The following is a 72,089-nucleotide window of genomic DNA, read 5'->3' as shown; positions in this document are numbered from 1 at the left end:
TAAAGACAATTCGGGAAAAAAGAGGAGAATCCCAACTAAAACTACTGTCGTCTTATCACCTGAAAACATGCATGCTTCATTTAGCCAATCGTTCTGAATTATCGTGGGAGCCAGACAAATTGGCAGATAGGTTCAAGGATTTAGTTCAGACATTGATAGATTTTCTTAGGGACTCCAACATACCACACTTTCACTGCAGGTCAATGAATCTAATTATTAATAATATTAAGTACAACAAAGAATCCCTGGATCATATTGTGAAGTGGCTGGAAAATGCTAGACGCGATGACGAGCAGATAATCAGTGTGTTACTTCACAAAAAGTAAGAATCTACGGCAACAGTCTAACGTTTATAATCAACAGAATTTTTAGATATTTTAACTGAAATAAAACATTTTGTCTTTTTTTTTTGACAGAAAACCACAAAGTATTCAGGACCAAGTTGAATAATATACAACATGCAATACTGACAGCAAGGGCAGAGATTAACAACTGAAACACAGGGGAAAGATGGTTTTAATTAGATTAACTTTTCAAAAGTAAGCAACTAGACAAGTCTTATTTAGAGAGGGAAGCCCAGATCAGAAATATCACTGCTTTCCATTGGGGAAACAGACATATTATTACCCCAGTCATTTTTGGATCAACACATATGGAAACATACTTCCATAAGTTACTAGCGCAAATTTATGCCTTGAACTTAGCAGGTACCCATTTGTATATGTACAGCTGGGTGGAGAGAGGCAAACATAGTGTCCTGCCGAAGGATACAAGCAATGCAACTAGGTTGGATTAGAATCCTCTACGATCTCACTGCACCACCACGCCCTTCATACAATGAAGTTACACCATACCCTTTATAGGTCCATGGTTATACCTACTGAAAATGCAAGGAAAGGATGATCAAATTCAGCAGAGGATACAACTAGACAATAGAAAAACGATGTTTTGCAAATAGGCCTACAGATAGGGGATGTGTAAATAAATGTATGCTAACATTTTAAATGTTTTAAATTTGGGGTTTATTGTTTTCGAATGATACTGTAATTTGATTCATTTTGTAAGCATAAACATATTTTTTGATGTGTTGTTTCTTTTAAGGATCTATCTGATATCTTGGTTCAAATTGAACATTTCTGGTCGTACTCACTCTAGGAATCAAAATCATGTACCTTTTGAACCAGTAGATGAGAGTATATTGATATATTTTTTGACAGATAGTTTTATCCGTTTTTAGATCTGAAATTGTAAAAGTTGTTAGATGTTTATATTTTTGTATCTAGCTCCTCTTGTTTTCCACTCTAAACACTTTATATCTCTGTGCAATAGACCTCAGATTCAATACTTAAATGTCTGTTTTTCTAAAAACTTGTACTGGACCAATGTTATAAACTAATTTAAATTATAGTACTTAAATGAAAGCAGACTATTGTGTATATATTGTGTCAAAAATGGTTACCAAACTTATTTGCTAAATTATTGACATGAGAATGATGTAATTTTGTGACACTTTTGCAAAAGAAATGTTACAAAATATGTCAAATGTGTATTTTATCTTGATCTTTGTTGTGTTCATTTTTATTTGTTGTATTTATTAATATTAAGAAACCAATCTATGTAACCTTTTGAAAAACTAATCGGTGATGGCACCCGACAATCATTCCTACAATTACTGATAAAATTAATTAATCAAACTAGGTGATGGCAGCTTGCAATAGTATTTTTATTAGTATTTTAAGTCAATCTTTTATTTCTTTAAGTTGTTTAATTCATTTGTTGCATTTTAATAAACATTTAATGGTACTTTGCATTCAGAATTACGGTTCAGTCTTTGGCTGTTATGTACGCTAGGCCAAGAAAAGTAACAAAAACTAATTCAATTTTTGAAATACACAAATTGACAGCAGACAAACCAACCAGCTGGTTTACATTTACCCTACCCTACGAAGAGCACCCTCTAAATAGAGTATTTTAAACACTAAGTGGTGACGGTGATTTAAGAGATTTTAATTAGAGACCACCAAAGCTATTAAAGACCACTAAAATCTGGGTCGCAAAAGTGGTATTTAATTGGAGGAACACCTTATTACATTCTCAGCACCCAAAAAGTGGAAAACTTTGCCTGTTTGTTTTCAATAGTATAGCCAATCATAAAAATATGGCTCACGCCTTAATATGACGTCATTACTTTCATGCATAGAATGTTCTAGAACTACGAGTGGGAATTTCCAATATCACTATAGTGTATAAAATGTTAGCATATGCTATAATGTTCAACTGATGGCGATGAAGTAACGGGACTTCCTATTTGTTAATAATAATTTAAAACATAGTTTGTCACAAATTTTCGTGATCAAAACCAGCCGGAAACGGAAGGTCTCGTCAAAATACTGCTTTACAAACAAACTAAGGTTAGTCAATTGTCATCATTTATGTTATTCAACTTTCATTAAGTTGGTTATATGGCTTCGAAGAGTAGATATCATACGATTGAATTAACAATCGGTGCATTTTCCCTTACTGCAGACAGTAGGCATAATAATATCATACAGCCTAACAATACTATTTTAAGTCAAGGCCATATACATGGCTGTAGTCGCGTGCTCAAATTTAAATTAGTGTTTACCGACCGACAACAGTATGATCGCATCATATTACAAACTTTATTATTCCAAATTAACAGTCACAAATTATTATTCATAATACCGTCATTTAGTATTTTTTCAATTTGATTTTGAAAGATGATGTGCATCCTCTATACGCACGTCCGATTTCCTTCAGAAAGGTTCCAATTAAGACATTCATTCATAACAATTTACCACGCACGTGACCAAAGCTTTGATTCAATAAATAGGCCAAATCCTTCTTGCAACGAATGGCGGGGAAGGTAAAAAAAAAACAAAAATAAAAAAAAATCATCATCATGTACAAGGTTTGCTGTTGCATTTATGTAAATGCTTATGTGTACGTCACAGTTGGTGAATTCCCACTCTCGTAAATTCCCACTATCTGATTTTAGATGCTGTGTAAATATGTACCATTTTTAATCAGTTGATAGATAATGAGTAAGCTTTTATACCACGAAGACAGTTAGAAATAGGATATTTCAAAATATAATATAAGATTCAATTACGGTACGGTATGTATTATTGAAATTTATTTTTCTTGTATATGGTTAAGGAGGCCTATACTTGCCCGTACACGCAGAACAGTTAAATACATAATATAGGTTTAATTTGTATAGTATCATTAATTAATGATAAACATTAAAATAAAATGCATTTCTTAGAAATTAAATCATTAAAATGCTATCGTTGTATCTATTCACATAACCATCTTTTACAATTTTTAGAGTGCAGTATGTGTGCAGCAAATTTGATAGGAGCTCTAAGGAGTTACCTTCTAAATGAAGTTAACATCCCTCAACATGAACAGACACAAGCAAAAGATGCCATTCAAAAAATAAAAAACGTGTTTGTGAGATCCCACCACTCTTCACCATTTAACTTCAGGCAGATCTTTCATCAAGGAAGTTCATATGAAGGTTTGAAGGTAATAGCGGCAGATGAGTTTGATTTACTGGTTCCTTTGAACCTATCTACTAATTGGAGAATCACAGGAGGAGGATTAGATGGCTACTATTTGATTGAGAAAACGTCACATTACACTGACTCGACATTGGGTAACCTTATAGAAGACGGACGATTGAACCCTGATAGAGTTCGAAGGAGCATGCAGTCAACTGTGCAGACAGTTGTTAATGGAATTGGTGACCTAGGTATGAGGATAAACCTTAGTTATTCTGGTCCAGCCATAACGTTGGATGTTGGATACAACGGAAGAAGTATGTCTATTGATATAGTTCCAAGCCTAAACATTGGTGGTAGGCACTTTGTGGCTAAAAGTCCTCGTCATTTACATACTCCTGAATACGATCAATTATGGAGGGAGAGTTTCTCGGATAGAGAAAAAAGTATATTCAACAACATCGACCGAATAAATGAATGCCGTAGAGATACCCTGAAAATTCTGAAGACAGTTCAGAAGAAGGCAGGGTTGTCACAACTCGGAATGTTGTCGTCGTATCACCTTAAAACGTGTATGCTACATTTAAATAGCGACCGTCCTGACCTATCGTGGCACCAAGAAAGTTTAGCAGATAGATTCAAAGACTTGGTTCAGACTCTGATGCACTTTCTTGAAACTCGCAACATGCCAAACTTCTTCCGTGGATCAGTGAATCTGCTTGATCGCTATGATGCAGACTCACTGAACAACATTCTGGGATGGCTTAGAAGAGCTACACGTGATGATGAGCATATTATCAGAGTACTACTGAATAAAAGGTAAACCAGTAATAAGTGGAATTTATTTTTCTCCGAATACTATGGAAACATTATTGGATGCTTATTGCAAAATATTGGATTGCTTGCATATAGTGTCATTTTATTGTTTTGCCTATTCGAAATATAGTTTAAGGGTCAGTATCGCGAAGTTTGGCGCAATGATGTTCACAGTTTACTGTTTTTGACTATCAAAAGTTCCATTTTTAGCTTGAGGTCTTTAATGCACTGCAGATAGCGCTTTGTAATTCATCGGAGAGATTTCCGATGTCACACATCTCTTATTTTGCTAAGTAAAACTCTGACAAATGACATGAAACTTGAGATTATCATTTTGTTATTCTTTGCGAATTGTATTATTATATTTACATAATTAATATTTCTACATTATATATATTTTTCCTTTAGTTATGCAACACGTACCTCTGATACCTTTGACATTTTTGTCAAAAACCTTGATGGAAAATCTATCGTTTATCAAAACATGCGCAGATCAACCACAGTAAAACAACTGAAACATGAAATCGCAGGAAGGGAGCGTGTTCCAGTGGATCAACAGAGACTAACATTTGAGAGTAGACAACTAGAAGATGGCAACACATTGGGCTATTACAGCATTAAAGACCAGAGTACAATTTATCTCCTACCAAGATTAAGAGGAGGTCGATAATACAGATCGAAATCAATCCTAAAAGGTTACAGGCCTACATACAGCCTATAAAATAAAAGTTATTTCCAACACGGAAATAACATCACGAAAAGGACAAACGATAGCGATAATGTTCGGTGAAATATTTTATATATCAAGCTCTGTCTACACTATCAAACTTTATGTGACAAAAAATGTGATGTGCCCATAAATGAACATGATGACGTCATTATTACTACCATATTTGGGCAAACCACACTTTTTTATTAGTAACACACACACTAATTATTAGTAATTGAGAGTGGAGTTTTTCGATTACAGTTATTCCGGTAATGATTAGGATGAGATATTGATTAAGAAAAATAATTTAATTTATAAAGGTTGTTTTAAACTTTTATAATAATTATGTTGTACTTCATCATTATGTATTGTAGCCTGTTGTTAACTGTTTACTGCCATTGGCTTCCGTTATTTTAAGTGATGGACGTACAATTGTTTTACATTCATAATTCGTACATTAATACATTTAATTTAAAATTAACCTCAAATATGACTTTAGACAAAACATAGGGTGTGTGCAAATAAATGTATGTAAATAAAATGTTTTAAACTTTTTATTGTTTTTAACTAAGATGTTTCCGAATGATACTGTAATTTTGATTCATTATGTAAGCATAAACTTGTTTTCAGTGGCTCTCGTTTTCTTGTTTTCCACTATAAACATATTCAATTTGTTATATTATATATATTATTTATTATAGTTATATATCTCTGCAACAGACCTCAGATTCAATATTTAAAATATTTGTTTTTCTCAGAATTAAAAACTTGTACTGGACAAAGGTTATAAACTAATTATAACTAATTATTAAATAATAAGGTTATGAAACTTATTTGCTAAATTAATGACATACATGATAATGGTAATTTTGTGACACGTTTGCAAAAGAAGTGTTAAAAAAATATGTAAAAATGTGTCTTTTATTGTTAAATCTTGATTTGTGTTGTGTTAATTTTTATTTGTATTTATTAATATTAAGAAACAATCTACGTAGACCTAACCTTTTGTAAAACTTCGGTAATGAGACTCTAAAATCATTCCTACAATTACTGATAACATTAATTAATACAAGGTGATGGCAGCTTGCAATAGTATTTTTATTAGTAGTTTAAGTACATATTTGATTTCTTTAAATTGTTTAATTCGTTTGTTTGCATTTTAATAAACATTTAATGGTACTTTGAATTCAGAATTACGGTTCAGTCTTTGGCTCTTATGTACGCTAGGCCAAAAAAATAACATAAAAACTAATTCAGTTTTTGAAATACACAAATGTACAGCAGACAAACCAACAAGCTGGTTTACATTTATACCAAACTCTTCGAAAAACATCCTCTAGGTAATTTTAAAACTAAGTGACTGTCTTTAGTTGAAGGGATTCTAATTAGAGACCAAAGCTATTAAAGACCACTAAAACATGGGTCGCAAAAGTGGTCTTTAATTGGAGGAAGACCTATTAAATTTGACAAGTGGACAACCTGCCTAACAATATAATTCTCGGCTCAGACTCTCTTAACTTGTTTTCTTAATTTTGTTATATCAAAAAAAAAAGAAGAAAATGCATTACATAGATGACAAATATAAAACTAAGCGTATGTAATTGGTACTAATTATTAAATAGTTATATTTTCGTATTCATTGTTTTATCTCAGCATGTCAACGTTTTGAAAAGTAGCCAATCATGTAAAAATATGACTCGCATCTTATTATGACGTCATTACTCTCATGCCCGCATAATACATTTTAGAACGACCTGTGGGAATTTCCAATATCACTAGTGTATAAAAATAGCATTTTATGAAGTTTAACCCTGGATGGCGAGGAAGTAACGGGACTTCCTCTTGTCTAATGTTTAAAACATAGTTTGTCACAAATTTGCGTAGTCAAAACCAGCCGGAATGTCTAGTGAAAATACTGTTTCACAAACAAACTAAGGTTAGTCAATTTTCGTCATTTATTTTAATTAATTTTCATTAAGACGGTTATATGGCTGCGTAGAGTAGATATGATATTTAATTAACAATCGGTGCATTTTCTCTCACAGCAGACTGTAGGCCATATAATATCATACATACAACAATAGTTTAAGTCTAAAAATAACTTAAGGACAACAGTATGATCGTATCATATTACAAAATTTATTATTCCAAATTACCAGTCATTATGTTAAACACGACAAATTATATTAATAATACCATTTTTGTTTTGTCTTTTTTTTTAAATTAATCGATGTGCATCGTACTATACGCACGTTCTCGATTTCCTTCAGAATGGTTCCAATTCCAAATAGACATTCATTCATAAAATAAATCTACCACGCACGGACGCATGCACACAGACAAAATGGTAGGAGAGGCAAAAAAAAAAAACCACATTTTTTTGTTGAGTTTGGATGCTGTGTAAATATATGTACCTTTTAATCATTTGATGAATAATCCGATACCACGAAGAAAGTTAAAAATAGGATATTTCCAAATATAATATATGATTTAATTACGGTAGGCCTATAGGGTATGTATCTATATATAAATTATGGTTAATTCTGACATAGGCGAGCACAATGAAAAAACTTTGGTACAAATCTCTGCCTTAGATACCTACCTGATCTATCTCAGATGTACCGTGAAATGTAAATTTGATAACATTAGTTTTCACTATTACGATATAGTTCCATATTTCTATCTTAGGAAGATATTATAAAGAGTTTTTAAACAAAATGTATGATTTCATTATTGAAATTGATGTTTCTAGTATATAATTAAGGAGGCATTTTGCCCGTATACGCAGAACCTTCTGGATCGAACAGTTAAATAAATAATATAGGTTAAATTTGTATAGTATAACTAATTATATACATTGCATTTCTTAGAAATAAAATCATTAAATGCTATCGTTGTATCTATTCATATAACCATCTTTTACAATTTTTAGAGTGCAGTATGTGTGCAGCAAATTTGATAGGAGCTCTAAGGAGTTACCTTCTAGATGAGGTCAACATCCCTCAACATGAACAGAGACAAGCAAAATTTATTTATTTTATTTTATTTTATTTTATGTCTTTAGGCAATGTGGCCAAGGATTACCAATAGTGAATTAATCACTGTCCTATCAGATAGGTGGTAATCCCCCTGATACAGGGGCTATTGTGTGAACCAGTTCACCGGGGTAACCCCCTACTCTTTTTCGAATAATGAACTGGGTTCTTTAAAGTACACACAGGTTATAACCAGTGGCGTATCCAGTAGGGGGGCCGGGGGGGCCCGGGCCCCCCTGATTTCGTTTCCGTCGGCACATCATCGCGGCCGTCGGCAAACAAAGGTGCCGGGGAAAAAAATAAACTATTTATTCTGACAATAATTGAACTGTAAACATAATTCTTTTGAGTGTTTGTTTATTTACATATCATCATTGATCCCTTCAGATCAACTATTTTTTATTTTCATTACATCTAACGAAACACGTAAAAAATGTGTAGCACGTACGTACGGCCGTACGCGGTAGATTGTTTACTCAAAAGTCTTTGACCTTACCCTAAAACCTTGTTTTTGCATGCAGTTGAGCCTCTCATGACCTGGGATTTAATTTGTATGTCTTCCTACGCTAAGAGATTAGGCTATATAGTTCCACATGCCATGTGCTTTTTTGTCTAAGATATATTTATTATAAGTGCCAAAAACCCGGTTTTTTTTCTCGATATGAGGCCTTTATTATTCAAAATTTTTAAAGAAAAAGCACATATACCATAAAAAATATCCATGTATTTCATTTTTGGAACAGAATATTCCGTGAGGCTCAACTACAAAACCACCATTTTGTGATGTGATGTCATCGTAAGCCAATCAAAGCTGAGCTTTCTCGCGATTGGCATTGCTCACGGTTGAATGATTTAGGATTCTAGCTGATTTGATTGGTGGATGCGAATCGCCCGCAGCGGAATGTTTTCTCTCGCGCGTGTACCATGAATCTCTCTGATCGTTACTACACAAAGTTAGAGCAATGAATTTGTCCGAATTCCGTTAAGTAAACAACTTTATATATTTTATAAGCATTTAATAACATGTTTTATTGATATTTCCAATGGTGATATATAAAATAAATTACTAAAAAACGTAATTATATGTAATTATTTTAACCAAAAATGGCGTAGTTAATAGAATTGTCGACTGAGGCCGCAAATTGTTTTACTTCTTTCGTGGCTAAAAACGATCATTTTCGGCGATGTTTTAGACCCTATATTTCGAAAACTACCAATCAGATTTTCCTAATTCTTTCTTTATTGTAAATACAACATACTAACAGATAATGTTGGTTTGGTTTTAATTTTGCATCGTCATCCCATATAAGGCAATATGACTATGTAATCCTAGAACATATATTGATCAGAGACGTCGTGTATGTACAGATAATGACACCAATTTTGTCGGCAAATTGGCAATTCCCGGCCCCCCCCCCCCCCCAACTTCAAAATCCTGGTCCGGATACGCCACTGGTAACTTATAACTGTGTACACTGGACCTACGGTTTATAGTCCTTATCCGAGAAGACTTGTTCCACCACCAGAACTAGGAGCGAGTCGGCCTCGAACCCTTGCCGATGTTGTTGTTGGCTCTTTAGGTACGGTAAACGGCGCCCCTGCCTTAACCGCTTGGCCATATGACTCGCCTCGCAAAAGAAGCCGTTGAAAAAATATAAAAAAGTTCGAGATCTCCCATCACTCTTCATCATTTAACTTTAAGCAGATCTTTCATCAAGGAAGTACATACGAAGGTTTGAAGGTGATTAAGGCAGACGAATTTGATTTACTGGTTCCTTTGAAACTGTCTACTAATAATTGGAGAATCACAGAAGGAAGATTAGATGGCTACTATTTGATTGAGAAAACGTCACATTCGATTGAATCTACATTGGCTGATTTTATAAAAGCCGGGCGATTGAACCCTGATACAGTTCGTCAGAACATGCAGTCAACCGTAGACAAAATAGTTCATGGCGATGAGAATGACCTAGGCATGACGATAACCCCTAAGGAATCTGGTGGTCCAGCCATGTATTTAATATCCAACGGTGGAAGTAATGTCTATTGATATAGTTCCAAGCTTAACTATTGATGGTAGGCACTTTGTGGCTAAAGGTCCTCGTCATTTAAATACTTCTGAATACGATCAATTATGGAGGGAGAGTTTCTCGGATAGAGAAAAAAGTATATTCAACAGCATTGACAAAATAAATGAATGCCGTAGTGATACCCTGAAAATTCTGAAGACAGTTCAGAAGAAGGCAGGATCTTCACAACTAGGAATGCTGTCGTCATATCACCTTAAGACTGTATGCTGCATTTAAACAAGGACGGTCCTGACCTATCGTGGCACCAAGACAGTTTAGCAGATAGATTCAAAGATTTGGTTCAGACTCTGATGCTTTTCCTTGAAAAACGCAACGTGCCCAACTTCTTCTGCGAATCAGTGAATCTTCTTGATCGGTATAAGCCTGCCTCACTGGACAACATTCTGGGATGGCTTAAAAGAGCTATGCGTGATGATGAATTATCAGTTTCCTACTGAATAAAATGTAAGCCAGTAATAAGTGGAATTTATTTTCCCCCAAATACCATGGAAACATCATTGGATGCTTATTGCACAATGTTGGATTGCTTGCATATATAGTACCTGTATTATATGCTAATTTGATTGTTTTTCCTATTCGAAATATAGTTTAATAATCCAGTATCGCGAAGTTTGGTGCGATGATAATCATTTTGTTTATCTGTTCACAGTTTACTGGTTTAGACTATCAAACATTCCATTTTTAGCTTGAGGTCTTTAATGCACTGCAGATAGCGCTTTATAAATTATCGGGTTGGTTTCCGGAGAGATTTGCGGTGTCAAACTTATTATTTTGCTAAGTAAACGCTGACAAATTACATAAAAACTTGAGATTATCATTTTGTTATTCTTTGCGAATTATATTATTATATTTACATAATTAATATTTCTACATTATATATATTTTTTCCTTTAGTTATGCAACACGTACCTCCGATACATTTGACATTTTTGTTAAAAACCATGATGGAAAATCTATCGTTTATCAAAACATGCGCAAATCAACCACAGTAAAACAACTGAAACATGAAATCGCAGGAAGGGAGCGTATTCCAGTGGATCAACAGAGACTAACATTTGAGAGTAGACAACTAGAAGATGGCAACACGTTGGGCTATTACAACATTAAAGACCAGAGTACAATTTATCTCCTACCAAGATTAAGAGGAGGTCGATAATACAGATCGAAATCAATCCTAAAAGGTTACAGGCCTACATTAGGCTACAGCCTATAAAATATAAGCCTTTTCCTACACGGAATAACGTCACGAAAAGGACAAACGGTAGCAATAATGTTCGGTGAAATATTGTATATATCAAGCTCTGTCTACACTATCAATCTTTATGTGACAAAAAAATGTGATTTGCCCATATATGACCTAGGAATGAACATTTTTGGGTACATAACCAAATTGTTTTTTTGTATGTAACATTAGGGTTGAGGAATGGGGAAGAGGATGGGTGCAAAGGGGAACAATTTATATTTTTTATCCACTCAGTAACGAAATATTTGTTTTCATGTTTTATAAATAATATACCAGCAAACAGAGTCAAACATTTGCGATTTAATACTTTGTTGAAACTGTCATTGTCATAGTCGATTGAAATAGTAAAGTACATTTATACACCACTACGACGTTTATTGTGTAATTATTAATTAATACAAACATTGAGAAGCAACTGTCAATAATAAGTTTATTACCTCCGCCAAGGAGGTTATATTTTCACCCATGTATGTTTGTGTGTGCGTGTGTCTGTGAACAGCCTGGAGGCCACAGTCGGACGAGTTCGAATTTGAGGGGAAAGGGTCATAGGTCAAGGTCACAACTAACCTAGAGACCACAGTTTTTATCCGATTCTCACCAAACTTAGCCACAATGATCAATGCCTCATCATATAATTGTGATTAAATTTTGAAGGGTCAGGATCAAAGATCAAGGTCCACCAAAACAAAAAAATAATAATAATAATAAAAAAAAAAGCGGGACTTGAACCAGTGATCTCAACTGTGAGAGGCTGGATATATAACCATTACACCAAACTCTCATCCACAACTTTTTAGTGTGCAGTTAGCCTATTTACACTTAGAACAAATAAAAAATATATATATTTTCCGTGGACATTTTATGTAGGGGAATTTTACAGTAGGCGGAGGTTTGTACGCTCGGAGTACCCTCTATTTTGTATGTGTGTTTATATATCTAACAATACCCACATTATTACCTATAATAAGGTTTTGGGTTTTTCCCCAAGGGCCCATGAATTTACCTATTTGTATTATGCCAAATATTTATACTGGGAGACTGGGAGATTGGAATGTTCAATTCATTGCCAATCAATACGTTTGTACGTATAAACGTACTGTATATTAACTCAATTAAAATAGTATTTTTTAAAGAAATTTGGTTTGTCTTCAACATTATGATGCTGTACTCGAGGTGTTTTTCCGGTTTTCATCTATTAAAAACAATTATTATAGTAATAATAAATAAATAATATATTTATACAGGATAAAACAATCAGATAACAGTGTATCTGTTTTACATTGTGGTCCTGTCTTAATCAAAATATACAAAAGAGAAACTTAATTAAATATAATACAGTTTTTATGAAAGAAATGAGATTTGTATCTAGCCTAGGACGTAATTGTTGGTGCCGATTTAATATTAATTGGTAAACTGTTCCATGTTTTTGCGCCTGCAACTTTAAAGGACGAATTCATTTTACTAAGGGTGTATTTAGGTATTGTTACATTCAAATTTTCCTCCTCGTGTTAAGTGGGTGTGAATATTTCATTTACTAATCTAATTGGTGCAAGGCCGTAAACACATTTATACATTAGACATGCTAGGGAGAAATCTCGTTTCTCTTCAAGAGTTTGCCACGGTAGGTTCTGGATGATGTTGTCACCCCTTACGTTAATATAATCGAAGTTGTTAGTTACAATTCGAGCAGCTCTTTTTTGATGTCGCTTTAAAATATTTTTGTTTAACTCTGTCGTATTTCCCCAGACTGTTATAGCATAATCACTACAAGGCTGAATTTTACTTATATATAGAGTTTCTAGTAACGGTTTACTTAAACTACTTATTTTACCTAGCATTGTTATTTTATATCCAATATTTTTACTAATACATTGAGTATTTTGTTTCCAAGTTAACATTTCATCGATTACGACTCCCAGATACCTTATACTATCAACTTGTTCTAATTTACTGGTTCCAATTTGTATATTTAAATCATTACTGTCAGCTGTATGATTGTGTCTTAGTAACATAACCTTTGTTTTTTCAGTATTTATAGAGAGGTGGTTGTCATCATACCATTTGTTATCAATAATTATTTGTAATGAATCACTATATTACTATCTTATTATTATAGAATATTATTATTATTGTAGAAGGAGATAGGTAAATGTGAATCATCCTCGTATTATTGTGTGCGGGTATTTTTAAAGATGGACACCCATTAGACAGTGTATACCACGATCGGAAAACACCCCTATTTGGGGCAAATCGTTGAACCTAAATTCGTTTTAATTGTCAATTACTAATTATATAATTCAATGTAGTTAGTAAACAGGGTTACATCGGGTGGTTAAAATCAGTACCGAAAGTATGAATCAACTATATACACCATCGAGTAAAAATTCTAGAAGTAACGCGCGATTTACCGAATTTTGTCCTTATACGTAAATTTATAATAATAGATTGGTATGAACAATGACAATTAAATATCTATATTAGTAAATCGGTATGACTTTATTTTACTTATAAATTGTTCCAAGGACATCAAACGAATTGATACCTGAGAAGGACTTGTTGGCAACGAATATGTAAGCTACCATAGTCTTCCAATACTGAGTCTATAGATCGGCAGCCCAGAGACATTTGGTTAGATGAACTAGGTGCCAATATCTAACTATATGATGATGTAGAGGGTTACCTAAAGTCAATTAAAATCGGTGTCTGCCGGGTAACCCCACCCCCCTCCCCTCGTATGGACGTGGGAGACTCCGAAAGGGGAAAATATCGGTACCAGTTAGATGAGAGAGATACCACCTAATTTCATCACACGAAATGCCCATTGACCACCCGATTCTCGTACGGTTCATGTCTAACAACAAGAAACTGCTGCGCTGTTCCATGTCAAGCGACCATAACAGGCCCATCCATATCACGCATGTGTCACTGTTGCATGTCCCAGTACTGTACTACTGTAAACTTCATTCATCTAATGTGAAATTGTCCGCCGGTGTAAGATTTAAATCTGTCCGGTGTTTGAAAGTGTCCACTGGACAATTTTCAGCATTGAATATTGTAATACTAGCTGTTGAAAATGGCCGCAACCACCCGGGCAGCTTTCATCGATAAAAAAGTAGGACCATCGAGACATCGACATCATATTAACCCCGTAAAAACTAGGGCACTGGACGTTCACCAACTCCCGTTAGGGTAATTATAATTCCTTAGAATACCAACTTGAATCGCAAAATATCAAGTGGATTGAAATAAATATTACTATTATTATATCTGGAGACATATAGTCTAATCAAATTAAATTGTTTGTTTTTGATTGAGTATATACAACCTGTTGTCAATTTGAAGTAAATCGACAACTTGAAAAATATATAGCCTACTGTATTATTATTTCGAGGGAATGAATATCACTAAATCATATAGGCATAGGGCCTACCTATTTCGTTATCTCGAAATATTATTTCATTCGAAATTCGAATTACTACTTCGCGAGAGAACGAAATAATTTCCCTCGAAATTATTTCGTTCTCTCGATCATCATCATCATCATCATCATCATTCCTTGTCTCGAAGTAGTAATTCGTTTTTTATATTATTCAGTTCTTGAAATCTTATTTTGTTCTCCCTAAATATATTCGTTCCCTCAAAATATTTTTCAGTTCTCAAAATATTATTTTGTAATATTCATAATACTGCTACTAATTTAATAATATCAACTGATAACAAAAGTTCTTTAAACAAGTAAGTTCGTCATTGTTAAAGTCAGTTCTTTTTCATTATATTTTTTTCACAGATGCCTGATTTTTGTTTTTATTTAATAAAACATTGAATTGGTTAGTCACAATATTTGCTTTGTTTCTATAGACTTTACATTATTTATTTATTTATCTAAAATACATTTGAAAAATATTGTTGATGCATATTACCAAAAAATATTTGTTTTTTATATTTTATATGGCAAAATAAACACCTTAATTGCGCATCATAATTATTCGTTCACTCAAGGGTATTTCGGTTTTTTGTTTTTTTCGAATATTAGGGTATTTCGTTCCCAATACAAACAGTCCAATACCGTTATACATCAAATTCATAGAATAATGGCTTATATTGAAATGAAGCGTTTAAAACGTCTTTGCCACAATGTCTGTACATGCAGCTGAGTTTAAAAAATCGCGGTTGTATTTTTGTTTTATATGGACATATAAACATAGAAACCACCAGCTAATACCAGAAATACCAACAGCTTATGTATCAATTTTTAAAATCAACACCAGCTAATTTAGAACGGTCAGCAGATAATGTAGTAACGAAAATTGCCTCACAGCTAATGTTGAAAATATTGTATAATTTAAAAACCTGTCTACATCATGTGAAAATGCATTTCTTTACTTACCGGTAGCTATCCATCTATCCACGTCTCGTAAGTGACCAACCAACAACCACTTCTAGTAAGTAACCACCTCTATTGAACGACCACCGTCTCTGATAATCGCCCACCATCTCTTAACGACCACACCACTCGTCAAGGACGAGCTATTTTAAAGGACCACCACCTCGGCTTCTCATAATCAACCTCATGACGGACTACCTCTCTTAACGACCACGCCTAAAGTGTCGACCTCTCTATAAAAAAAAACGTCCACCTCTCCACTGGGACCACTTCTCATAATCGACTACCATCCGTAACGACCACCTTTCGCAAATTACCACCTCTATTGAGGTGGTCACTTACGGGAGGTGTAGTCGGTAAAAGAAGTGGTCGTCTACGAGCGGTGGTAGTTTATGAAAAGCAGTCCCTTATGAGAGGAGGTTACCCCTTCAGGAAGTTGTCCATTGTGAGAAGCGGTCCTTTAACAGAGGTAGTTCCTTTTAAATATTAAAGGTGGTCGCTAACAAGGGTAGTTGCTTACGATCAGAGTGTTACGTTTTGAAAGCCGATCACTTACGAGAGGTGGATAGACTGACAGCTAAACTAAGTAGAGAAATACATTTGCACATGATTTAGACATTTAGGTTTGTAAAATATATAATTATTATTTTATTAGCTGGCGATATTAACTACATCAGCTGTGAGGCAATTTTCGTTACTTCATTACCTGTTAAGTTGTATATTAGCTAATGTTGATTTTTATTTAATAAATAACTGTTGGTGTTTCTACATTAGCTAGTTCTAGGTTTTACTACATGGGTGGATTTGACAGTTTCGACGACATTTGCTGCCGTTTTCTACACTAGCGGTTTTGAACAGGGACTAGTGTAAAGGAAATGCCACAAGTTGTGTTTTTTTATTTTTTTTTATTTATTGTTTTGTGTACTAAAGTGGCAGCATAATCAGTATTTATTTTTACCAGATGTCCAGCAAGGGTAATGTCCCATAACTCAGGCCACAATTGTCAGGTCAACCTCAAAACAGCGGCTCTCGGGAGATATTAATTACCGGTAGTCGTGTTAACTGTCATCTGTTATTTGTCAGGAGAAGGGGTGCGAACTTGCCATATCTCAAATTAAGATTACGCTTACCATGAATATGATTTCATTACAAGAATTATATACCACAGTATGTTACGTAATTTAATTCTCTTATTTTAAAAAATAACTAAATAAATTAGTATATGATTCTAGTATAAGTATTATAAAAAATGTTTCTATTTAATATACAGGGAGCGGGGGTTGCCTCATAGCCTGAACGGTTTTAATACGAACTTATGTACTATAATATTATTTTACGTAGATTACTATTTAATATTATTTTATTTATTTAACAACATATTTATACAGGATTATACACAATCAAGTAGAAATATACTTGTTTTGCATTGTGGTCCTGTCGACAAAAACGGATACAAATTTAAATACAATTTCAATTAATATTATAATATAATTTGAGATGAACGTATAATATGTAATAAAGAATAACTATATGATTATATTTTATACTCCTATCTGAATGTGCTATTTATTGTGTAATAGAACGACTGAAGCGTTTACCAATAAGAGTATCTTCGAAATTTAATTTAATAAATGGCATTTCCCTCCAATAGTTTTTTTCTCTCATTTTTTTGTGTACTTGCCACTGTAATAAATTACCATTCCCTAACCATGAACATTCTAGAATAAGATGTTTACATTTAAGACATCATGTATAATTAATATAATAACAATCAGGAACATTCCAGTATGCTATTAATAGAAACTGTAATCAAATAGAATAAGAAGTATAAAGAATGATATAGAAGGATAGGAACATCTTGTATATAAAGGGATGTAAAACTATTGTCATGTTGTTGGATATTAGAGGTTGGATATTAGATTGTAAAAGTTATTGTGAAGCTGTTGTTTAAAATGCTTACTGGGTTGTTGAAAGTTGAAGTTGATTGAAATTAAAGATTTGTTTTTGAGTTATTTTACAACTTTGTGAATTTGGTGTGTATACTTTTATGTCACAAGGGAGTTTCTAAAGTATTTTCAACCGCTCGGAAACATACGTAAAAGGAGTTCGTGACATCCACTTAAGGCACAAAGTTTAAATTATAGGCCTACACCTGACAAAACTGTTTGCTCTTTCTTCTAATCGGCAATTGGTTAAAACAAATGTAGCAAGAAGCTGATTGGCTCAATGTTTGTTCAAAACCTCCTACATTTAAAAAATCATTCACTTTGCTTGCAAAGTTCCAATCACGGTGTTGTTCGTTACAATCTGCCTTCTTTCTATTTTTACTTATTATCATTATGGCCGATCATGAGTTTGATGCCTTGAGAAACTATCTACAAAACAACGTTTATCCTGTAAATTATTCTGAAATATTAAAACGAAGTTTGCGACGGAAAGCCAAGAACTTTACAATTCTTCGTGATATCTTGTATTACAAACAACATTCTGGTAGATTGTTGCGTGTATTGTTACCGAAAGAAAAAAACGAAGTGTTAAACAGTATCCATAAGCAGGCACATGGTGGTCACTTGGGTGTCAACAAAACGTAAGTTTAAAGTTTGTCAATTAAATAATATTTAAGCTTCGATAAGTTTCTGGGTGACTTTAAAACTGTTTATATGTTTGGCCAGGTGGAATGCCATCCTGAGATGAGTATTAGTAATTAGTACAGCATTGTTTTTAAATGATTTTATACGTAATTTTACTTTCTGTGGACCACAGAATTCGAAACAAATGATTAAATGAATGAATTAAATGAATAATAACTAATACTTATCAATTGAAAAATGTATAATGACCGTGTACATTATGAAGTTAGTATTTTATATATAGATTCAAACATATTTTTATACCTCCATGAATGAAAAATATGTTAAGTCGATAATAATTTCTACTCAATATATTATCGCAATTAATTGTATAAATATATTGAAGTTGAACATAAAATATCACATGTAAAAAATACAAAACATATATTGGCATTCAATAATTAATCAAAAATGTTCCGAATATGAGCACTGTTTCAATAATTTGACAGATTATTATTATATAATTTACACAGTGCTACACAACGCATATATCTTTAGTTCAAAATTAAGATATCTCTTTTAATAAAGATAGATTATTTCAATTGAAAACTAAGATGTCTTACTTTTTAAAAGAAATATCTATGTTAATAGATATTTTTTTGTAGGCTTATTACACCTCGAAAAACCAAGAAGAATACAGTACAACTAGCTCTATCTATAATAGTAATGTTTTAGTTTTATAACAGTTCATATACGGTACTCTACACGTGCCCACTGCATAACTAACACAGAAAAAAATCCACTTGTGATATTCCGAATGGGACAAGAATCTTCCATTCTAAATATCTTGGTAAGTAAGTAATATAGAGATATCCCTCATGAGAGATATCTTAGTTTTAAATAGTGATACAAATACTTCCCGAATGAAAACTTATTCAGGTCTTGGTATAATAAATATGTTCAATATTAGTTGCTCATTCATAATGCAAAAAGCCATATCAGTATTAACTTTCGTTCGTTTAAAATGTATACTTATGAAAGAAAACACAATTTGACAAAAAAAATGTAAGGAAGAAGACTTTTATTATGTAACTTTAAAGTGGATTATTACATTTTTTTTTAGGGAATACTTCTTTAAAAAAAACGCATTTTCAATAACAAAACTAGTTTCCAATCCCCCGGTAATGGAGTAAAACCACCTGCAGCTTATGTAATGAAAAAAATTAACACCATGTAGAACGATCAACAACGAATGTAGGAACGAAAATTGCATCCCAGCTAATGTAGGACTATCGCCAGCTAATGTAGAAAATATATATTTTACAAACCTAAATGTCTAAATCATGTGCAAATGCATCTGTTTACTTAGCTATCCATCTATCCACGTCTCGTAACCGACCAACTTTCTAAAACGACCACACATCGTAAGCAACCAACTCTTTTAAGGGACCGTTTCTCATAATCGACTTCCTCTCTCGTAACGACAACTTTTTTGGGTGACCACCTCTATTAAACGGCCATCGTCTCTGTTAAGGGATCGCTTCCCATAATCGACCAACTATTGTAAGTGATCACATCCTCTCATTATGGACCGCTTCTCATAATCGACCACCTCTCGTAGTAAGCGACCACCTCTCTTAACAACCACAACTCTCGTAAGCGACCGCTTTATATTTTCGACCGCCTCTCGTAAGTGATGATCTCTTTTAGAAGACCACCATATCTCTAAATGGACCGCTTCTCATAATATACCAACTCTTGTATAAATCACCTCTCTTAAGTGACCACTTCTAATAAACGACCTCTCTGTTAGGAGACCGCTTCTCATAATCGATCACATATCGTAAGCGACCACCTCCCTTATCGACCACATCTTTCGTAAGTGACCACCTATTTTAAAGGACCACTACCTCTCGCAATCTACCATTGTGGCTCACTAAAAAGTACCCGGTTTCCTTAATAGGGTGTCCTCTACATTTTAAAAATAAATAAATTTAACCAGTATGTAGTGTTAAAACGTATATATTTCCCCTTGTTTATTTTAAAAAAAAAGTGGCGATTTTTATATCTACTCTGTCGCACATTCACCAAGCGTACACAATAATTCTAGTAGGACAATTAATTATTTATACTTTTCAAGTTAGTTTTTTATTGCCTGAGTGAATTATTACCAGATTGAGGGCGTAGTTATTTTGTATGGGAGGCTGCACTCAATTTGAAGTTTATATGGGGGTATTTAGAATGTAAACACGGTACAATCAGGGAGATGTAAATCTCCCTGGTACAATGTGACACGGAATCATCACGGACTGATGGACATTTTTCATAGAAGGTATCTTTTCTCTTTTCAATATTCATTTATCATTGTCAAATAAAAAAACTAGAAACATAGATAAATATTAAAAGTTAATTAATCAGTTGTGCCCAGTGCTTGCCTTAAACGAAAAGTTAAAATATATGGAACGCCAAACTGTAATGTTATTATAATGCATTGATGAGAATGGTGATGTGAACTGCGGTAATAAATAATAAATAATATTAAAAAACAAAATAAAATTAAAATATTTAAAGAATCCATAATACAGTTTTAAGGTCAATAGTAAACCTACAAAGAGATTGAATATCATCAATACAATAAACACATTTTTTTTTTTTTTTAACAGTTGGAAAAAGATACGCGAAAGGTATTATTGGAAGGGGTCATTTGATGGTGTTCGTAATTTTATAGCCGCCTGTGATCAGTGCCAACGGAAAGAAGTTTTAAAAAAAGCAAAAGTGCCACTTCAACCTATACCCGTAACAGATACTGCTTTCAGACAGATCGGTATGGATATTGTTGGGCCTTTGGTAAAGACAGAAAATGGTAAGGTATCTCATGACAAATTACTGAAAAACAAAAATGCTGTGACTGGATAAAAAAGCTAAATCAAAACGTAAAAGTAAAAAGCAAGAAGACATGAATGAAATACGTTCAGAAAACTTTGTAATTCATTCTTCAGGGCCTAAAATTACAGTTAATAATTAGTTCTGTTCGGCCTTTATTGTAATAGGGCTGAACTTAAATTTATTATTGTAAAGGCACAAGCGCAATTTCTGTGAGGTTTCTTGAAATTGTTAACTAAACTAAAATTATGACAGTTCTCTTTTTTACACTGTCAACAAAAACTAGATTTACCAAGAATCAGATGCTCTTATTATTGTCACCGGATTTACATCGATTATGGCTATACTGTAATAATCTTTATTTCTGCCTGTTTTAATTTGATCCAAACCATGACTGGGGTAATACTGTTCAGCGCATAGAGGTTTTACAACATTAGGCGCTATGTAAATCCACGATATTATTATTGTTCTTGTTCTTATTATATTTATTGATATTAATATTGTTATTATTATTGTTATTTCATTCGTACAGTTCGGGTGTTGTACATCTCATCATGACATTTTGACACTACTATTATTACGGCTTATTATATTATTATTTGCTGTGTTTCAGGTAATCGGTACTTACTTGTATTTACGGAGTACCTTACCAAATGGGTGGAAGCTGATGCAATTCCAGATAAATCTGCTAAAACAGTGCTGAGATCTTTTATTGATTTTGTCTGCAGACATGGAACACCTTCTATATTGATTACAGACCAGGGTAGAGAGTTTTGTAATGAGCTGAATGACAGCTTCTGTAAGCTGATTGGGGTAGACCACAGAGTTGCCTCACCATACCATCCTCAAACAGGCGGGCAAACGGAGCGCTTTAACAGAACACTTTGCACAATGCTTATGACGTTGACCAACGCAGACCAAAATGACTGGGATATACAACTCCCATACGTGTTGTTTGCCTACAGAACATCCGAGCACAAGTCTACGAAATGTGACCCATTCTCATTAGTTTACGGTAGAAAGGCTGTGTTGCCTGTAGAATTACGTATTCCCATCGTTTCGTCTAATAAAGATGACATATCCGGAACTGTTCCTTTAAAAATAAGAGTGGACGCTTTTTTGAAACTCAAAGATTCAAGGAGAAAGGCATCAGAAAATATCAAAAAAGCACAGAAAAAGCAAAAACATTATCATGATGCTGGTGTTAAAAGCAACACGTACTATGCAGGAGATCAAGTGCTCTTGCAGAATTCCAGAAATTTGTCAAGAAAGGGAGGCAAACTTAATGCTCGATGGACTGGTCCATATATTATAGAAAAAGTCCTCACTCACAATACATATCGACTAAAAGGAAGAAGGGCTATTGTTAACGGAAACAAGATCAGACATTACAAGTCCGATAAAACAACCTCTTTGAACTGTCCATCATCAAGCACTAAACAGAAATGTAATACCAATGATAAGCATCTCCCTCCAAAGAAACGAAAGCGAACGCCAGACATCCCACCTGAAGTAACGCACCATGATAACATACCTACATCCAAGAATGGTGATATCACACCGGATGATCACATTATTAACATACCTACATCCAAGAATGTTGATGATAACGATAACAGACCTACATCCAAGAATTATGATATCACACCGGATGATCACATTAACATACCTACATCCAAGAACGATGATATCACACTGGATAATCACGATAACATACCTACATTAGACAATGATAATGTCGCACCGGATGATGACCATGACAACAGTAGGCCTGTATCTGATAGTGATGTGGTATACCTCAACACGAAAACTTCAAGAAAGTTATTCTTTCCTGTCGATGCCAATTGGCAGCTTGAAAAGGCAGCACCATTTGGTATCAATGTCAAAAATTTTCACAAAACTCACTTAAAATGTGAAATGGACAAGGCAGCCAGGCCTACTAAAGTTGTTAATATGAGAGGGGACGGCAACTGTCTTTTTAGGGCTTTGAGTTATATTCTCTTTGGTGTCCAGAACTACCATGTAGTTGTACGGGATTACATACTAAACTATATGTCCATGAACAAAAACCTATTTGAAAAAATTGAATCTTTGTGACATGGAACATTTCCCGGAAAGGATTCATCAGAGCAACAATGAAGTACCTGGACAATTATATGTTGATTCATACAACGTCACTCTTTAACTGTAGGCCTACCTATGACCGGTAATCTCAACATACACAGAAGCATTAAATGGTGAAAAGGGTATTTGTTTACCTTATAGAGGTAAGTTTCGTTAATGCTTTGATTTTTTACAGGTGCTTCCGTCAAGAGGAGATTGTCGGCTTTGTCTGAAACTCATCGACGAAGAAATACCAATTGCATTTGTCGGACCAGAAAGAAGAACATAGATTCACCACAGCGGCTAATTAAAGCGTCACCATCTTTCATTGAATCAACGGAAGACGAATATCTGAGCATAAGTACGTCAAAGGCTCAAGGGGTCTAATGGCAGGTAACAACAGATCAAATACAGTGTGTCCAGTGTAAACATGCAATGATGTGTCATGCGCCCTGCTTTGATCGCTACAAGGATTAAAAAATTAATTAAAAAGCAGATTGTATAAAAGAATAACGCGACTAAAGGTCCGGTAAGGTAAAAGTACGTGAATTAGATTGTAACTAGTGTTTATTTTTATTGTATTTTTATGTTTAAAAAACTTTTTCATATTTACAACTCATATGATTCTGTTTCATAATGTTATGCAATTTTCTTCTATAATATGTTTTCTTTGGTCAAAGGGGCACATACAAACGTGCAACCTACCCTCGCTATGATCATCAACCTTGACGTGGTAGCGAGGCTTGCGTGCTTCCAATGTATTGGTAGCCAGACCAATGATGATCAATAACAAAGTAAAATAAATACAAACACACTTACTGAAACAAGTTTTAATAGCAATAAATAAATAAATAAATAAATATTTTTCTGTAACTATTGTTCATTATTATTACACTATTATTATTTTATCCTGTTAATATAAGTAATGATCAATGATATATAATTTATGTTTACAAAACTCGTTCATATTTACAACTCATTCTGACAAGACAACAACATTTAATATTTTTGTAATTCACAATTCATACATTTATTTGTAATGTATTCATGAATTTGCTTTTCCTTCATCCAATCTACATAGTAGATATATGAAACTATTGTTCTAACCACGTGACTATGTAGCATAGAACATTAATTCTAAACCGCCCGGTAATATACTGAAATTTAATTAATTAATTTGAAACGATAAAGATGAGGAAATCTGTGAGAATGAGTTAAAGTCGCCCCAACCGAGACTCGAACTCGGACCGCCTGCTTGATATGCAGATGTCCTAACCGTTAGACCACTGGGGCTTTCACGGTTCGAACTCGATTGGATAGCGACTCTTTAACATTCTCGGCGTGGTACGGCGGAACAGCACTAGTCCTCAGTTGTAAACACAACAGGCATAGAAATAAATTCCAAACCGCCCGGTGATACACTGAAAATGATTTAATTAATTTTTGAAACGATAAAGATGAGGAAATCTGAGAGAATGAGAAAAAGTCGCCCCAACCGAGGCTCGAACTCGGACCGTCGGCTTGATATGCAGTTGCCCTAACCATTAGACCACTGGGGCTTTCATGGTATTGTTCTTTAACTCGACCGGATAACGACCCTTTAACATTCTCGGCGTGGTACGGTTGGAACACAATACATATATATATATATATATATATATATACAGACAGTAACAAGTGTACATTATTGTAAATATAACAAATACATATATATTATATATATATATATATATGTATATGTATTTGTTATATTTACAATAATGTACACTTGTTACTGAACTATGGAGAATTTTTTTTTTCCGAAATAAAAGAAGAATGAATGAATGAATTTATTTTCAATCTTTCTACATAACAACAAATATATAGTATAACAGGGGAGTAGCGGAAAAGCAAAAGTAAAGTAAATTTGAACCAGCCAAACATGTATGAAACATTATCCAGTAAGCACATTTTATAAGAAGCTTTTGTTTATTAAAATGGGTTTCTCTGAAATTCCAGAAGTTTATTAAACATTGAAAATAACACAATCGCCTTTAAACAAAATGCTGTTCAAAAAAAGAATCGGTTGAAGCAAGCGTTCTTATAACATCCGATAAAATGAAGGTTCAATAAAGTAGCCCTATTAACAAATGTATGAGGTCTCAGGCCTATCCCATATTAATTATTTTTATAGATACATTAATTTTAAGATTCCAGATACCGAATTGTTGTTTTTTTACATAACAAGTCATTTTTTCTTTGAATATAAATTCTGATTTAAGGACAAAATACTAAAATAAATACTTACACCAAAGGTGCATAAAAACGTGTTGATGTGGCGCTATATCGATGTCATTATCTTTGCATTCACCCTAGACGCACATAGTGTGACACCCCTACCATATTCTCGATGTGACGATCAATGTACCAATTAACATAATACTTCAGTAAAACTGATTATGTTTTTTCAAGAGATCAGCTATATCGTGTTGATTATAAAAAGGTGCAACTTTTAATTGATTGGGGATTAAACAAGTAAACTATTTATTCTTCTTGTCTTTACTCGTACAAAATAATATAACGGTCGCTAATTGGAAGTGTTTAAACTAAAGTGATCTATAATTGGAAGAGGACCCGTACAATTACTTGTTTTTTATCACATGATTATAAACTATTTATTCTTCTTGTCTTAACTAGTATTTATTCTTCTTGTCTTTATTCATACAAAATAATATAACGGTCGCTAAATGGAAGTGTCTTAAAGTAAAGTGACCTTTAATTGGAAAAGGACCAGTACAATTACTTATTTTTTATCACATGATTAAAATCTATTTATTCTTCTTGTCTGTACTCATACAAAATAATATAACGGTCGCTAATTGGAAGTGTCTTAAAGTAAAGTGATCTTTAATTGGAAGAGGACCAGTACAATTACTTGTTTTTTATCACATGATTAAAATCTATTTATTCTTCTTGTCTGTACTCATACAAAATAATATAACGGTCGCTAAATGGAAGTGTCTTAAAGTAAAGTGATCTTTCATTGGAAGAGGACCAGTACAATTACTTGTTTTTTATCACATGATTAAAATCTATTTATTCTTCTAATTGTCTGTACTCATACAAAATAATATAACGGTCGCTAATTGGAGGTGTCTTACAGTAAAGTGACCTTTAATTGGAAGAGGACCAGTACAATTACTTATTTTATATCACATGATTATAAACTATTTATGCTTCTTGTTTTTATTCATAAAAAATAATATAACGGTCGCTAATTGGAAGTGTTTTAAAGTAAAGTGATCTTTCATTGGAAGAGGACCAGTACAATTACTTGTTTTTTATCACATGAATAAAATCTATTCATTCTTCTTGTCTGTACTCATACAAAATAATATAACGGTCGCTAAATGGAAGTGTCTTACAGTAAAGTGACCTTTAATTGGAAGAGGACCAGTACAATTACTTATTTTTTATCACATGATTAAAATCTATTTATTCTTCTTGTCTGTACTCATACAAAATAATATAACGGTCGCTAATTGGAAGTGTCTTAAAGTAAAGTGATCTTTAATTGGAAGAGGACCAGTACAATTACTTGTTTTTTATCACATGATTAAAATCTATTTATTCTTCTTGTCTGTACTCATACAAAATAATATAACGGTCGCTAAATGGAAGTGTCTTAAAGTAAAGTGATCTTTCATTGGAAGAGGACCAGTACAATTACTTGTTTTTTATCACATGATTAAAATCTATTTATTCTTCTAATTGTCTGTACTCATACAAAATAATATAACGGTCGCTAATTGGAGGTGTCTTACAGTAAAGTGACCTTTAATTGGAAGAGGACCAGTACAATTACTTATTTTATATCACATGATTATAAACTATTTATGCTTCTTGTTTTTATTCATAAAAAATAATATAACGGTCGCTAATTGGAAGTGTCTTAAAGTAAAGTGATCTTTCATTGGAAGAGGACCAGTACAATTACTTGTTTTTTATCACATGATTAAAATCTATTTATTCTTCTTGTCTGTACTCATACAAAATAATATAACGGTCGCTAATTGGAAGTGTCTTACAGTAAAGTGACCTTTAATTGGAAGAGTACCCGTACAATTACTTATTTTATATCACATGATTATAAACTATTTATTATTCTTGTCTTTATTCATACAAAATAATATAACGGTCGCTAAATGGAAGTTTCTTGAAGTAAAGTGACCTTTAATTGGAAGAGGACCAGTACAATTACTTATTTTTTATCACATGATTAAAATCTATTTATTCTTCTTGTCTGTACTCATACAAAATAATATAACGGTCGCTAATTGGAAGTGTCTTACAGTAAAGTGACCTTTAATTGGAAGAGGACCAGTACAATTACTTGTTTTTTATCACATGATTAAAATCTATTTATTCTTCTTGTCTGTACTCATACAAAACAATATAACGGTCGCTAATTGGAAGTGTCTTAAAGTAAAGTGATCTTTAATTGAAAGAGGACCAGTACAATTACTTGTTTTTTGTCATATGATTAAAATCTATTTATTATTCTTGCCTTTATTCATACAAAATAATATAACGGTCGCTAATTGGAAGTGTTTAAATTAAAGTGATCTTTAATTGGAAGAGGACCAGTACAATTGCTTGTTTTTTATCACATGATTAAAATCTATTTATTCTTCTTGTTTCTATTCATACAAAACAATAATAACGGTCGCTAATTGGAAGTGTTTAAATTTAAGTGATCTTTAATTGGAAGAGGACCAGTACAATTACTTGTTTTTTATCACATGATTATAAACTATTTATTATTCTTGTCTTTACTCATACAAAATAATAAAACGGTCGCTAATTGGAAGTGTTTAATTTTAAGTGATCTTTAATTGGAAGAGGACCAGTACAATTACTTGTTTTTTGTCACATGATTAAAAACTATTATTACTCTTGTCTTTACTCATACAAAACAATAAAAATGGTCGCTAATTGGAAGTGTCTAAACTAAAGTGTTCTTTAATTGGAAGAGGACCAGTATAATTACTTGTTTTTATTACATGATTATTATTATATTGTTATTTATTCTTCTTGTCTTTATTCATACCAAATAATATAATGGTCGCTAATTGGAGGTGTTTTAAGCCAAGTTATCTTTGAAAAATAAAAACTAGTTTGGCATTATTAACAAATAGTGGTCGTTAAAAAAAGACAAGTGCATGCGCAATCACGATCAAAACCTGAATCTCAAATCTCAACCACGGACGGTATTCAATCCAAGGGTCAGACATTATTAAACGCGCCGGACAGCATTAAATTGTTGGAAAACGCCCGCGAACCCGTTGAAACATGCAATTGGACACTATCCAATGCTGAAAAGTGTCCACCCGGACACTTTTGAATGATGGACACATTTCAATCTTACACCGGCAACCAGCAGACTGAATGAATAATTTCAATTAATATTATTTTGATCATATTTGTAAATATATTGTAATATCAGTTGCATGGACATTTCATTTACACTTTAATTAAATGCATTATTACATTTTTTTACTTGCCTGACATATTATATCTATTAATTTTTTATTGACAGATTAAGTGATATTTTTTTTAAAAATCGCGTATCAAAAGGTCATCTTTTGACATAAATTAAAAATAATACTTACGTATAAACTATTTAAATTAAGTATAAAAAATATCAAGTGATGCATTATCCTGCCTATAATATTATATAAGCTTAGTTATATTAAAACTTAATTGTATAGTAGATACTGTATATTATAGCGATGTAAAACTGTGTTAACAAGTTGTCGCGCCTGCTGGCCATCAACCAGCTACCACATTACGTACGTGCCGTGTGCACCTAGACCAATTGCTGAATTGAATCGGTCTGGTCAATTCGTCCCTCATTCGTACCAATGTTGTTAGTTAGGATCTATCTGCTTGATCAATTCCCACTTGGTTGTCTTTGTCCCTTAAAATTCTATTAGATGTACATTAACTATTGAATAAACTGACCATCTAGTAGTAGGTTATGATAGCCCTCTAGAATCCCCTAGATAGTCTACTAGGCTAGCCTAGTTTAGTACTACTACTAGCCTATATAGGGATTATAGCCTAGCTAGGCTAGGCTTAGGGCCTTTGGGCCTTGTTTAGGTAGGTAGGCCAGGCCTAGCCTACTAGACCCTCCCGCCTACCACAGGCCCTATGCCATAGCCCCAAGGATGCTGGTGAACCCGTATCCAAACCAACTTGTACCCGGATGCCAACTCGTACCCAACAAGGGCCAAATTGGTCAACTCGTACTCACTTTGGCTAAAACCCGTACCCGGGCCCGTACCCAAATCAACCCGTACCTAATTATTTGGCTTACTCGTAACGGATCCTATTAAACCTATGCTAGTAGCTAAGCATAGCCGGTTGTCAAACTAATAATGAGGTTCACAGATGATGAGGGTCATTTCAAGACGATCAGGACAAACTAATTAATGTACTAATTCAGGACGTTTGGGCCGCAAATTTGTTTTTTTAAATGGGAAAAGACAATCAGTGATCGGTTCATTCATAATAACAACATTTTATAAAACAGATGATTATTTGTACTACTGTATTAAACAAATTTGCACATTTTTTTTCCCCTCAGTTTTGAAAAATGAGGTCAAATGATGTTATAAATAAACGCAGTACTCAACTAAATTGAAGATTGCAAATGTAAATTAGGTAAAAAATGAATATTATTATTATAACGATAAACTTAAGTTGTTTCTCTCTTTATTATCCATGGCATGTCGAAAAGTAGGTATAAGAACTCATAAAACAGTTGATCATGGAATATTGGTTATTTAAAATATTGAAAAAGATTTTCAAACCAGAATATAAAACAACCAAGCCCAGCTAAACATTAGAACTATCAGACCCAACGGTAAGACTATTGTGCCCAACGCCTATGACTGACCCAAAACTGAAGATGATGGGCCGGCGGGCCCACAGTTCATGTGGTGCAGATTTTAATAATGAAAATTTTTTTGGATGTTTGGACTGTGGTCCAAAAGTATATTTCTGCCAGTCGTGTCTGCTGGTAACACACCGGCAGAAAATTCTTCATGTTCTTGAAATTTGTAAAGTAAGTAAAATCATTCACAAGTTATGACAGTTTTACTGTTTTTCCCCAGTGTCCAAGTTTACACGTGCCAAACTTACAAGTTGAAGTCTGATGTCAACTATCTTGTTTAATTATAAGCCAGCAAATTTGATTCACATAATCTGATTTAACATTTAAATGTATGGAACATTTGTTAGACCTACCAACTTACTTGCTGCTAAGGCTTTCTGCTAAACCTTTTGAGGTTACAGTTATGTTTAACACGCTAAAAATACACAGATGACGTGTAATGAAAATCGGAAAAAAAGGTATTCTGAAAAAAAAGGCGAGTTGAAGAATCATAAATTTAGCCGATACCGTGTTGATGTGTTCTCAGGCTATAGTTTGACCTCTTGTTAAACAGTAATTATTGACAGTTAATATATATGGTAGGGTTGATGTGTAGTTTTTAAAACAAATCGAGGGAAATACTGTATTGTTATGAATATTATACCAGCATAGGCCTAGGCATAGTGAGTAAAATTCTAACTAAAATGCTTTGAAAACTAGGCAGGCTATGGCTGCTAAGCTAGCCCTAGCCAAATAACAATTTTAATACTAAGCAAAATATTTTGGTTAAAACTTAGCATTATGGTTTTGCTACAATTATTAAGTGTATGTTGAAAAACTTATGGACGAAAAAGGCTCCACTATGAAAATCAAAATGGCGAAATGCTTGAAATCATGAAATTGCAAAAATTTAGTGCCATGAAAATAAAAGATTTTACAGTATATCATTGTAACTGTACCTGAGAGTTTTATTTTATATTAGTACAATGCCAGTACAACTTTTTGTACATGCCATGTAACTAACAAAATGATTTGATGGTTTGTCAACAAGCTATAAATTGCTGGGTTTTTAATATTAGTTGCATTTTCAGTACAACTTGTTGAAGATAAAATACTAGCTCTAAAATACTAGTCTACTAGCTGTCTATTTTAGACTTCATAGTTTAATTACTAAACATGTCTTAATTAGGCATTATCATTTTGTTTCTGTCCACAGTTTGTTCCTATTGAACTTGCAGCATTTCCAGAGAAATATCATGAGGATGTTGATATTAAAAGTAAGTTGTGATTTTACTAAACAGCCATGTACAGCCAAATTTGCCTCTATTCACTGTTTGTGCTTTGTAGTTTTATATTAGTTGCATTGCCAGTACAACTTGATGTAGGCCTACACAGCATATCAACTAACATAATATCATTAAATGATTTGTCTACTACTAGCTGTCTATTTTAACTTGATAATTTAACCATGGACCTATAAATTAATCTAATTTATAGGTCCATGATTTAACTAAGAAATATGTCCTAATCAGTCATTGTGCTTCTATCCACAGGTTGTCATGCATGCTATTGGAAAAAAATTCCCATAGAAATGTCATGAGGATGTTGATATTGTGCACATTAAAAGTAAGTTATGAGTCTACAGCACAGTCTAGTTTAAAGCCAAATTTGCACTTATTCACTTTGTGGTATTGTGCACAGTCAGGTAGACAGCCCAATTTGCCTCTATTCACTGTTTGTACTGTGTAGTTGTATTGGTATTGATGCCAGTGTTTTCTATTCGTTGCATTGCCAGTGCAACTTGCTGTACATATTAACTAACATAATGATTACATGGTTTGTCTACTAGCTGTCGATTTTAAGTTTCTTGGACTCTGTTTTTAATCCTTTTTGGTTTTTTTCAATGTAATTAATAAAGAACCTACTTATGTTTTAGACCTGATTTGTAGCAATAAGGATATTTCTAATAGTGTTAATTGTAATGATGACATTTTTAATTCTGATCATTCTTCTTTAACCGTACTTATACATATTGTAATAGCATACGTGATGTTGATCATTTTAAATAATTTTCAATTTTTAAAGACTAAATAATGCTGACTGAATTGATACTTTGTATCATATACCGTGTATCATATACCGTGTATTCTCTTGGAATTGTGCAATAATGTTGATGAATCTGTGTGACCTTTTCTATGATTTTGTTTTAGCTACTGCTTGCGATCTTGTTCCTATGTATAAACCTCGTAGGAAGCTACCTCCATTGTTTGATGCTGAACTTTTTGCTAGTGTTAAGTCCAAAGAAAAATCCTTAAATTCAAGAAGAAGTATCTTACTGATTCTGTATTACTGCTCCTTTGTAGGAGCAAGTACTACTCTTACTTACAAGCACTTGCTAATGAAATGAAATGTAACAACAACAAATTTTGGTCTTGGATGAAGAAGTCTTATAAATCTAATTACTCTTAACCGTCAGCCTTAAATCTTGGAGGTACTTCTGTTTTTAAGCTGAGATGCTTAACAAAAGGCTGATATGTTTAACAATTATTTTCAATCAATCTTTAAAGCTACAGTAGTGGTCCATATGAAATATCATGAGGATGGGGATATTTTTGTGCAGATTAAAAGTAAGTCTACAATACAGCAGCCTAGTACAAAGCCAGATTTTCCCCTATCCACTGTTTGTGTTAATGTGTAGTTACACTTGTATTCATTTCTGTGTTTTTATTTAGTTGCAACGGCAACATTGTACATGGCATATTATTTTACACAATTAAATAGTTGGTTTCTTTAACATTAACATTTTTACTAATCATTTTATGTTATGTTGTATGTTATTAATGTGTTGTTTCGGTGATCATGTAATTACAGTTGTATTTATTGTTACAGGATAAAATACAGGATTGTGTCGTGTGAATACATAAACAGACATATGAAGAAATAGGGGTTGAGGATGAAATGCCATCACCCGTCCAAGACAGAATTTAGCACCTAAAAATATTCCTTAAAAGCATTATCAAATAAACATTTCAAAAATAAATATCAAATAATTTTAGTTGTATGTGATATTTTAGTGTGACAAAGAAATTACTGTTAATAATATTAAAATAATTTTGTATTTCGCAGAGATGTTTTAGATATTTATAGTACAAATTAATATTTTGTTTTATCAATTAACAATACAATAAATTACACGTCTTGTTGTTACTATTGATTTATATGGTATTGCAATAAAATGTATACAACACTCCTAGTTTCTTGAGAGTATATTTTGCAACAGAGCATTATTACAGGCCTACTTTTAGTAATGTTCACTTTGTAATATACCCTTGTACCAATTGATGGGTGTTGCACATTATGCGAAATAATAATGGTTATAATAAGCATTATTAGTCATCTTACTGTTAAATATTCCACTAAAAGGCTGAAATGAAGAAAATAGAGAGGTTTCGCAATCTTACGAATACGATAACGAAAACAGATACGTCACACACACGTATTCGTTTTCGTAAGCCATAAAAAAATCTGTTTCGCATGGCAACGAAATATTGAGGCGCGTCCAAATGATGACTGCGGTAAATTTGAGCGAAGCGCAGGTACGTGTTGCTTGGTGCTTGGCTGCCTAGGCCTAGCGTAACATCAACGCGAGTGAGGACTTTAAAAACTGCTATTTATCAAAATTGACTTGGCATTTTAGTAAATTACTTTCAATAAATCTATAATTATATTATAATCATGAATCATTCCTGATTCAAATGCAAAATGTGCAAAATAGATCAAAAACTATACTCGTTTTGTAGTTACGAATATGACTGGCGATATTCGTCAACACGAATACGCTTTACGAATATTAAATGGGGATCAGCTCAAAAGTTTCACAAATGTATGACGTATCCGTTTTCGTTATCGTATTCGTAAGGTTGCGAAACCTCCCTATTGAGTTCATGAAAAATGTTGTAACGTCATCATAATGGCCACTCAAATATTCATTCATTCATTTATTTCGACAAATGGGTTCGAATAACCCCTTACCCCCCCCCCCCCCCAACTCCACCAACTTTTTTTTTCTTAAGTGCCCTTTTCACACAGAGACCATCAGCGAAATTGCTAGTAAATGCCTAACTCATGAGAATTATGGCCAATTCTCCTAGCCAGCAGACATTTTTTTCATCTACTACAGTAGGTAGACTTAAATATATTTTTTCTTCAGTTGCTTGCATTTTCCCCTTTTTAAAGAAAAAAAAATGGCTACGGGTGCACTGCCATGTAGGGTGTTATAACTGTTTTTGATAACATCCTCTTCCCATGTACCCGTATTTATGTGTAATTAATAAAATGATATTAGGTAGTTCATTTAGACGTGTAGCTACACCTGAAAGGGTCAATTTCAATCAACTAAGTTTAATACATTTTAAAATAAGGCATTAGGCCTAATAATAGTAACATATTTTTTTATTTTAAAGAATAATACTCTGTCTCCGTAAAAAAAAATGTTGTGTCACTTAAAGTTGTAAGATTTGCCTTCACCTATTATTATTGTAAAAGAATAATACTGTGTCATTCTTTTTGTTTTGTACATTATTAATAGGAGCATTTTCACTAAAAAATGAGTTCAAGTTGCATAGTGTGTTCATAGGCATCATATTTTGAAAATACAAATGGTCCAAACAATCTAAAATCTTAGTAAATTACCCAATTTTTCTACCAAAGATGAACAAATACATATAAAATGCTTGTACCAAATTTGAACAAAATTGCAATTGATTAAGTATTTTTCCGCAATAGTTTTTGAATGCTGTTTTACAGTTTTATTATTAGTCCAAATAATATAAATTTCAATTACCAATACAAATCTAACTTTCCAATATAATTGTATTACAATTTTGGAATTAAATGCTGTTTTATGTGTGGAACAAACTTACACTATTAAATATTAAGTATGTGTACTAATTAGTCATTATTAGCTATTATTTGACATTTATTTTTTCGTTATTTAAAATCTACGCGAAAAAATCGGAGAGGACGCTGTTTTGCTAGTAAATTGATATGGTTAGTGTGTGTGTTATTCTTCCGCTCGAGTATTCTTTAACTCACAGACTTCATCGCACAGGTACGGAGCTCCCAATTATTTTTGTATTCTTACACTACAGGAAAGGATATTCCATTTTGCTAAAGGAACCGTTAATTAATGCAATATGTTTATTTATTTTCAATTCATTTAATCAAGAAAGGAAACTAATGTCTAAAAAAATAAAGTATGAAACATAATGAATTAAAATAATAAGTACTTCCAATATGAGAAAATATATTATCAATGTGTAAAATATCTAGCAATGCATGCCTTAATAGTAAATTGACGAGTCTCACTAAATATTGTAGGCTAGCTAGTGGTGGTTCAGTGTATGGGGAACCGGGAAGAGATTCGCTCTAGCCGCGTATGCTTATTAGTCACTCCGCGAGAGAGGTCGGCCTACGAGTAGGTCTTTTGGTTTAGTGGGGGCCTAGCTCATGTCTACCAGAGTGCCTCGGCGGGCTCTGAGGGCTCTACCTCCTACCTATACCCAGCAGAAGGCAAGGCCGATGCTAGACAAGACCATTTTTAAATAGGGAAGTTACTAGTAGTTCCATTTATTTCTAGTTTAATAAATCAAATAATAACACTTATACTACCTAAACAGAAACAAATTATGAAATGTGATGAAATGAAATAATAGTTAGGCTTACTGTTACGGGAAAATATGTTATCCACGGAGTAATAAAAAATATCAACAATAAAGTTGACGAGTCTCTGGCCAGCAACTAACTAAACTAACTCTTATACTTACAGCAAAGTTGTCTCAAAGAAAGCTTGAGTCTAAATAATTTCTTTGAATACTAAAAACAGGCCTAATGATGAAGGCTGCCTAGCCTACTAGTACTACATACTACTAGTACTAGTATGCGTTATACAAATTTAAAACCATCCATTATTATATATTCTATAGGCCTACCTGTACGACCACTGTAAAACTAAGCCATGTTACAGTTTATGAAATGTTTAATCCTATAAAAAATTCACTGTCCGTCTCAATTTCTACATTGCAGTCAACAGAAGATGGTAGCAGCCAATATTATTAAGCATCTTTATTAGTGTATCAAATCAAATTTCTCATGATTTAGAAGGTCTCTTGAAAACCTTAGAATGGTTTAGCACCACTCGCAGAGAGTGGCATGATTTAGAGGTACAGTACCACCAAAGCAAAGCAATTTTTATCAGTTCACATCATTTGTGTGCGGTAAGTAGCTTCTCAGAGATTATACCTTAATTCTCATCCTAAAAAGTACTTATTACACTTTATAACAAATTCTGTGAGAAATATATATATATATTTTGTTTGCTGCATGGTAACATTAAAAGCTAATTTTATTGTATCATTACTAAAATATCTAATGCAGTGACGTATTTATATTTTTCAGCTACAGATATGGAAAATTTATGTAAAAGTGTGGGTACCCATCAATGAGAATAAACCAGGTAATGTGTTTGTATATGTAGAGTAACATATATGTAGAATAACATATACATAACTGTACAATATAGCATCATCCAAATAAATCTACTATAAAACCAATGCATCTTTAAGATAGGTAGAATCAGTTATTGGTGTGCCACCACCCTTTACCAGATCAGTCAATAATGAAATTGGCCCTTTAACTTGTAAATTGTGAAGTTGATCAACAATAAAATAATCTGGTCATTGTTATTGATATGAGCATTAATTATTAGCTCAGATAAATCCATCCAACCGCTGCCACTCACTTTCCTATTGGACGGGGAATTGAACCTGTGAGGTGTGGGTGAAAGCCAGAATGTATTGCCGCTAAGATAAAGGGGACTTGCTTAGGAGCTAATAGGACTGTTTTTTCACACAGACTACATGTATATGATGTAATTGACATTTTATTAATTGCATTTTTTCAGGTGTATTTGATTTGGAGCACATTGTCAAAACTCGGTATAGAAGAAAAAAGAAGGAATACTTGGTATTAAGTGGATTGGGTTCCCGAGTCAGAGTGTACCTGGGAACCATGGCAAAACATCCTACGGCATTTAAGGGGGGTGTGCAAGAAATAAAAAAAGCAGGAACATGTTTACTTATCTGATTGCAGCCCCGATCAATTCAGACAAACTTGAAAGTTGCCTCTGGTAACTTATAATGATTAATATTGTATACACTACTGTACATATTAATTATTTTGTAATATGTTATGTTATCAACATGACTTCATCAGGCTGGGTGAGTTGGTATGATTGCTGCACATTAATACTGGCAAAAGCCTGTGTAGTTATATAGTCATAGTGTATGTAATATTTTTAAATCCTTATTGTATATAACTGTATGTAAATGGTATTTTAAATGAATAACTATCTAGAACAATTAAACTTGGTTTGTTGTACATCCTATTTACTGTATTCTTCAAAATGCTTTAGTTTAGTCTAGAGTGTTTACCAGTGGCATTTTCTGTATACTGGAAATTCTCCCTTTATATGGTAGCCGAACAAGTGTACCGTACCATCATAAAATTACCTGTTATGGCTGACTGACATGCAATTTGGTGTTAGTGTAAATGTTGTTGATAATTAATTAAAGCAAACAAGTTAAATACATTATTAGTATTTCACGGATCGCAACATGTATTAAATTTTATTTCAATTGGTTACTAATTAACATATTGAATAAAAAACAAAAGATACTACTGTAAAGTAAATGAAATCAAAATTAATAAAATAATATTTATTATGTATCAATCAATTAAAAGCATTTGAAATTATATTATAGAGGTAAAACATTTTGCATAAACATTGTGTAAATTTACATTTATAGTTGCATTATCATTATACATTAAAATATAGGTCCGATATCATTTGGGTAATGAAATGTACATACAATTCAGATACTATGGGGAACTACATATTTTTATTGAGTACAGTCTCCCCTAACTTTATGAACGTAAAATAATTCATAGTTAAAACTTTTACTTGAAAAAGCATTTATAATTTCTAAGGGTGCTATTTTGTTACAATTGTAACTTCACCTATGCTTTGGCTGAGGTGGGTGTGGCAGTGTCACTCTACATTAAAAAAAGAACACATGGACAATACATAAAGTTAAAGTTGTACAAGATATAATATAAAATAATATTTATTATGTATCAATCAATTAAAAGCTTTTGAAATTATATTATAGAGGTAAAACATTTTGCATAAACATTTGACATATCATTACTGGAGCGAAGATGCTTGAAAGTGAGAGTATCATGACGATTATTAACTATGAGTAAATTATAAATAATAGATCTTTGATCTTAAAAATTAAAATTACTTGGATACGCGTCAGCTGCCATGGGTACGAGTTGGTATAGGTACGGGACGGGGTTGACCTGTATTTAGTAACAATGTATAGTTACAATAATCATTTTTGAAAATAAACAAACCAAACTTTGCATAGAACGACCCTACTGTCTAAATATTTTTTTTGCACAATGTACATCTGAATAATGGTGGACATCATTTCACACTCTTAACAACTTTGTTCTATCTTCTTTTATTGTATTTGAATCACTTCGATTTCCACAATGAATCATGTATTTCTTCAATAACTGTAAAAAATATTATTAAATCACATTATTAGTTGATAATAGGGTTAGTGTAACTACTGTACGTGCAAATAATTATCTGATGACATTGCCCAGATCCAAGTAATTTAAATAAATATGCACTGAAATTTCTCACCATGGAAATGCCCTTCTTATATTTTCATACAGCATTAATACCGTAGTATCAAATTCTAGGAGGTACGAGGGTGGGAAAAATTCATGACGATATCTTTTATTTCTGAAAGTACAGCTACAACCATCTGGAAATATAATGTTTTAAATTTAATACAGAACTGTAGGCCTATATGTATTTGGTTTGGAAACATACGTACAAATATAAATTTAATCACACTAACCAATAACATTTTTGGTTATCCGCAACGAAGTTGCAGGATAACCTCTTGTGATTGTACGAAATCATCAACATCAACTTTTTATTTGTCTTCTTTCTTTCTGTATGATTTTTGTGGATCGCTTTTCTCTAAAACTTGCAAACATAACATTTTGTAACTTTCTCAACATATCGTCATGCACATGAAGATGTGCAGCGAAGCTTTTCATGATGTTTACAATTGCGCAACGTGACTTACGCGCGATTTAACGATTTTGTCGTATTTAACATAGCTCGACAACCAAATAACATTTCAACTTGAAACTTTGCAAAAGTTTAATTTATATTATGCGCTAACTTTCTGTTGAAAAAAAATTGCGTGTTTTACACAAAGTTACGCGCGCACGCGCATTTAAAATTTCAAAATGCGCAAAATTAATTTATAATCAACTTTCTACGCGATTCATGTCGTTTTAAGCATGTCAAAAATTCCAACGCGTGCGCACATTTTTACGTGTGCGGTGCGCACGTAGCATTGAAAACGTATTTTTTTCGCGTGATTTATATTTTTCCAGCCTTTTCTAGTAATTTTACCAAATTTTAAACAATTTCGACTTAAAGATACGTCATACGAGCACGTCGAATTGGACAATTTGCGCGCGTTTTTTAAGAAAAGGTTAAAAAATTTGTTTAAAATATGCCTTTTTTTAAACAGTCGTAATTTCTAAACTAGACGGTCAACTTTTTGTGGATGGCATATTCTGGAAGTAGATGAGTTATAGATATCGGATCAGGTATTAATATGGCTAACCGGACATTGTGACGTCATCGTATGGCCACGCGAATATAAAATTTAGGATTTTTGTACCTTTCGTCATAGCTCATCACATTGAATAGAGCGCTTCTCCACTTATCCGTTTTCCATTTTCACCCAGATTTTGATATTGTCTAGGTCAATCAAGTATCTTTCGCAGGAGTTAAAAATATTTTAATTTTTTTGACGTCATCATGCCTAAAAATTTAAATCACGTGTGGCATTAATTTCATCTTTACAGTAAATTTTAATCTGTTATAGCTCATAAGAATAAAATGTGATAATCACGATTAAAACTTTTTCTGGAAGCTATTGGATTGTAGATACGAAATTATGTAAAAATGTTGCCAATCGGATGTTGTGACGTCATCATATGGCCAGTTATATAAAAAAGGTCGTATTTTCATCTTTTGCGTCATAATTCATTACATTTAAAAGAGCGCGCATCAATATTTCACGTATTCAAATTTCTTCTACACGCTAATACGTTGTTGCTGAGATAATTTCCTTTCGGAATTGCTACCTTCGCGTTTCATTTTAAAACCGTCAACATGTTAAAAATTGCAATAAATAGCGGGTCCCGTAATTTCACCTATTCTACACTGTATGTGATATGGATACAGATTATACTGTGTATACTATATATGAATTTAAATAATAAAATTCAGCAATAACAACATATCATATTCTTCAGTTCAGGTCATAATGCCAACGTGAACACTTCCTTTTGTCCTCAACCTATCCCCTTAATGTTAATGTTGCACCACTTGCGCGGCGGATAACCAAACTCGTCAAAGTGACGAGTTACATGTCTAGTTTATTTTTAAAAATTGTTATCTAGAATATGAAATCCTGAAGTCTATCATAGGTTTTATAGATCGACCACAGAAGAGCGAGAAAAATGCCGTGAAGTAAAGTGGGCAGAGGGTCCCATTTCAAGAAAATTAATAATAAAATAAATGTTTTACATAGCATTAAACTTTACTTGGATACGCGTCAGCTGCCATGGGTACGAGTTGGTATAGGTACGGGACGGGGTTGACCTGTATTTAGTAACAATGTATAGTTACAATTATTATAATTGTAATTTGTAGCAAAAATGTAGTTGAACATCATGATGGTTGATACTGGGCCTAGCCATGCCATAGGTGGATCGCCATTGGTTAGCCTAGCTAGTGGGTGGGGGAGGTGTTAGTGGGGATCTCACCCGTACCATAACAAACTCGTACCCATGCCAAATTGTATTGGTCAGTTCGTACCCGAATCGAACATTATACTAGCCTAGGCATTTTTTAGCATTTAATAAAACTTGGGTATGAATCATTATAATAAGGGTGTATAATAAGGCCTGGCCTCGTAGAGCAATCAGCTAGAGCATCCTGAGGCGGATGCATGGGTAAATAATCACGGCTAGCCTAGCCTACTACTAGATAAGGTCAAGCTAGGCCACCACTGCACAAAAAGGCTAGGCCTAGCTAGCCTACATAAAACGAAATAATTATATTTATTTATACTTATCTTGGTACAAAACTGCACGGTCTCCTTAGGCAGGCTAGATCGATCGGGTCGGTTCAAGCATGGAGGTTTATTTTTTTAAAGGGTCCTCCAGTGATAATTATTGATAGGGGGGCTTGGTATTTAGGAGGACTCGTCTAAGACGATATCGGGCCCATTTTAGAGACGATCAGGTCAACCCGTACCAAATTTGGTGAAATTGTACAGACATTTCGGTAACTAATACCAATGACTGGGCATAACATTCTTGGTGGAAAAACATCGAAATATTTACTGAAATATCCCGATAGTTTACTTAAACAGAAATAAAATCTAAATCCTAGAATTGCATACACTGCCTCCTAGTAGTATAACCTAGGTCTATAATTATAATGCGAGCGAGTTCCATTGTTTGGTTGGGCCTACGACTCAACTCTGGTTGCCGGCGGACAATTTCACATTAGATGAATTAAGTTTTACTGTAGTACAGTACTGGGACATGCAACAGTGACACATGCGTGATATGGATGGGCCTGTTATGGTCGCTTGACATGGAACACCGCAGCAGTTTCTTGTTGTTAGACATGAACCGTACGAGAATCGGGTGCATTGACATCCTCATACCAAATTCACATACGACAGATATTTTATCCGCTGCAAAAGGCCCGCTAGACAACCCTATACGGATAGCCTAAAAATGGGGATAGTATAGTTGAGTGAGGTACCACTCACAAATAATTCCAAATGAACAAGTTGAATTCATACAATACCAAATGGGTAACAACAGACTAATTGTCCGCTGCACCGCAAGTAACAGACACCCTAAAGTTTGACTCTCCCTTCCCCAAACTAGACTATCTTATATGTGTAGATATCACCAGCAACCAATAGTATATCATTTACCACATTGTAAGGAATACCAAATTACCTATCACAGACCACTTATACACTTCTGACAGACCTCGCTAATGTTTGACCAGAGACTTAATTAAACTTTTTTTATTTGATTTTTTGCGGGAATATTGGTATTTATATTCTGGTACCTACAAAGGACAGCCAGGTGAGCTAAGACGTACCTTATATTCAAATGGGGGTGATAAAACAAGGCAGTATATGTACAGTAGGTAATTGTAGCTCATTTTTATACATTTCTAAATCATTATATCTGCAATAGGTAGATAATATAACATTGGTTGCTGGTAATATCTACAATATCAATTTATCTTTAGCAGGATTTGGCAGGACCAAAGGGAGTTCATAGGTGGTCTGTAGACTGTAATAAGGCATTTTGTATCCTTACAATGTGCCAGATCATATGATATTGTGTGCCGGTGGACATGGTATCTACAATATCTAAGATAGCTAGTTGGGGGGAAGGGGACTGGATGGGGGAGGGGTGTCTCAGGTCAAACTTTAGCGGGTTATGTCAGGACCAAGTGTATAAGTGGTCTGTGATAGGTCATTTTGTATTCCTTACAATGTCGTAAATGATATGATATTGGTTGCTGGTGGTATCTACAAATATCAGATAGCCTGCAGTAGTTGGGAGAAAAGGGAGGGTCTCTATAGTCAAACGTGTCTGGTCCTTGCGGTGCAGCGGACAATTAGTCGTTACCGATTTGGTATTTGTATGAACTCAACGTGTTCATTTATGCTATTCCTATGTTTAGGCCTTCCGTATAGGAGGGTCTGCCGGGCCTATTGCAGTGGATAAAATGTCTGTCGTTTGTGAATTTGGATGTGGATGTCAATGGCATCTCATGGTGGTGAAATTAGGTGGTATTTCACTCATATGATATCCCCATCTTAAGCCCTTCGTATAGGCGGGAGGGGGGGGGGGGGAATTGGCGGACCTATTGCAGCGGATAAATTGTCTGTCGTTTGTGAATTTGGTATGACGATGTCAATGGGTATCTCATGGTGGTGAAATTAGGTAGTATTTTTCTAGTTTATCTGGTACCATTTTTAAGCACCGGGTTTTTACGCAGCGTGGGGCACTTGACAGACTCGCATTTTCTTTGACTTCAGGTAACCCCACAACACACTCACATAGTTAGATATTGGTAACTAGGTCATCTAACTAAATGTCTGGGCTGCCGAGCTGCCTGTCTACTAGTGAACAGTGGTGGCGCCAGCGGGGGGGGGGGGGGGGGCTACGGGGGCTCTAGCCCCCTCGTCGGGGAGCCTAGCCCCCCCGTCGGGGAACACGGGTACTTTTTGTCGGGGAATATAATATACAGTAAAAAACGTTCGCGTTCACTTCATACAGCTTCAGCGCCTAGAAAACCACGACGTTCCATTGACCGTGAGAGTACGTCAGAGGGCTATTATGCACTTTTATGCATTCATTATTGCCAGCGATCTAACTTACTACTAAACATTAGCTAGGTACGCACTTGTTTGGCGGTATCCCTTTGTACGAATCGTTCAACGTTGGGTCGAGACGCGTGATATCAAGTTCCATCCAGGGACCAAAATGTGTAATGTAGTTATTTTCCAGGCGAAGTTTACCGACGGTTACCGAAGGGAACACGGGTACTTTTTGTCGGGGAATATAATATACAGTAAAAAGCGTTCGCGTTCACTTCGTAGCTAGCTTCAGCGCCTAGAAAACCGCGACGTTTCATTGACCGTGAGAGTACGTCAGAGTGATATTATGCACTTTATATGCATTCATTATTGCCAGCGATCTAACTTACTACTAAACAATAGTTAGGTACGCACTTGTCTGGCGGTATCCCTTTGTACGAATCGTTCAACGTTGGGTCGAGACGCGTGATATCATGTTCCATCAGGGGACCAAAATGTGTACTGTATAGTTATTTTCCAGGCGAAGTTTACCGACGGTCATATTTCGAAGTACAAGAAGTGCATTTTCCGGGACCTAACATCTCTCAAACATTTCTTAGCTCAGTCACAACCATGATAGGGACTTATATATTTTGTTTCATGTTTTGAAGTATAATAAGTCCAATTTCCGGGACCTCCAACTCTATTTTTCTAAATTTTCTTTGAACTTTTATTTTTTAAATTGAAAAATATGGATTGAAACAGTCACCGCGCATCGTTTTTTTGCACGCAGTATTTTATTTATGCATTATAAAAAATGGAAAAAATGGCTACCCTAAATCTGATTAAAATGACCTCAAATGACGCTAGAACGCGTTGCTTCCGGGGGCTTCGCCCCCCTGGACCCCCACCGGGGGCCCTTGGCGGCCCCCTGGCCCCCAGCCTAGTGATGCTCGCTTCGCTCGCATAGCCCCCTCGTCGGGGAATGTAGCCCCCGCGTCCGGAAGATCCTGGCGCCACCCCTGCTAGTGAAAGCTACAGAATCTGACCAATCACAGTTTGATGATGATCCGCCGCATTTGTGAGTTGACAGAGCAACAGAGCAAATGTTCATTGCTTTACTATAAATAGTTCAGCGAAAATCCCAACACAAACATAGAATGAAGAAGAGAACGTTCTAGAATTCTAGATTGGGGATTTCCATGTTCGTTTGGAAATTCCCTGATGTCGACATAAGAGTATTATTTGTGCAATATGCTCTTAGTCTACTCACAACCTTCAACGAAGAGCGTAGGCCCTATTACGTTTAAATACGTACGGAGCACAGAGAGAAATTACAATTCAAATACATGTAAGTACAAGAACGTTACATATTATGATGCGATACCACGTACGTGTTATTGTCTTCATGTCATGTTAGTTGTTATTCATATGTTTATTATGTAATGAAATAATTAAAAACATTTTATATTGTTTTGTATAATTAATTTAAGAGGGCTATTTAAGAAAAATAACCGATAGGCCTACATAGAGCAAGTCCATTTTAAATACACAATATCGGAGGGAAATGAACTCTGTGATTGTACTACAATTTTGCTGTTATGAAAACGATGAGAGCTGAAAAACATTAGATTATTAATATTATAATTTATGATATTTTGATGACCATAATAAGACTAATGATAATGTGTGAAATGCCAAAGACGCCACTAATTAAATGTATACTGTGCAGGCATATCCCCAATGACATTCACTCATGTTATGATAAATGTCATGATTTATGATAAATGTTATGATTTATTATATATAAATTAATTGTGCCCCACTTTTTTCATCCAACTGTTTCAAAATCGAATACTGCATTTACCGCTAAAATTGTGAACTATAAACATTTTATTTACAGAGTTTTTAGATACAATAAGAATAATAAGAATAATAAATTTTTTATCATACTGTACTACTCAGCCATTAATTCCATTAACGTGCTTTGGCGATTTCCAAAACAGTTTTGACATGGTAGAATTACTAGGCTTTTGACGTTTATTATTACACAAGAATGGGAATTCCCAACTTATGTAATAATGTACGTCACGTCGGTGTCAAATTTGCTTCAGCGAGTTTATTGCCGTGACGTGTGATTACGTCATTCAATTGGAAATTCCAAGTTCTCTCGCAGACAAGCAAGCCTTAAAAATCTATAATCTGTATATATACAATCAATCATAATGAGCTCATTATAAGATAAAGGATTGTCATGTCATGTCTGATGAATGCGTTGTTTTGAATAAATATTGCTTAATAGGCCTATAATCATTTTGATTTATGGTTTGGAATATATAGGCTTAGTGCAAAATGTATTTCAATTACTGTCGACAAGTGTTTTAGCCAGAAATGTCAGGGAGGGTGGGGAAGAATAAAATCCAAACTATGCATATGTGGGTGGGGTAAACACCTTTAGGCATATCGTATGTTTTTCTAAATACATTTTCAAATAACTGTATACATTTAAAAATTTGAAATGATAAATTGTCTTGTCTATATAGGGCCTTTCTAAATTGTTATCTCATCATGGACCATTTGTAAGAACATTTACAAAATGGATTTTAGAATAGAATTTACATTGTGATATTATCACAATTTAAATGCTATTCATGCTGAATATGTTTATATTACATAGGCTATGTAAATACGTGAACGTGATTGGTTGCAAATACCATTCCCTCGGGATTTCAAATAGTATATTTCACCTCTAAGCAGGCAATATCTGTATAATAATTATTACTAAATAAAAAAATTAATAAATTCGTATTTCAAGTTTAGGCCTACATGCTTGTGTAGGAATCTATATTCTGTAATGTTTCACCAAAAACAAATATTGCTATACTTTCAGAAAGTTAAAATTGTACCATGGCGAATAAACAACATGTTCGTAAACGGGATACCGATGGAGAAGAAGAAAATCAAATTGGACAGCTCGAAAGCAGCCGAGATCCACTTCTTAACGCTTTGAGAAAATACTTCCACGAACATGTGAGCATTCCTGTTGTTGAACAAAAGCGCGCTAAGACTGTCGTTGAGAAGATCAAACTGATCCTGGAAGATAATTTCAAGACATCTAACTTCGTGTTTGGAACAATTTACCACCAAGGAAGCTCTTATGAGGGTTTGAAGGTGATACGAGAGGATGAATTTGACCTTCTGGTCCCTATAAAGATGGGCACTGATCTGTGGAAAGCAGAAGAAAATGCCGAGGGATGCAATACTCACTCGTCAGGCTATTATTTCATAAAGAAAGTTAGAAATGGTGCCACACATCTGAACGACTGCGTTGTTAATGGCTATATCAACCCGATATCCACATTTCGACAGATGCAATCCTTGGTTCAGGGAGTAGTGAACCAGATAAACCAAGAATTGTTTGGGATTACTGCTAGACAAAGTGTTAATGGACCAGCCTTAACAATAAATGTTACATATGACAGCAGAAAACAACTATCGATTGATATTGTGCCGTGCATCGAACTCGATGGCACCAGGTACGTAGCAAAGAGACACCCAAAAGCAGAAAGTCCAAACTCTCGACAGGCACCTGGACAGAACATCTACGATCAGCTGTGGCGTAGGAGTTACACACAGAAGGAACAGATAATCATAAGTGATATGGATTGGCAGAATGAATGCCGCAGAGCTTGTCTGAAGATCTTGAAGACGATTCGAGTAAAGAGAGGTGCTTCTCAACTTGGAATGTTGTCGTCATACCATCTAAAGACATGCATGCTGTATCTTAACGATGATACAAGCGTTACACAATGGCACCAAGATTATCTTCATGATCGCTTTAAGGACCTGCTGCGGACGCTCATCAAATACATGGAGAAATACGATCTTCCAAACTTCCACAATCCATCAGAGAATCTTTTTGAGCAGTTTACTCAAGAATCACTCAGAAACGTGTTGAGATGGTTGAGAGAAATCGTCCAATCAGATCAAAAGATCATAGAAATTCTCTTACAAGGACGGTGAGTAATGATCAATCATTATTTATGACAATGATGAAAATGATTCGATTATGACGACGACGATGATGATGATGATGCTGATGACGACGAAGACGACGACGATGATGATGATGACGATGACGATGATGATGATAATGATGAATATGATGATGACGATGATAATGATAACGATGATTATAATGGCGACAACAATTAAGAGGCCAACGAGGTCATTGATAATATTAGGTTCGAATATTGCAAATAGTTAACTTAACCTTTGGCCTTTCGAAGAATTGTTTAGTGGTTGACCACCACCCGAGAAATAAATTGCTGTAAGCCTATATCGACGTATGATGACATCAATAAATTGGATTTGAAATAAAATGTGAATGTTTTTTAAAGTATGAGAACGGAAAAAGCTTATGCGGATGCCTACTATTTCATGAATTAGATACAAATTACCAATGCACTACCATTTTTCTATTTAAATACTAGTAAGTTACGTTTAAATTTACTTTACTTGCTCAACAGAGACTGCCAGGACATCACAATCGACAACTTTCAAGTATTCGTCAAGACCACCAACGGAAATACACTTACATTTTCGGGCATGAAGAGATCTACCCTCGTGCGTGAATTGAAAAAGAAAATCGAGATAAAAACTGGAATTTCTCCAAGTCAACAGTTGTTGGTATTTGGCGGCAAAAATCTCGAAGACCAACGAAATTTACAATCGTATGGCATCGCCAATGAGAGTACCATTCAAATGACGGGCCGTCTGCGTGGAGGCTAGACACAAAACGACCTCTGGTGTATATAGGAAACGAAAATCAAATGTGAATTGTTTTGGTTTGAAACTTGAATACCGATAATGTATATAATAGTGTTCTAATGTAAATGTTATACACTTTTAATAAGGATAAGATACTCAACGTAAATTGTAGTGGTACCTTTAAAATCAGTGAAAATGCAATGCGGTGCTGCTGTATATAGAACATTCTGTATAATTAAAAAATGTAATATATTATACAAAATAATTATTAATATTTAATTAACTATATTTTCGTTTGTCTCTTATGTAAATAAATCATACAGTTAAGTTTAAAAAACTATTAGGCCTAGGCCTATTGTTTAAAAAATAATTAATACAAAATGAAAAAATAATTATACATATGATATATTTCAATTTGAACTATAATTTTAAAAATAACAGTATCTCTGCTTTACTTTGATATCATTTCGATGATAGGGCAGATAGTCCTTGCAGTATTTAACTATAATGAATATTTAAGAGTGTTTAAATCCACTTTCGCTCTAATACAACGGATTGGTCGTGTTTATATTTTCTTTGTGATTTGTGTTTGTATTACATTTATTTTATATACGAAAAATGTATCATTTTAACATCTATTTTATCACATTACTCTATATTCTTTTTCACTAATATTTCAGATTACATTTTCCGATGCTCGGTGTAACTATTTGTTTTTAATTTTGTGCATTGCGCCCTCTTTTGATTATTGCTACATAGTAGTATGGTTACTTAATACTTTCGCAGATGATTAGTACTCCTTATATAAGTGTACACAATATCCTGTAAGATTGTTACACTTAAATTATTATTTCAACGAAAGTTGATCAACCGAGGATGAACTCACATCCTGGTGACTACAAGGCGCGTGTACAATCAATGAGTGCATCATAATACAGGTACACAAGCATTGCATTTTTTTTCTTCAAAAGGGCATAACAAATTAAATACAGTAGAATCCCTCCTTCGGTACACCACTATTTAAGGGAAATTTTTCGAGAAGCGAACGACGGTTATTCAACCGAACACATTTTGTTGAGTTCCGAAGTTGGCTTTGGAACTGAATTTGAATCAATGAAAAAAAAAAACTAATAAATCTGAGCTAATTTAGACAGTAAAATTAATAAGTTACTGTAAATAATAAAGGTATGGCATGTCACAGTACCAGATATCAAATTAATTATTTGATTAAACATTGAAAAGAAACCATGACAATGCGCGTAAAGATACGTCCACACAGAATTTCGATTTCACGGGAAAACGGAGACGGTGTCATTTTGTTAAATAACCTAGTAAAAAACTATATTAAACTGAATCCGCGTTCGATTCTCGTTAAGGATGCTATTAATTTCTTGTTTCAAACTCTCTCATCTTTAGCGTTTTAACATGCATATTAACGTGGTGTTGTTAAAAGTAGGTCTATTCGCATTTCATATTTTAAAGTTGTGTTTTAAAAAATCCGTTTTTAACTGCAAGAAAAATGTTATGTTACTTATATTGATTATTGATTGGTTGATTGATTGATTGATTGATTAATTGATTGATTGATTGATTGATTAATTGGTTGATTGGTTGGTTGATTGATTGATTGGTTGGTTGATTGATTGAAAAGACTATTAAAAACAAAGACTATTGTGTTGCTAATGCTCATGAATAATAAATGCAAATGAACCAGAATATATGAATATTATGACAATGTATGTAAGCTTTACATTTTATTTTACCTGTTACTATGTTATGGTTGAGTGATTTCTCGTTGGTATTAACGATGAGTATGTAGAAACAATAAAAGCTTACTTCACATCACACTGTATTATTATTATTGGGAGATTGAGTGACGTCATCATTCTATTAAAATGAGCACTGTAGATAAAAGAGTGTCACCATCAAACGACACTGCAGGTGGTGAAGAAGTAAATCGTCGCCAAGCTTCAGTAACGAATGTAGGCCTACGTTACTCGGGAAAATAATCGCCGATTTCGGCGATTGTTGTTAAACTAAAAGAGGATTGCTTTTCGGACACACAGTAGGCATAAGAAACGCATTTTCAGGTAACCGTTATATTATTATCGGACAATTATAAGCCTTTCAACAAAATGTAGGCTGGATCGACGAAAAGGATCTTTTCGAAGAAACCAAAACGCGTCATCAATCACAGTAAGAATTATTATCTAATATTTCTTTGTGAATTGTGAACACCATTTTCTACTACAGTGTTTTAAACGTGACATGAGTGCAGTTTGGTGAGCTGGTTATAAAAGGTCTATGCCAACACCTTCAGCTCCAATTCACCAATACAACTTCATTAGCATCATACATTTAGACAATGTTGATCATATTTTGAACAATGCATCACGTGAAATAAACGGAATAAAAATTGTTTGCGACGAGTTCGGACGCAGTTTCAAAACAGACGATACATTTTCATTTGAATAGGCCTATAGCCTACAAAAGAAAGAACGATGTTTTATTTTGAAATGTATGTGATTTCATTTGCCAGTCTATTTTTCATGACCAAAGCCTCGCCATGTAAGTATTCATTTATTAATTATACTTTATTCAGATATTTCATATTGTTTTATACATTGATGATAGCTGTTTGCTTCATGTAATTTGAGATCCGAGAAAAAAAACTCGATTATTAAAGCTCTCGTGAACTACTTTCTGGTTTAGTTCGATAATAAATTTTCGAATCATTATCGAACTTTTAAAAATTATTTCATTAAATATTCATTGAATTTATTTTTTTTTTATTCCGGTTATTAAATCATAATTAGTGAAATAAATTCTGGATTACTGTTCAATTCATTTAATTAATTAATTTTATACTAATTATTCATTAAAATATTGTTGTTACTGCTGTTGTTTTCAATTTTGATTGAAAGAATATCAGAAGCTAATATATCGGTTGCTATTGCAAACGAACTACAAATTAACAAAATTGATGCCGGGAAGATAATACAAAAAAGTAATGTAATTCGTAAAGTCAACAACAGATATTGAAGTACTGTATATGGTATTACAAGATGAATAATAATATTGGATTGCACTATATGGTAACACAGTGTACTTTGTTAATGGTTATGTGTAAACTATGCCGATTCCACTGATTAAGATAATATATTTACTTGTCTAAACAACGTGTTGAACTTTGGAGAAAACGTGCGTTAGGTAATTCTTGAATTTGTATACTGTATTCAAGTTGAACCAAATTAGATTTTAAGTAATTACAATCCAAACACTAACGCTCTGTCTACACTCAAACTAGTTTAACAAGAAAGGTGTGATGTGCCCAAATATGGTAGTACTATGCCCAAATATAGTAGTGATATGACATCATCATGTCCATTTATGGGCACATCCCATTTTTGTCACATAAACTTTGATAGTGTAGACAGAGTCTAAATTTGACGAAAGTGTCGACAAATTCCTCTAGGAATTTAGATTTTTGTTGTTTTGGTTTCAACAAAAAAGTAACAAATTAAAAAATGTTATTGATTTGGAACAAGATGAATTTATGTAATATTTTAATTAGTCTAAACATTCCAGCTACAATTGGGTGTAATAATTGATGCATTTAAAAAAAAATGTTGAAGTGACAACAATTGCCCAACATGTCTTCTCCCTTTTTTTCTTCTCTGAGTTTGCTTTATATCATATTATAGCCAAACAAAATAAAGAAAACATAATAATTGCCAGTATCATTCTGTCATGGGTGAATCCGCATAAGACACAATTGATCAATCAGAAACAACAGGTATTATGCGTTAATATATTAAAATCACAATAACAGTCATTCTACAACAACAAACACAAGGGTAAACAAATTAATATTACTGTACTTCCGCGATTATGAATTCTGTTAAAATATTCAAAAGAATTGGATCAATTATTCATTGTCATAATTACCAGCTAAGTTCTCAGTAGAGTATATAATTTTATGAGAAACTGAATTTAAACTGTCCCAACCTTGAAAATAATGTAATGATGCACATACTACGATTTTACTGTTATTTGAAATGTAAGTCTTAGTCCTATCTGTTCTAAAGTAAATATACTCTACAGTGATTATACTCGCAATAACTCAGTAAATCAGCAATTTTAACTTAAATGTATTCAGTTGTAAAAAGCGTGCGTAACAATTGTCTAATAGGATTGAAGCACGTTGTGACCCCATAGAATAAAATCAGTGTCTTCCTTACAAGGCCCGATCAGGATCCGGTTAAAAAAACAACGGCAGCAACAATTACAACGTTAATGTCTAGTAAACTAATGATAAAGAACTAAAAGTATACAAGATTTCAAATTGACTTTTTTTTTTGGTTTCCTTAAAAAATAGATTTTTTTTTGTCAATGACAATCTCTTCATACTTAAAATATCTAAGGACTTCCCTTACGGTGCATGCATATGTGTTATAGGAGAAGCAACGCAAGACATTTGACCAATCACGACGGGAGTGATAATGATATATCGCGCTATGATTGGTCGAATTACTTCCGATGCGCTTACGTATTTGCGTTGCGTTCACGGAACCAATCTTTAGGGTGAGATGAATTCGGCCAACGATTGTTTGTTATAATCAACTTAATTGAAAGTAATACTACTCTCTCTCCCTACCCTCTACACATCTAACAATGGGAATATTGAATATTATATTGTCAACCCGAAAAAAGTTTTTAAATATTTTTGTTGAATAGTCTTATGCCATTTTAATTTCACATAATAGTTATTAACTTTGACAACAAATTGGATCGAAAAACTAAATTATTTACCCAAAAACTATAATTCAAAGCAAAACATAGTCAAACTGACTGCTCTGTATTGTTTCTCCTTCGTGATTGACTTATATTTTGTTTATTGTTTTATAATGTTTTTTCTTTTATGTATTTCTGCTTACTTGTATTGTAGGGGCCCTCATGAGACAAGCTATTGATTCTAGTGAGGGCCCCAGTTGTTGTTGTCATATATAATAACTGAATAAATATGTATATGAAGTAAATGAAATGAAGTCAATGGGTTTTTGGTTGAATTTAACCGTTTATTTTGTCTTTTTACAAGTAAAAACATTTTTTTTTTCTTTTCTGACGTAAGTTATTAATTTTATTAACACCTGCAAAGTGGGTTATTGACATTTTTATTTAATTAATCTTTATTTTTCAACTTTTTTGGGGGGACAATACATCTTTAACAGCTATAGCTTTTATAGCTATATGTGACTAAGTGTACTTTGTATTTTTAGAAGTAAAAACATGTTGTTTTTTTTTTCTTTTCTACGTAACTTATTAATTTTATTAAAACCTGCGAAGTGGGTCATTGAAATTCCTTTTTTTTTTCAAATCTTTAATTTTCAACTTTTTTTGGGGTGGGGGGGGGGGGACTATACATTTTTAACAGCTATAGCTTTTATGGCTATATGTGAGTAAATTGTTAATAGAATAATACTACTTCAATTTATTTACATTTTACCATAACATGCATAACCTAACACAATTCAGTTTCTAAACGAAAAACAAACTCATTATATGTCGGGAAAAGGTGCACACATTTCAACCGATAGTGAGTTTTTTTACTCGTTTTAGGTACATAGTACCTAATAGTATTAAAATTAATTAAGTATAATCTAAAAATGGTGTTAATTAAAAGACGAGCTGTAATTTAATCCCATTAAAAAGGGTATTAATACTAAATGATGGCCTCTCCTTAATCCTATTAATTACTGCTAAAAATACACTAATACCATTATTATTGTTATTTTATTGTGACTTATTGATATTAAACAATACAATTTGAAAAATGAAAAATCTGAAATTATTGTAGGTACATAATAATAACATTATTAACTTATTTATTCTAATAATTTGAGTAATTGCTTTTATATGTTAAGATTATATGGAATATTAAGTATGGGGGTGTTTATTCTGGTAGGTGTTTATTTTTTTTACATGGGAACATGTATACTCAAATAAATACCCCATAGATATTAAAAAATACAACACAATTAATATCGAGAAGTGATAAATAAAGTAAAACTTCAAAATGTTTGGTGAATTGTAGATCATGTCAATCAATGAGTTCTACTACAAATAGAAATGTGTTGACACTGTGTGCATGTGGCGGGGCGTTTAATCGAGGAAATAAATCCCCGGGGTGGGGGGTTATCATGTTCTATGGGGGTAGGGGTGGGGGGTATTTATTCAAAACGGGGCGCTTATTCGAATTCGCTTATACATAGCAGTGGGTCGTTATGGTTAAAAACAAATGTGACAGTATCATTCTATTTAGATTGTGAAGCTGATTGGAGTTGCCACAATGAGCATTGTTACTACGTATTTAATGACAGTAGTTGGCAGAATGCATCAACAGAATGTAAGAAAATGAACTCAACTTTGGCATCAATACTTAATGAAAGCGAAAACAACTTTGTAAAGAACTTGTGTTCTCAAAACAGCACACATTGCTATATTGGTTTATATAATATAGAAACCGTCAAGGAAAATGTAACTGTAAGTACTAATAGGCCTAACATGTTCATTTGTATTACAAACTTACCAACCACTTGACTGCTAAACTAGTGATCATAAGGTCTATAAAATCACTAAAATACTCATGCTTACTCAACTTTTTATCATAGCTTCCTGATGCAGAATTTGTTTGGGCAGATGGTACGAACTTAACATTCACTAAACCATTGACAGAAACAAGTTTTGATTCTTACAAGGAATACGGTAAAAATAATACTAATGCTATTGTAAAATATTTATATACACATCATCAATTAGTTTCATCGTTCTCCCTAGATTTTTAAATTACAGTCATCACAAATGCGATAACAAATACATTACAATTACCTTATACTTATTCCTTACTTTTTCTTATACAGGTGTATCGATTGAATCAGAGAGCGGAAACTGGCACATGAGTAGAAAATACAACAATCCAAAACGACACGACGGATTCGCAGTATGTAAAAAAAGAAGCAGATTTGCTGCAGGTAATATTTTAAGGTCTTACATTATTTATAAATATCCAAGTATTATATAACTGTTTGGATTAAGATTATACGGAATATTGAGCCTGGAAAGGTTCAGTTAATCATTTAGTAAAGATGTAATATAAACATAATTTTAGCATCTTAAAAAAATGTAAAGATAACAGACTGGGGGAATAAGAGCTTTTTTTTACCATTGTTATTATTTATTATTCGATTAGAATGCGAACCTAATTGGAAATACCACAATAAACATTGTTACTACCTATTTAATGATAGTAGTTGGAAGAATGCATCAAACGAATGTGAGAAAATGAACTCAAATTTGACATCAATACTTAATGAAATCGAGAACAACTTTGTAAAGAACTTGTGTTCTCAAAACAGCACACATTGCTATATTGGTTTATATAATATAGAAACCGTCAAGGAAAATGTAACTGTAAGTACTATAACACGTTCATTTGTATTAAAAACTTACCAACCGACAGAAAATGCCTGCTAAATTATTGTGATCATAAGGTCTATAAAGTCATTAACATTGAAACTAATGCTCAACTTTTTATCATAGCTTTCTGATGCAAAATTTGTTTGGCTAGATGGTACGAACTTAACATTCACTCCACCATGGAAACCTAGGGTCAAACATTTTGATTCTTACAAGAAATATGGTGAGAATACTTACACCAGGCAAGAATGAAATTCATTCTTCCCTGCTTACACTCAGAATACATATTTTAAATCAATCACCAGGTTCATTGGAAAAAAAACATGAATAAAATAAAAGAGATATTCTAGTTATTCTTCATTTACTAATAACTGGTATCATAAATGTTATCTTTATTATCTAAGGTGTATCGATTGAATCAAAGAGCGGCAAATGGTGGAGGAGTAAAACACACAGAAATCCAAACTGGCACGACGGATTCGCAGTATGTAAAAAGAAAAGCAACATCGAAGGTATGCATCTGGTAGAATTTATTTTAAGCTCATAGGAAGGTTATTGTGCACGTAAGAACATTTCAGCGTATATTCTGTTGTCGTGTAATATGTTGACAGTTTTTCAGAGAACATGAATGACTATTATACACGATAAAGAATGGATAAAAAAAAGAACAAAACATGTGAATACATTGTTGGATGGATTGGTATAACGTAAATTGACAGATGGATGAACCAAAACACCGGAAACGACAGTTTTTTTTTAATTTTTTGTATAAGAAATAATGCAAAACCTCATTCAATTAATGAATGATTTAAATGGAAATCACTACTGCAAGAATTGCAATATTATCTCATTTCAATTAGATGTTGGTATTGCATTTGAAACAATTGTGATGACGGAAATCATGGACATTACGTCATTGGATGATGAAGAATTTTCTAAAATAGCACCGGTAAGAAATGTTGTTTACAAGAGACTATAAGATTAATCTTAAAGGCTACTTACATTTCATTTGAACATTAAGAAAATTACCAAACGGTAATTTTTAGAGAGGGGTGTTCAATGAATTTACTACTCTTCGAGTATTTTGATCCTCGAGGAGAAAAGGCTGTTTATCTATAACCATAGGTACGAAAGAGACTTTCAAAATACATCTAAATACATCTTTTACGTTATTTTTGTAGGTGAAGAGACATTTATTAGAATATAAATGAGAAGGCAATTGCCATGAATTATTAATGAGTATGGTTATAAATATTAATATAAATATAGTAATATCTTAATACCAAATGGTGTATTACTAAATACAATAACGTTTAGTTCCATAAAACCACCAAGCACGCTGTATTAAATGGTTTCAAAGATTCACATATTAAAATTGAATTGTCCTGACGGTGGAATAAGGCCAGGTTTTGAATCACGTACTTGTGTGCCAACATGTGTATAATGTATTAATTCAGTACAATATGATTGTGCTTGTAAGTCTATATACAGCACGGACAGATGGATACCATCAATAAACAAAGAAACTTAAAACATAGCATATAACAATTATTAATAATGAAGCAGAGATCTGATAATTTCATTAACAGGTATTATTCGAATCATATGATAATAATACAGTTTTCCATTCTAATTAGAATTTTGTACAAGTACCAACAGTTAAAATTAAACAAATACTTTAATATAGATTAGGCCTATATCCAGAACGAATCAATTAATAACACATTTTCCTACTATGATTTAAATTAATCATAGACAATAAAAACTGAAAAATACTTTATCTTATTTTGAATTCATTCAAAATATATAAAACTACGTTTACTTGGAATTTATTGTGAAACAAATTAATTGATTTAGAAAACAACTGAAGAGAACAAGCATACAGATGCAACAATGGAAATTGGAACAAAAAGCAGCGGGAAATATGGTCACCAAACATTGAAAAACCTGTTGTCTTTGGCAGACTTAAGGGGAAGCGGAGAAAAGGGAACACCAAAACTGGTACGTGTTATTTAGAGCTATACCGTATTGAATGCAATGGCATCATTTGCGTATACTTCTATGGAGAGAATTTCTAAACTTTTCGAGTTAAATCTTGCTCCTCAAGAAGAATAGTCTATGATATTAGTCTATTTATCTAGGTAACGCTTAGGCACAAAATAATGTTCATAAACTGTAATCATATTATTTTACTATGTAGGAGTTGTTTCAGTTGTCATTATCAGCAGACATCATAGGACAATCGCTTCTAAATGAGTTACAACCCGGTCAGACTGAGAGCCAAAGTAATTACAAATATTTGAGTAAGCAACTATCAATTTTATTATTCATTTAATTCACATAATTTGACAAAAATCACCTGACAATACAAATGATTTTGGTATCTGTATCAATGTTATCAATAAATATAAATTTTTTATCAATAAATCCAAAAGCAGAGTACTGAAAAATGCATCGATAGACTATATATTCATACATGTTATAACATAGTGTTTTCTATTTTATCATATTTTTTTATTCTTTAAATATTACAATTGTTTATTAAATAGTGCTATATATCAATTTGCCTTCTTCGATGCGTTTTATTTGTGGAAAAAACTGATCTGAAAACGTTGAAACTTACTGTTTATACTTTTGAAATAATGAATCGGGCTTTTTTTGTAGATACTGCAGTCTTTTCACTTAACAACAGAAACTGGTCTGATGTCGGAGATGAATTAGCGTTTCAAATCGACGTGAACAATTGTAAGTTGTCATCTATATATTAACGATTTGATGAAATATTTATTATGTTTGCATAATCCTAAAGAGAATTGCATATTCTTTGGCTCAGAAATGAGAGACTGGGAACTACTCTGACGTCAGAGTATTACAAAATATGTGACTTACTTCTTACGTAAAGCTACTTCATTGTAGTTAGATTTTCATCAATAGGCATGTGAGTTACAATTTACTGTAAAGGTTTGACCTTGCTAAAAATATCGTAAACATACCCAACGCCCAAGCGATGTAATGTAAAATGTTTTGAGAGTGTGACGCGAATCCGGTGACATGCGTCGTGTGCGTTACACGGACTGCGCTAAATTTCGGTGGATCATCAGCGCAAGTTTACTCTTCAATTAAATTACAATGCAATTTCCGGTTACCTACAGGTCCATATTCTTAAGTATTGTCCTGGTCCAGCTGAGTAGTTGGATCGCGGTTTGGTCCCGGGAACCGGATTTTAGGCCACGAAATCAAAAGTTTGCGGAACGCTGCTTACTGCTGCTTACCCTGTAGTCATACACCTAAGGGTGTCACCTTAACATCCACCGGTGTTTCCCAAATAAAGAGTTGGTTGTGTTTAAACATTTCTCAAGTTCATTTTAACGAAATTGTAATCATTGTTTTTTACGAGGAAATTTAATTTCCAATTACAGGTTCAAATTGCCATTCCGTTGTTCTACGTGTTGACTTGCAAATCATCAATGCTTCCAAAAGGTCAATATGATTGAATATTATTATAATAGAAAACATTAGTTTCTTATTTAGATTTTTTTAAAGTTCGATACTATTATAGCAAATGTTGATGGGAAATTGCCTCAAATTTTTTTTTTCAATGGTCATAGGCGGTTGAAATTTTCGATCATACCATTTGATTACGGGGATGTTAGATAAATTTAATTATCAGTTTTTGAGAAATGTAAACATGTCGGTTTATCCAGATAACACAAGGAGATTGTAGTTACATTTAATTTTCAAATTGTAATACCAAGTGTACTTCATATCGTAAATGTAATTATATAAGTTATGATATATTTCAAAATTAAAAACCTTTTCTAATGTTTTGTTTGTTTATTTTAGTGAATTGGAAGGAGTGCAAATGGTTGGTCATTTCACGTCAATAAGCGTTTATTCTAATCGTACCAAATTTGAGATACAGAGTACATCGTTTACGCAAAAAAAGGTTCATCTTGAGATTATTTTAATTCTAAATAGTCAATTACAGTTAGTTAGTTATTTAGTAATAATAATAAGATTTATATAGGGCACATATCCACAAAAATGCTCAAGGCGCTTGTGAGTTAGTTAGTTAGTTCTTATTTTATTATATCGACCTAATTCAAATTTGTATTTTTGTATACTTACAGGCACTAGCAAACTATATAGAAGACAAACCATTAAACGCAAATTGTTCTTTCATCAACAACACGTACAAGTGAGTGTATTAGACCTACTGTTGTTTCAAGGGAAATTTTAAATAGTATTGTTATACAGAATTACAATTATGACAGGCTAACTATGATAGGCCTACCGATAAGTAGCCTCTTCTTCTTAAAATAGAAGTTTGTTTTTACATTGTAACTCACCGAAAACGATTAATGCTGAATCTTAAGTTTGTTATTACATTGGTTAAAGTACACATTGTTTCAATGTCAGGGTAATTTCAAATAGTATTATTATACAGAATTACAATTATGACAGGCTAACTATGATAGTGGCCTCTATTCACTTCTTAAAATAGGAGTATGTTTTTACATTAGTTAAGGTATACACATTTTTGCCTGTATGTTTTTGTGTCTTTTGATGTGTTTTTTTTTTAGCATGTTTGTTTTTTTGTTTTTTTTTTATAATTCAAGCTTTGTCTGTGTACAAACAACAAATTTTAAATATTTGTATATACTTTATAATAAATGCTGTGCAAGCAGCGCATTCATTCATTCACATTGTTTCTATTTCAGGAGTTGGTCCACAGATGGATGCAGCACTGAAATAATGAGTGATGGAGACGTGAAATGTGTTTGTAACCACCTCACAAGTTTTGGAATATTGCTACAGGTCAACTCATATAACGTATGTAATCATATTGTTAATACGTACGCGAAAATTACACATGTAGGGATATAGGACCAACCGACAGACAGACAGACGATTTCTAGTACAATAATTAGGGGGAGAGTGAGAGAGAGGTGTGGGTGGGGAGAGAAGGAGAGATACTTTTAAAGAAATGTTGAATTTTATTGTATAAAATATTTCAACAGGAAAAATAAAAAACACGATCATTAATTAATTTCTAATGACATTTCAGACTTCCCTGTGTGTTTGATTGATACATTAAAACACATAATAACAAATAAAACTACTTAATTGTAAACTTAAGCACAATGTTTCATTAAGTGGCACTTACTGATTAGAAACAAACGCATAATGAATAATCAAACACAAAAGTTTACTAAGGTAAAGGCAGCATCATTAATATACAAGTTTACTTGAGGCAAAGAATTAAATCTAATTTACATAATATCACCTCCAGGACAATTTGAATGTACGAAGGATGATGCTATAATATAAGCCATTAAACATGGTGTAGCAGAAAGATACTCAGCTTAAAAGTAATACATATAAAATGCTTATGCTGAATATTATTAGTGTAAGCGTAAAAATAATCAGCATTTATCATTATCTTGGGAAAGTTAAGCACCATTGATTTGAAAATGAAATACGTTCGTTGTCACTTTTTACTGAGTCACAGAAACCCAAAGTCCGTACGCAATGTATAATAAAACCGTTGAGATGAGATTTAGGAGTTTACCCATCTTAATACACGAGAATGAAATGACGTGTGTCAATTGTGCGCAATTTGGAATGATAATCATTATTGGATTTAGAATCGAGCCTTGGCACATTGGCTTACCGAGTTCTTCGCGCTTCGCAACCAAAATAAACAAAAAATACCCTTTATGGATGCGGATGAGAACTGTATATTAACTGTACATGTTGACGATGAGGATAACACGTTAAGGATAATATTTTGATTATGTATTGAAGCAAAGAAATCCATAATAATACTAATGATAAATATAGCACGGTACAGTGTATAGAATAAACTACAACATAACCGATGTCTTTCTATAACGGTTTTAGGCTAAAAATTAAAAACCATTATTATTATATAGAATTGTTCAAAGAAACAATGATCTTTTTGAAGACACTCATTCGCATACTAAGATATGTTTATCGCGATATTATCAGAGAACGTCGATTTTGTTTTATATTGATATTTTAATATTTTTTCTCATAGAAATCATACACCGATATGATTGCGTTGGATACGATTAGTTATGTGCTACTGTCAATATCTCTGATCAGCCTTGTATGTCTGCTGTCCGTCTACTGTTTCTTCAGGTGAGCTGAATTATTCCATGATTACAACTCTTGCCTAAAGCTATTGGTTTGCCATGGTTACGATAGTTACTTATTGCTTTCAAAACAACTAAATCTCAGAAAGGAGCCAAAGTAGGCATAACACAATTTAACTTAACTTACATTTGCATCGACCACCTTAGCTCTAGTCCATTTTGTTCCACAGTTATAAAATCCAAATTCAATACATAAAACGAACATTTGCATTTTAATTATCGCATATAATTCCTTGATCAAACTGAGAAAATTCTTCTGTTGATGCCACTTTATACGCAAAAAGAACAAACAAACATTTGAAGTCTTCTTAATATAGTATATAATTCATATAAATTCCATCAAAAATTCAAAAGACAAACAGTGTTTTGTTTTCTCCAACTAGGCCTATATAAACGTCCAATGTATTCCGTTCAATTTTCCCTCGTTCTACTTTCTTTACGCGTTGCACCTGTTATTGGTAGCCTTTACATACCATCTTATACTGAACAGTTTGGCAGCGCTCTTCATCTCTGGTTGCCGGTTTGTGCAAGTTCAAAACTTGTAAAGTTTCGATTCAACGAATACTGTACGCTTATGACATTTTGAAAAATAACGGAATATAGGTTGAATTAAATAATAGAAATTTATAAAATATCCATTTTTTCAGAGATTTGTGGAACTCAACACGTATTTTCATCCACACAAACTTGGTAATCAATCTGATAGCTACGTATACTTTGTTCTTGTCTGGTATCGACAGCACATCAAAAACGGTACTTTATTTATTATTATATACACCTAAATAAATTCCTGTCGTTTGATTGGACGAATGTGGGTCACATGGCGTGAAATAGTACGCACTATTAAACGATCGATATTATCATCTTCATCATCATGCGTTAAACATTGTAAAGTGCAATGCAGGGCATCATATAATGTTTTATTTTTTGGTTTTTTGGTTTTGAATCTTTGGGGTTTATCATAATCACAATCAATCTTGGTTGAGAATTTATGTTTTGTTTATTAGTAGAATTAATGAGTATACACAAAATTGTAAATATTAAAAAGCTCGTTAATATTCATATCATTGTGTAATATTTTGTTTATATGACGTCATTGGTGTCCTTCATAATCCTTATTACAATAATTATATTATTCATCAGTTATTTATTGGCAATATTATACGGTTTCACTCCATCATCATCACCACACACGCACAACATCATCTACCTGATAAATACTCGTTACTCTTACTTCATTAGGCCGTCGCAACTTGTTATATAATTCCATCGAAAAAATAACTACTGTTATTATCTCTCTTAATTATAATAATATGTAGGCCTACATTTTAGTAACAAGCTTATGTACTTTCTGTTGACATAATAATACTCTACTCAATGACATGATGAGAACTGATATTTCGATACCATACCATACATGGACAAAAACAGATAAAACCAACAAAAAACAATCATTGCGTATGGTACCAGGGATAGATTTTTTTTTTCAATATTTTTAATTGTAATACAAACATTATTAACTGTGTGCTATTGCTTTTTTACATTTTATATAGCGTAATAAAAAAATTAAAAAAATAACGTAAAATGCAGGGCCCCAGTGGAAACCAGTTTTTAACTGTTTGGGCTACCCTGGGTAAATAAATGTAATAATAATAATAGCCCTCTAAATCCTCAAAAAGGATTTACATCCTGAGGGATCCCCTCAATTAACGCCTTCTGACAAAGTACATTATACAAAAATACAAAAATGAGTATCTTAAATAATGTTACATTTTGTATATATTAATAATGTTATTGTTTACCTTCCGTATATTCAGGTTTGCGTAGGTGTTGGAGTCTGTTTACATTTTACCGTTCTCAATATGTTTATGTGGATGATGGCAGAGGCCGTATTCATAGCTTTCAAAGTCACTAAAAGCTTCTCAACCAGGCAAAATGTTCCTCGAAACTATTTTATAGTATGCTACGGTGTATCGGCGTTAGTTATTGTAACCACTCTTTCTGTTGACGTAGATGGAAATTACAGATCGAGTTCACCGTAAGTAATTGATACAGATGACCTCTATTAAAGGGACACCTTCAGGACACAACAACCTGTTCCTTTAAAAGGTGTCCCCTGAATAGGTAATGTTAAAACATACAATGCTTCTTGTTCGTTTCACGTGTCAGTGTCCCCTTAATAGAGGCATCCCATTAAGCAAGGGGTTGGCTGAAAGTGTTAAAGCATACAATGCCTCTTGTTCGTTTCACGTTTCAGTGTCCCCTTAATAGAGGCATCCCATTAAGCAAGGGGTTGGCTGAAAGTGTTAAAACATACAATGCCTCTTGTTCGTTTCACGTGTCAGTGTGACCTTAATAGAGGCATCCCATTAAGCAAGGGGTTGGCTAAAAGTGTTAAAGCGAAATGAATAAATAAATAAATACATTTAAAAGAAACATATTGCCTCTCTTCGTTCCACGTGATAGTGTCCCCTTAATAGGCACATCCCATTAAGCAAGGAGTTGGCTGAAAGTGTTAAAACATATTGACTCTCTTTGTTTCACGTGATAGTGTCCCCTTAATAGGGTGTCCCTCTTGGATAGGGTCCCATAGGAGGGGTTCTATTGTATAAGCAGTAATGATCAGACGGGCAGTTTAGTTAGATAATTAATATAAGTTGGCGCCAACATACATGGTGGGTCATGATTGTTCATTAGCCGTTCATGATCGTATCTGAGCTTGCCGAATTAAAATCGAATTTATTGGGGAAATAGATATCATGACAGTGGAATCACCAGCTATTAACGAGAAACATAATCGTTTAACAATTTGCTACGGGGCGCAGTTTGCTGACAAAAAATATATATTTGTATGTCCACCGTGCTCTGTGGGGTTTATTGCTTAGAAGCTATAGCCATGACCAGGGTTATGGACCAGTCTCGTAAAATTGCCGCGTAATTTGCCACGGTATACGTCACAGTTTAAAAGTGCGAAAGATTCGTGTGAAAAGAATCCTTTAATGAACTTTCCAATCATAGTTAAAAAGCGATATAATTTACAATCAAACGAGCCCAACGGTAAAGCTTTCTGATTGGCTAATCGATATTTTATACAGATGATAAATTGTTATAACCAGTTTAACACGGACAGGTGATTATATGAATGCTAATTACATCTTCAATATTTTAAATATCTATATAATTAGCCTCGAATTAAATGGATTTGATTAACTATCGGAAATGCTCACGTTTGTAACCGTCGAATCATGTGACCGTTATTTCCGATGACCTTCAATAAAATAATGACCTTTACATGTATACATTTAAAAGAAAAAACAATGATAAACAACAGAAGAAAAAAATAGATAACGCTCCCAACGCTGCAATTAAAATGAAACACGACATTCTATTTTAGGCTTTCATTTAAGACTAATGGCTGGTATTCGATTTCCTAAAACTTGGTTTCCACCTGTACTCAATGCAAAAAACGACCAGTTTAAAACACAATTATGGCGCGCCAAGCTGTCATTTATTAAAGCAATAGAGATATCTTAGTTTTTAATAGAGATATCTTAGTTTTAAATAGAGATATCTTAGTTTTAAATAGAGATATCTCTATTTAAAACTAAGATATCTCTATTAAAAACTAAGATATCTCTATTTAAAACTAAGATATCTCTATTTAAAACTAAGATATCTCTAATAATAGAGATATCTCTATTAATAGAGATATCTTAGTTTTAAATAGAGATATCTTAGTTTTTAATAGAGATATCTTAGTTTTTAATAGAGATATATCTCTGTTAATAGAGATATCTCTGTTAATAGAGATATCTCTATTAATAGAGATCTCTATTAAAAACTAAGATATCTCTATTATTAGAGATTTCTCTATTAATAGAGATATCTCTATTAATATAGATATCTTAGTTTTGTTTCCTGTTGCAAAGTATGAAGGGAATGGTATAGTTGTGAATGTGGTGGAAGTGTGTCATTTAGAATGGAAGAGTAATGACCCATTAGGGACATCCCACCAAGGTGTTTATGGTTGTTGATTTCTAGGTAAGGTATAAGCTATACAGTGCTACAAAAACTGAAAAATACTATAATAAAATTGTTGAGAGCCGATATTGTACTGTATTAATTTCGTGTAGTTTTGAGCTGTAATACTGCACAAAAGTACTAAACGTTGCACGCATTTAACATGCATCATTAAAAGGTAGATCCAAGGACTAGTATTTTTTCCCTTTCCAATTAATAGTATATTCGGGAGTATATTGTACAAAATAAGGACGGCTCAAAAGGACGATAGTCGATTTCATTGCAATGAGTATCGACGACGTGTTCAAGTTTAAATTACAAACATGGAGATAACAATTATCTTCATCTACATCTTCTACTCCTCCCCACTGACTGTGCCTGGAATAACACGTATTTTATAAACAATTTTTTAGGCATTGAAAACTAGAGGTATTTCAATTTTGTTTTACCATTAAAAATGATCGGCATTATCCACCAAGCTATTTCACTAAAACTTATTCAAAATTGTACATAGAAACTTCTATAATCCATAATTAAATAGTGATCAAATACCATGGTTTTTATCCCCTTTTTCGGTTGGAATGCATGGAAAGTGTTTATGTGCTCATTATAAGCCTCATCATTTTTTCTCAAACATCCTGTTTCTGCCTCTGTTCCATTTTATTTCATTATAGCCTTTTATTATTAAGATATTGTTACAATATGTATGGCGCGCCAAGCTGTCATTTATTCGGAGATAAAGATATCTTAGTTTAAAACTAAGATATCTTAGTTTAAAACTAAGATATCTCTATTAATAGAGATATCTCTATTAAAAACTAAGATATCTCTATTTAAAACTAAGATATCTTAGTTTTTAATAGAGATATCTCTATTAATAGAGATATCTTTATTAATAGAGATATCTCTATTAAAAACTAAGATATCTTAGTTTTAAATAGAGATATCTTAGTTTTTAATAGAGATATCTTAGTTTTTAATAGAGATATCTTAGTTTTAAATAGAGATATCTCTGTTAATAGAGATATCTCTATTAATAGAGATATCTCTATTTAAAACTAAGATATCTCTATTTAAAACTAAGATATTTCTATTAAAAACTAAGATATCTCTATTGCTTGAATAAATGACAGCTTGGCGCGCCATAAATATGGGAACTTGACCTTACCTCAGTCATAGATGGAAAATCGTATTACCCATAAAACACTGAACCGGAAACAAAACTAAGATATCTCTATTAATAGAGATATCTCTATTAATAGAGATATCTCTATTAATAGAGATATCTTAGTTTTAAATAGAGATATCTTAGTTTTAAATAGAGATATCGTAGTTCTAAAAAGAGATATCTCTATTAATAGAGATATCTTAGTTTTAAACTAAGATATCTTTATTTTCGAATGAATGACAGCTTGGCGCGCCATACACAAGAGACAGTTCAGACTGGTCAATTAGCAACATCCATAGAACAGCCATTTAAACTTTGCTTCACACTTCACAACACCTAAACACTGCCCGGTCGTTTATTATTATACAGAACTGGCGGAAAAGGGTGCGCGTGATTCTGACTGACACTCAGAATGACTTTTCGACTTGTTGCTCATCGTGAAAAGGTCGGCGTTCGTTTTCAATCTATAACGCGCGCGGTTCGAAAACAGTCAGTATGGCACAAATAACAGTATAATATAGTATAATCTTTTTTTGCATTTCAGATGTTGGTTAAACGAAAGCAATGGAGCAGTCTATGCTTTAGTAATACCGGCTTTAATTATAATTACGGTAAAGTGATATGAATTTGACTTGCATCATTTTTAAAAATCCTCATTAACATAAGTAACATTATCAATGACGTCATTAAGAATCAATTGATCCGTCATGTGAAATTCCTATCGGAAATCAAGAGATAACTACTTACGAACATTTACAAAAAAGTACACAGGCCTACCGGTATTCGTTGAGGCATTGCCGTGTTTGAAATCCGGAAAACATCTCAGTACTTTGATAAATTAGGCCTCGGTACATTTTTGTAAGGTGATGATTGATTGTTCAAATCTTGTTAAGTGCTATCCAGTAATGAATAAAGTGCGAAATCATTAACAGTCACCATGCGTATCCTTATTATTAATTCATATCAATCAATAAATTTCAAAATAACATGTTTTTTGTTACAGGTAAATATGATTATTTTAGTGATGACGCTAAGAACTGTCTATTTGAAGTCCAAATCAAGACAAAGCAGAAATGAGAAGAGTTTTAATGAGAGTACATTGTAAGTGCCACTGTTAGGACGCAACGCAAGCACGTACGCGTAACGCGAATAACGTTTGAACGTTACAATAGGGAGATTTAAAATAGTATATGATATATTTGTTTTAAATCTACCATGTTACAACTGCTTTTTGAACATCATCATTATTCATATCATACTCTAAGATAACCCCGAGTTAAAGGTTTAGAATATAATTATATTACAATTTGAAACGTGTTATGTAGGTTAAATTTAATTAACTTTTGGTAATAAACACACAACACAAATATCGATGGATTATCATAACGTGTAGTTTGATAAATGTGGAAAGTAAATAGAACGTGTCAAAATAATTAATCATAATAATTAATCTTCTTTTTAGAAAAACAATGAAAGCGACGATTTTTCTGCTTCCTGTTTTTGGAATTACTTGGGTTTTTGGACCGTTTGCCTTTTCAAGCGCAAGCATAGTATTCGAGTATATATTCGTTATTCTGAATTGCCCTCAAGGCCTTGCAATATTCATAGTGTATTGTGTCATGGATGTAGAGGTAAGTATCCGCAGAGACATTATCATTTTGTTGAAATATAAAATAAAAGTTACAGGAATTTTTATCATTATTATTTTTCTAATATGCAATCTCAGTTCAATTTTATTTAATATTCTTCACACAAACACACATATGCACGTTTAAACAAATTATAAATAAATACATTAATTAAATCTAAATAAAAAGAAATACTGTATTTGAACAAATGCAGACCGACAGAGGGCGTGCTATTTTATGTGTCGGTCCTCAAATATACAGATAACTCGAGATTTTAATGACGTCACAAATAATGATATATATTTTCATGTAAATCGAGGTATGGTCTCTTTGTGTACAAATAGTAATAAATTCGATAACTTAAAAATTACGTTACTGTGCAAAAAACACACACTGTACAATGCAAGCGGGTTAGGCCATGTAAAATAATATAATTAAAATGTCATGCATTTGCAATTAATATTTAATTGCAATAATTAGCCACCATCAATTTTTTTTTCTTTTTCTGATAATCTTGATCATGACGTCATGATAATTGATCTTTCTTTAACATCATCATATGCATGTTTTCCAATTAAATTAACTCAAACCTAATAGTTTCAAATGCTAATACTGTAAAACTAAAGTCCTATCAAAATGGGAATAGTAATGGGAAAACCAGTTATGATTATGGAACCAAAGATGCCGATTGTTTACATTGCCGTATCGTAGTCGTATAAACAAAAACAAATTGTATATATCTACACGATTAAGTGTCCTCGTGAACGTAATTACGTTAAAAGCATATGGAACAATACTTTGCAATAAAACAAATACATGACAGGGCACCGATCATTTTAAACAGCATGTGTGTAATGTAGAACCCGTATGACAGGGGACAGCTTCTCGACCCAGAGAGTCCCCCTGAATATAATATGGTATGTATCCATTGATAGGGTGTAGTGTTAAATATATTGCTTCTTATTCGATTCACAAGAAAGTGTCCCCTTGAGGGGTGTCCTCTGAATACGGATTGGCCCAGTGTTAAATAAAAACAGCTTGTTCCTTATTCGTTTCACAGGAAAGAGTTCCCTGAATATGACTGTCACAAAGGACGGGTTCTACTAAGGTGGTGCTTCGGTTTATTTTGTGCTGTTTTATGTTGTAAATTATGTTTTAATAATGTGTTTTTGTCGTAACAGGTTAAAGAACAATTCAACATATGGAGAGCAAGATCAAAACGACTGAAAGAAGCCAAATCTCTAACACAGCAAGATTGTTCTGTTTAAAAAGTGAATTTAGACTAACGGTCTGTTCAACAAGTCTTGCTAATAATGATAGAGTACATTCAGAACGACCTGTTTAACAAGAAGTCAAGCCTCTAACACAGCAAGATTGTTCTGTTTAAAAAGTGAATTTAGACTAACGGTCTGTTCAACAAGTCTTGATGCTAATAATGATAAAGTACATTCATAACGATCTGTTTAACAAGAAGCCACGTCTCTAAAACAGCAAGATTGTTCTGTTTAAAGTAAATTCAGACTAACAGTCATCAAGTCTTGATGCTAAATGATGGTCATTTTTAAATTATAATTTGAACTATAGGCCTATAAAGCTCTGTCTACACTATAAACTGTATATGACAAGAAAATGTGATATGCACCATGGACACGATGGCGTAACATTACTACCATATTTTGGGCACATCATTTTGTTTGTCAAATCAATTTTGATAGTGTAGACAGTACAAAGCCTTTAGAAAGAAATTTCTTTAAGCTATTTTCATTTTTTTTACATTTTAAATTTGTATTTATTTCATTTTGTATAGCCAAAGATACAAAAAGTAGCCAAATATTGTGTCATATTCTAATAATATCAATGTATTGTATGTATAAACGTGTAAAATACATTAAAAGTAAAGCCTAAATCTTATTATACCGTGCCACACGCTTTGTTTTCAACTAAATCGTTTATAGGCCTTTTATAGTAATTAGTTCTTAATAATACAAAGTGTTCAATGTACAAAATGTATGGACGCCACTGAGTAAATCCCCAACACTGATGGAAAAAAAATGTATATAAGCCTAATATATACGATCAAAGAATTGGAAAATAATTTTAATTAAAAGGATAAACCTTTAACACATGGGGTATGGGGTTGAACCAACGATCTAGCAGGTGCTCCTGGCTGTGATGGTTGCATCACAAAGTGTAATAATAGTCGTTATGAATATTAAACACAATATTCTGTAACACAATATCTGTGTACAGACGACTCGAGTTTTAGAGACTCGAGCTTTTGATTCTCGATTTATCACGAGATAGCATGTGGATACCATCAGGTAAAGGTACCAGGTTGATAGCTAGATTGGCCAGTGGCACATACACACACAAGTGAGACCTCGAGGTACTCTAACTAGTTCCATACCGCAAAATCAGGCACTGAATGTTAATTGATGTGATATTTTTTATCCATAGTAAATATTTTATTCGCACATAATCAGTGTCGTTAAATTTGTTTAATTTATAACACAGTAAGTATTTGTAATATATAGTGGATTGAACACGATGTTTGTAAAATTCACAAAAAACACCACATGTTCATAACAAAGACTTGAATAAAATACATTCTGGTAAAACGGGTAGTATGAATGTTTTTATTATAAATATTCATATTTTAGTAAAAGATAACAGATGCGATCTTTGATATTATTATAGCATGTATTTAATCATAATCTAAACAGTTCAAGTAGACCGATTGAGATAACGCTTTTAATGAATGTGCCACGAATTCGGTAGCGAAACGAATGCAACGCGATTTACAGAGGTTTGGGCCTAACTGTTGCAAAGAAAAAAAGAAGGTTATAGGCCAAATGTTCCATGTTTGAAAAGAACCTTGTATATAAGTCTCGTTTCCATAAACTCATTTCACACTGCGTTTTCATTAATCCGAAGAATACGGCCAAGATTTGTTGGTAACATAATGCGACATAATTATGTTTAAATGGCTACAAAGATCGTTTCAAAA

General features: G+C 33.1%; 4 protein-coding genes and 1 long non-coding RNA gene across 5 annotated transcripts in view; 4 read left to right on the top strand and 1 right to left on the bottom strand.

The window, feature by feature from the left end:
- Positions 1-1,773, top strand: part of LOC140063520 (cyclic GMP-AMP synthase-like) — a 3,134-nt gene extending 1,361 nt beyond the window's left edge. Inside the window, exons 2-3 of the mRNA XM_072109873.1 lie at positions 1-322; positions 417-1,773. The exon at positions 1-322 is cut by the window's left edge and continues 691 nt beyond it. Of these exons, the coding sequence (XP_071965974.1) occupies positions 1-322; positions 417-450 (356 nt within the window). The 3' untranslated portion in view covers positions 451-1,773. The remainder of the gene's footprint in view (positions 323-416) is intronic.
- Positions 1,774-2,322: 549 nt separating this feature from the next.
- On the top strand, positions 2,323-6,162 carry LOC140063519 (cyclic GMP-AMP synthase-like receptor 3). The gene is made up of 3 exons (XM_072109872.1): positions 2,323-2,411; positions 3,353-4,346; positions 4,752-6,162. Exons 2-3 carry the CDS (start codon positions 3,361-3,363, stop codon positions 5,011-5,013), a joined length of 1,248 nt encoding a protein of 415 aa, XP_071965973.1. The 5' UTR covers positions 2,323-2,411; positions 3,353-3,360; the 3' UTR covers positions 5,014-6,162.
- A 32,680-nt stretch (positions 6,163-38,842) lies between these two features.
- Positions 38,843-39,591, bottom strand: LOC140063518 (uncharacterized). Its single transcript, XR_011847626.1, has 2 exons — positions 39,050-39,591; positions 38,843-38,916 (listed from the first exon to the last, which is right to left on the bottom strand). It is a non-coding gene; the product is annotated as an uncharacterized lncRNA (long non-coding RNA).
- A 5,361-nt stretch (positions 39,592-44,952) lies between these two features.
- LOC140063516 (cyclic GMP-AMP synthase-like receptor 3) lies at positions 44,953-50,447 on the top strand. The gene is made up of 3 exons (XM_072109870.1): positions 44,953-45,192; positions 46,732-47,860; positions 48,371-50,447. The coding sequence occupies exons 2-3, from the start codon at positions 46,749-46,751 to the stop codon at positions 48,630-48,632; spliced, it is 1,374 nt and encodes a 457-aa protein (XP_071965971.1). The 5' UTR covers positions 44,953-45,192; positions 46,732-46,748; the 3' UTR covers positions 48,633-50,447.
- Positions 50,448-50,707: 260 nt separating this feature from the next.
- Positions 50,708-71,652, top strand: LOC140048439 (uncharacterized). Its single transcript, XM_072093213.1, has 22 exons — positions 50,708-51,179; positions 54,934-55,154; positions 55,283-55,376; positions 55,532-55,642; positions 55,861-56,081; positions 56,211-56,310; positions 56,492-56,599; positions 56,948-57,036; positions 57,945-58,088; positions 58,288-58,390; positions 58,752-58,832; positions 59,507-59,567; positions 59,931-60,033; positions 60,218-60,285; positions 60,809-60,920; positions 62,149-62,252; positions 62,914-63,019; positions 64,084-64,304; positions 67,999-68,065; positions 68,458-68,555; positions 68,917-69,085; positions 70,264-71,652. Exons 1-22 carry the CDS (start codon positions 51,113-51,115, stop codon positions 70,348-70,350), a joined length of 2,535 nt encoding a protein of 844 aa, XP_071949314.1. The 5' UTR covers positions 50,708-51,112; the 3' UTR covers positions 70,351-71,652.
- The last annotated feature ends 437 nt before the right edge of the window (positions 71,653-72,089 follow it).

The sequence above is a fragment of the Antedon mediterranea genome, chromosome 1 (assembly GCF_964355755.1).
Source record: "Antedon mediterranea chromosome 1, ecAntMedi1.1, whole genome shotgun sequence".
Classification (NCBI taxonomy): Eukaryota; Metazoa; Echinodermata; class Crinoidea; order Comatulida; family Antedonidae; genus Antedon; species Antedon mediterranea.
This window is presented reverse-complemented; position numbering and strand designations above follow the sequence as displayed.

Excerpts from the sequence above, each read along its gene's own strand:
- LOC140063519 (XM_072109872.1), top strand. The coding sequence starts at position 3,361 with ATGTGTGCAGCAAATTTGATAGGAGCTCTAAGGAGTTACCTTCTAAAT. Across the intron at positions 4,347-4,751 it reads AGAGTACTACTGAATAAAAG|TTATGCAACACGTACCTCTG; the intron begins GTAAACCAGTAA and ends TTTTTCCTTTAG.
- LOC140063516 (XM_072109870.1), top strand. The coding sequence starts at position 46,749 with ATGGCGAATAAACAACATGTTCGTAAACGGGATACCGATGGAGAAGAA. Across the intron at positions 47,861-48,370 it reads GAAATTCTCTTACAAGGACG|AGACTGCCAGGACATCACAA; the intron begins GTGAGTAATGAT and ends CTTGCTCAACAG.
- LOC140048439 (XM_072093213.1), top strand. The coding sequence starts at position 51,113 with ATGTTTTATTTTGAAATGTATGTGATTTCATTTGCCAGTCTATTTTTC. Across the intron at positions 51,180-54,933 it reads CATGACCAAAGCCTCGCCAT|ATTGTGAAGCTGATTGGAGT; the intron begins GTAAGTATTCAT and ends CATTCTATTTAG. Across the intron at positions 68,066-68,457 it reads CGGCTTTAATTATAATTACG|GTAAATATGATTATTTTAGT; the intron begins GTAAAGTGATAT and ends TTTTTGTTACAG.